The sequence below is a fragment of the Myotis nattereri genome (assembly GCF_964212035.1).
Source record: "Myotis nattereri genome assembly, chromosome: 21".
NCBI classification, from domain to species: domain Eukaryota; kingdom Metazoa; phylum Chordata; class Mammalia; order Chiroptera; family Vespertilionidae; genus Myotis; species Myotis nattereri.
Window position 1 is genome coordinate 3,147,560 of NC_138097.1, and position 72,089 is coordinate 3,219,648.

Below are 72,089 nucleotides of genomic sequence, written 5' to 3' on the forward strand. Positions count from 1 at the left end.
TGAACTGAGTGAACAGCTGTTTGTTTGTGTGGAACTAGCCAATTTGCTACCAAGAGGGGGGACTGGACGCAGTCTTAACTCCTCCGGTAGGTTCTCACCAAAACGTTGGTCAAGAATTCTGTTCTGGGACATGGGTGCCAGGAGTGCCCCCACGCCCGTCTGGGGAGTTGGGCATTGTTTTGTTCATCTGCTCAGCTCCAGTCTGGGCTAGTCTACTGAGAGTGTAAATTCAAGTGTTTATCTATTTTGGCTGCTCATTACTAGTCTGTGTAAAGTGAAAATTACTTTGATTTATTTTGCATTTCTGTTAATTCATCTGGCTAAACGTTTGGACTGGACCCGCGGTGGGCTGCAAGAATCCCTAGCAATTCTCAGAGTCTTTTGCTCGCCACTACAGAAGGAATCAGCCCACTTAGTTAATATAAATTTCTGTCTATCAGTTGCTCTTACCTGGGTTGTAAATCGCTGTAATTCCAAGATTGCTTATAAAAAAGTAAAAGAAAAAATCTATGAGAAAAAGCAGCCTGGGCTGAGAGAAGTGGGGAGGGGGAGGGTTGGCAGTTATGCTGCTGGCTGCAAACCTAACAGGTCTTATCAATGAACTTCAAGGTTACAAAAAGTAACTGTAAGCACAGTCTTTCTCTGCCCTGGTTTATTCTTTTAACCCTTCCAATGCTAAATTAAACCGATACCTGTTCTTAGTTTTGTCACAAAAGGTCTAGATATATCTTAAGAATAAAAGTACTTTAAAATGTGTTCATAAATATTAATCTAAAATTGCTGACTGTTCACTTTTGATAATCATTAAAAGATTAAGGTTTCTAAGAATTAAAAAATTCTAATACATTAAAAACTAAACTCCCAGGAGAAAAGCGGAGGAGAAACAGACCTGAAATCTGCAGCCACCCTGGTGATTTAGAAGTTTAGAACTGTTTACTAGGCAGACTCAGCCCCTGAGAGCCAGGTCAAAGAAGGGGGGGCTGGATGCCTGAGCTGCCCGCTGCCCTGAAAGAAGAAGCAGCAGCGAGACAAGTAGGGAAAGCTGTGGATAGAGCTAGCGGAAGCTCCCTGTTTGCAAATGTACTGAAAGGGTTTAGTACCTGTTGCTGCTGGAAGAGGAGGGGTTAATATCTCCTTCCAGTGCACTCCCTTGAAAGAGGCCTGGTTGCTGCTCTGCCACAAAGGGAACTGGTAAAAAGGCAAAAAGCAGGGCCCTAAGGGTTAACAAAAAAGCACTCTCCCTGGACCTGGGAACTATCAGGACTTTGAAATTCTCCAGGAGAGGAGGAGTCTGACTCAGACTGGACAAAACCTCGTGGGGTTAGAAAAACCGGAGGCTGCATATTGAACTTATAGACTGCAGTTTACTGGGCAGAGGTCCAAGCCCAGTTATATAGGGGTTAAGCTACCTTGTACAGCAAAACAACTTTCTCCTGTGCCAGAATACATTTTAAGAAAATTAAATGCATGATAAACCAGTAAGCTGGAACAAGTAAAATAGGGAAACTAAGCAGAAACCACTTTTACCCCAGATGGCTCAACACAGCCTTGCCTAGGTAAAGAGACCTCTCCAATGATCCTGTCCTTAGCAGTGCCAAGAGAGAAAGAATAAAGACTTTATACCCCCCATCCAAAGAACCCCACATCTGTTCTTGTCAGGCCCCCATCAGGGGACTTGGGCAGTGTTTCTGTTATCTGCCAAAATTCCCAAGACTGTAAAAGTACTTGTTTACTGAAAAGGTGTAAATATAGATGTTTATTTAATGTTTATATGTCTACTTAGGTGTAATTATTTGTAGATAAATAAAACCCCTGGATAATTTTCTGGTGATTCTGGAACAGCCTATTCAGTCTTGACAGAGCCAATGGGACCAGTAACATCTAAGAAGACACCAGTTCTAAGAGCCACCGGACAAACTGCCTTTTTCCTTGGACATCAAAGAGGACTGTGGACCTCAGAAAGAACACGGTAACTCATTCGTTTCTAGTCATGCCAGAATGCCTGTACCCCTTACTTGGACGTGATCTCTTACAGAAATTACAAGCCACCCATAAGCTTGTTCGAGATGCCCTGCCAGTGCCACCTCGGACTCTGTACATCCTTTCCAGCCTGGGGACTCGATATGGGTAAAAAAAGTTCATGACCCCAGGACTCACCCCAACTTGAAAAGGACTATACCTGCAGAAAATTGTATAATAGACTCAGATGATGCCTGCATCTTCATAAACATGGCTTCAGAAAGACAAGGACAATTTTACCTTATATAGAAAGGTCAAAGAGTGGACTTTAGTCACCTCCCTAAAATGTTTGTATAGCCCTGCCATATCTCATGTTTAGTAGCGGAGGATTTGACTGCCTGAAGAGGCCATGATGCCAATATTATGTTTCATTGTATTAATGTGTTGTATTAACCTTCAATTCTCTTACAGGTTTAAATGTAGCTGTAACTGGCAAATGTCCAGTCTCCCACACTGAGGAACATTGCTATAGCTATGTGTTAGCTGTCCTGGAAGGGGACTATGTGGGGTGAACTCCAAAAGTAAAGGGTGTCTAGCTGCCAAGAGGGCAGGTGCCCAACTGGGCAAAGGAGAACACCTATCAGGTTTTAGTCTCTATCGAGAGACAGTTGACAGTTGGCAGCCTGTATACTATCTTATAGGCCTGTGTGACCATGCCCATGTCAGAGGTGGCACAAAACCTCAACTGTAAAAAACTGGGAAAAGCCTGTTTGGAATAGAAGGTCTAAGGCATGGTTATGCATTTCTAAAGAACATAGAAAGAAGGTTTAAAGGCTGGTTTGAAAGTATGAAATTTAAAAAGGTTATATATATGATAAAAAGAAGAAAAAAAAATGTTGAAAGAAAATTAATCAAATGATACAGGCCAGTAGGTCAGAAAGAGTAAATAATTTACATTCTGCCTCCCTAAACAAAGGGTAAATAGTTATGCCAAAGTACTTAGGAAAAATGATAAAAGAAATATAACAGTTACAAGGAAAATCAGAAGATCTTACGGCAGGTCAGTGGCTTTTTCTCCTTATGTAATTCCTCTGAAATTTGGCAATGCTTAATAAGTCATGGCAATACATTTCTTTGCATAAATTCAGTAAGACTGGTTTCCAATAGTGGTTTTATTGACCGGAAACTTTAACTGGAGTATCATATTTTAAGGAGCCCTATCTGAGCTCTGAAGACTTGAAGCCAATAAAAGTGCCACAGGAAAAGCCTGGTATCCTGCTCGGGAGCCCTGAAGATGACTGGCGCTGGAGCGTCAGGCCCATGCCCTACCATCACTGGCGGTTGGTCAGAGTAGAAGGGGAGCAATAAGGATGCCTCTGCATCCCTGCGGAACCCCATACACTCTGGGCCGCAACGAGTAGGAGGGCTACTGAGATGGGCCTTAAAGCCTAGAGCGTGGGCTCAGGTGGAGTTGCTACAGGTGAGGGATTCACCTAACACAGCAGATACTGCAGGCAGGCCTGATGGCAGCTGGATGGCTTGGCTTCCTGGCCCTACGGGGCACATTAAGATTCAGTCATAAAATTCCAGCAAAGGTAGTCGGTTACCATTCTTGTTGTGTTTATGCAAACATCAGGCCAAATTGAATACAGTAGATAAATTGGTCTTGATTTGGCTTTTTGATAGCCATAGAGGAGTTTTAAGAAGAAAAATCCTATTTCAACAGAGGTTATTAAAACTAAAATGTTTTCTTTCCCTCCCACCAGACCATTTGTTACAGTTTGTCTCTGCCAGGTCACAAGCCCACCTCCTTCTGTGCCCAGGCCTCATCGTCCCTCTGACAGATAGCAAGGATCTCTTGGATCTGAGAGAAACTTCTGTCCCTCCTCAGCACGAAGCAGTTACAGAAGAGAATTCAACGCCCATTTTCCCTGAAAGAATTCAGAGCCAGGATCCTTGAGGTAATATAATAAGCAGTTAGACAGACATGAGCAGAGCAAGGACGATGGGCCAACTGGCACTGACTCCCCAGAAGCAGGAGGGAACTAGGCTGCAGACAAAGCAGCCCAGGAGGCTGCCCTAAAACCAGTGGGGCCTTTACAGATTCTAGTGACTCTTCCAGACCTTGTGCTACTCATCTCACCAGTTTACTCAAGTTCTTTCAGGTTTTATAGTCTACCCAGCAAGCAGACCAGAAGCACGTCCAAGATGATCTGCCTGTATCCGGTTCATCCCTTCCAACCTGGTGACACTGTTTGAGTAAAGAAATTTGCCACCCAAGGACTGAAAGGACCACCCCCACGGCAGTCAGGTCGACGGGATCCCGACGTGGCTTCATCACACCCGGCTTAAGACAGCCCAGGCAAAATAGAGAAGTCTAGGACTCAGTGGACCCTCATATCCACCCCCTTATGGGTCCTCTTATTATATTGCCTTTAATTCTTACTTTTGGGCCCTATATCTTAAACCGACTGGTCACCTTTATCAGAGAAGAAATAAGTGCTGTGCAGGTACTAGTGCTCAGGCAGCAATACCAGTCTCTCTGCCAGAGAGATAGTTTCAAAAAGGAATGTCTAGAGACAAAAGTTCCATGATTAGAACTTACCAAAAAGCAAATGGGGGAATGAAAGAATGTTACAAACTGCACAGGCCCAGCTGCCAGGCCTAGCTGCCTGTTTTATCTCAACTCCCTAGGCTTCCCCCATTAGAGATAGGAACAGAGAGAATGACGCCCTCCCTAAGGCTGTTTCAGGAGATAGCCCCAACAAAGGGCAGGCTGAGTAAACAAGGCTTCAGTCAACCTTGAGATAAACAGGTTGTGAAAACACCAGGCAGGAATGCCCTATCCCTATCAAGACACAAACCAGACCCTTTGGAATTTCTTTGTTCTTACCCTCCTGCATGCAACCCCTCCCTAATGTATGATTTTTGCATATAAATAGCTGAAAGACCCCTTGCTGGGCGCCCAACTCCTCTGCTCCTGCATGAGTACGAGCTGAGCCCCAGCGCGCTGGAATAAAGCCTCTTGCAGTCTGCATCAAGTGACGTCTCCTGCGGATGATTGGGATCGCCGTCAATCTATGGGACAGAGTGAGGGTCCCTCTTGGGGGGTCTCACAATGGAGTTGCCGCAACCTGCACGGTGGATTTCAGCATGACCTGTAGGAGAACCGACGCACAATGAAGATACTACACAAGAAATACGAATTTTTAAGGCATGGGAGGCCAGGTGGAGCCTCTTGCAAGAAGAGGAACACACGAGTCTGAGTCCTGCCTCTTTTATTCAGTTTGGTTACACATTTGCCCTTTAGCAATGCATGCAGGCAGAGCAGATAGAATCAAAGGTCAGTAAAGCTCAGTAAAGTTTAGTTATCAATGTAAAGATGATCAGGTCAGGAAATCGCCTTGAGCCATCGCAATCACAGCGGAGCACTCTATGCTGATTCAGCCCTGCGAGATCAAGGTCCATCTGCCTTCCACTGTCTCTTTTGCACTTTCATGCTAATGCAGCTATGCGGTGGTCTCTGGCATGGAGTCATTGAGGAGTGAATGAAATTGAAACATACGTCTTAAATGCTGCACTGTCCTGCTACTCAGTAAAATAATAAATTCAATTTAAAAATTGGCAAAAGATTCTGAGAAGACATTTTAACAAAAGAGATAAAGACAGTGTAAATCAATGTATGAAAAAATGTTCACCATCAAAAATTCTTAGGTAAATAGAATTAAAACAAAAGCGAGTTAACCTATACTCATTTTCAAGGTACTCATTAAAAAGATTAACAATTACATGTGCTGGCAGGGTTGCAAAAAAAAATGGATTTTTTTTTTAATACTGTGGGTTTGTGGGAAGGCAAAACCAATGACTATTTGGGTCACATCTTAAAGTGTAAAACATTCACCTACACAACAGTTTGATAAGTAAAACATATACAAATATAGAGAAAACTGAACACAAATATTCATGCCAGATTTATGATACCATAAACCTGGAAATAACCACAGTCATAGACAAAGCAATAAATAAAGTCATTATCCAGAGAACACAATACTACTCACCAATAATAAATTAAATATTCATATGAGCATAAGTGTTGAATCTCAAAATAACTGTGTAGCATGAAGAAAACCAGTATTTGTTAAAGAACATACCTTACAGTGCCTATAAAATTATGAAAAATATGAACTAATCTATTGTAAAGGAAGGAAAATCAATGACTGCATTGAGGGTTGGGGAAAACAGAAAGATTATAAAAGTGTAGGAGGTAAAAGTAGGGTGTACCAAAAGTAGATTTAGATTTTTTGGTATGGAAAAAATACCATAATTAATAAAAAATAATAATACAAGAATATACTCTGTCCTCACAGCGATGGCTCAGTTGATTGGGTGTTGTCCCATTCAGGGGAAGGTCATTGCATTCATTCCAGGTCAGGGCACATGCCCATCTCCATCCCAGTAGAGGGCAGGGAGGAGGCAAGAGAACTATGCATCTCTCTGTCTCCCTTTCCCTTCCCTCACCCTAAGAAAATCAAAGTAATTTAAAAATATTTTTTAAAGCCCTGACCAGTTTGGCTCAATGGATAGAGCGTTGGCCTGCGGACTCGAGGGTCCCAGGTTCGATTCCGGTCAAGGACATGTACCTTGGTTGCGGGCACATACCCAGTAGGGAGTGTGCGGGAGGCAGCTGATCGATGTTTCTCTCTCATTGATGTTTCTAACTCTCTATCCCTCTCCCTTCCTCTCTGTAAGAAATCAATAAAATATATTTTTAAAAAAAATTTTTTTAAAAGAATAAGTTCTGTGTTTAGTGTACTCATAACTGTAAGTCAACTTTTGTCCCACTCTCTATCGGTGACAGATAAGCGTATTTCACATGATGGCAATTTCATAGTTTTATCCTTATGTCAAGGCTCACCAAATAGTACACATTAGAAAAGTACACTGTCTTTTTTTTTAAATATATTTTATTGATTTTTTACAGAGAGGAAGGGAGAGGGATAGAGAGTCAGAAACATCGATGAGAGAGAAACATCGATCAGCTGCCTCCTGCACACCCCCTACTGGGGATGTGCCCTCAACCAAGGTACATGCCCTTGACCAGAATCGAACCTGGGACCCGTTAGTCCGCAGGTCGACGCTCCATCCACTGAGCCACACCCGCCAGGGCGAAAAGTACACTTCCTTGTATGTCAATTCTCATTTGCTGGGAGGAACAGCCTTGCCTCAGTGTCAGCAAATACTGGCAAGCAGTGAAGACTATTACCATCAGAATCAACAGCAATTCTCACTGGTTACAAAAGACACATCCTGAGACTGATTACAGGATTATCCTTCCTCTAGGTTTGCTGTCTTGCCTATTGAGCAAACCTTGAGGTGAACCTAGAGCAGCCAGGGGAATAAAAAAACCCGTTAGATTATTTTCTTTGCCAATGACGTCAGCCCCGGAAACAGTTACGGAGGCCCTGAGAGGGTCCGTACACAAAGGTCACACCAGCCACAGGTCCTGGGTCACTTGTGGGTAACGTTCAGAAGAGGCACTTTCCGTCTAATTTACTGCAGTCCATCCCACTCACTGTGAACACAGTGTTTCTGTCCTGTGATTCCATCTAAACATCAGAGTTCTACAAACAAATGACACCAGCCAGTGAAACCTCGGACATCATGGCCCATGGCTCCTTTACAGTGTATGCGGAGAATTTCCCCTAACCATTGCTGAGAATTATGTAAAACACTGTGAGCAAAGAGTGTAATTCATATTGTTCACAGAAAAATAGCAAAGGCCTCCTCTTCACGAAGACCATTGACTTCACCAATAAGAGGCAACAGAATGCAAATTAGAACCACAGAGTCATGCATCATGCAGTCTTTCTTTCAAGGCCTTGGTCAGCAATACCAAATAAGCCAATATTGGACAGAGAGTGGTTTTCTACCATCATGTTGTACCTTCCAAAGCACAGAAAGTTTGGGACCCCAACATAACTGTTTACTTCTCCATGCTGACAGATCACAACTTTCCTTTCATCATAGGGAGTAAATAGGACCAACAAAATTAAAGGTGTAAAAGAAAATCACCTTTATAAAAAGATCATGAATGAGAGCAAAGGACAGCAAGTTTGCAGGTTGGTGAATTGGAACCTGAAACAATTCATCAGAGCATTATGTGAGAACCACAATGTCCCTGACAGAGGTAACACTTCTTAGCTAAAAACAAGTGCTCTGGATGAAACCTGGGTCAGGTCAGTTTCTCTAATTAGAGAGAAAGGAATGAAGATCCACCAGGAGCTCAAAGTATTCATAATTTTATCAAGCAAAACCCCTGAGCATGCAGAGGTTGTGATTGATACATACTCTTCAGGTAAGGCAGATGTAAGATGGGAAACAGCTTCCACACAAATACTTGCATTTACCAGGTGTACCAGTTAATAATGCAGATATTTTTCAATAGGTGGAGTTACACATATGCTGATATACTAGTATATGTGATTTGATATGTATGCTATTTTGTTGTATTGACAACAAGCTTCAAAACTTAATATGTCAAATTTTCTGAAGGTGTTAACATCATATATATTTTTATGCTTAAAATGTCAAATTTCATGTCAAAAAAAAGCATTTGCAGGAAGTTTTAATTCATTACTTTATTTTGAAGAATAGTTCTGCTGAAAGTTATCACATACTTCTGGAAGCTATGGTAAACATGCTCCATCTCAAGGTACTTGTGAACGCTGGTTTAAATGCTTTAAAAGTGATGATTTCGATGACCTAGACCAGTGATGGCAAACCTTTAGAGCTCGGCGTGTCAGCATTTTGAAAAACCCTAACTTAACTCTGGTGCCGTGTCACATACAGAAATTTTTTGATATTTGTAACCATAGTAAAACAAAGATTTATATTTTTGATATTTATTTTATATATTTAAATGCCATTTAACAAAGAAAAATCAACCAAAAAAATGAGTTCACATGTCACCTCTGACACCGTGTCATAGGTTCGCCATCACTGACCTAGACCCGTGGTTGGCAAACTGCGTCTCGAGAGCCACATGTGGCTCTTTGGCCCCTTGAGTGTGGCTCTTCCTAAGCATTAGGAGTACCCTAATTAAGTTAATAACAATGTACCTACCTATATAGTTTAAGTTTAAAAAATTTGGCTCTCAAAAGAAATTTCAATCGTTGTACTGTTGATATTTGGCTCTGCTGAATAGACAAACAACATCCAGGTCAACCAAAAAATGATGAAGACCAACAATTACAAGCATTATTGGATGAAGATGTGTGTCAAACTCAAAAACAACTTGCAAAAAGTTAAACTTTGCTCAGCAAACAATTTCCGATCATTTACAAGCAATGGGAAAGATTTTAAAGGAAGGAAAATGGGTGCCACATCAACTGAACGAAAGACAAATGGAAAACCGAAAAATCATCAGCAAAATGTTGCTTCAATGGCATGAAAGAAAGTCTTTTTCGCATCGAATTGTGACTGGTGATGAAAAGTGGATTTATTTTGAGAATCCCAAACACACAAAATCATGGGTTGATCCAGGTCTATCATCAACATCGACTGCAAGGCCAAATCGCTTCGGAAAGAAGACAATACTCTGCGTTTGGTGGGGTCAGGAAGGTGTGGTGTATTATGAGCTTCTAAGATGAGGTGAAACCATTAATACTGATCACTACCGACAACAAATAATCAATTTGAACCACATTTTGATCGTGAAACGACCAGAATGTGGCAGAAGACGCTGCAAAGTAATTTTGCTTCATGATAACGCACTATCACTCACTTCAAAACCAGTTAAAGACACATTGAAAGAACTTGCCTGAGAAGTATTAACCCACCCACCGTATTCACCAGCCCTTGCTTCTTCAGATTACTATTTGTTCCAATAGATGGCACATGCACTTTCTGAGCAGCACTTCAAAATGTACAAAGAAGTGAAAAATTGGGTCTCTGAATGGTTTGCCTCAAAACAAGAAACATTCTATTGGGATGGTATCTACAAATTACCTGAAAGATGGGGAAATGTGTAGCTAGCGATAAACATTACTATGAATAAATCAGGTTGTAGGCCTGAGCAGATTAGCAAATGCAATGAAGCTCTTTAAAGCCTCACTTGTACATGAAACTTATGAGGAATCTAGCAGAGTCTATGGTCCAATAAAAGGGTTTATATTGAGTTAAATGGATCTAAAAGATTCTCCTTTTGTGTTTTTATTCTGAGTGAGAAAGATAAAACGTTGCCTTCACATTTAAAGCTTTTCTCCAGTGTGAACTCTCAGGTGTCGAACGAGGGCAGATTTGTAGCAAAAAGATTTCCCACATTCAATACACTCATGAGGCCTATCTCCAGTGTGAACTCTGTGGTGTTTAAGGAGGTTAGAGCTATTACTGAAGTACTTCCCACAGTCACTACACTCATATGGCTTTTCTCCAGTGTGAACTCTCTGATGCTCTGTAAGAGCAGAGTTTTGTCTGAATGACTTCCCACAATCATTACACTCATATGGCTTTTCTCCTGAGTGAACTCTCTTGTGGTAACGAAAATGACTATTGGACCTAAAAGACTTCCCACATTCACTACACTCATAAGGTTTTTCACCAGTGTGAACTGTCTGGTGTTCAGTGAGGGTAGACCTATGACTGAAGGACTTCCCACAATCAGTACACTCATATGGCTTTTCTCCAGTGTGAACTCTCTTGTGTTGAATGAGGTGAGAGGTTTGACTGAAGGACTTCCCACAATCCCTACATTGATACGGCTTTTCTCCAGTGTGAACTCTCTTGTGTTTAAGGAGGAGACTATTGCACCTAAACAATTTCCCACATTCACTACACTCGACAGATTTTTGTCTAGTGTGAACTTTGTCTTGTTTAGTGAGAGAAGACTTTTGATGGAAGGGCTTCCCACAATCAATACACTCATAAGACTTTTCTCTAGTGTGAACTCTCCAGGGTCTATTGAAGTTAACAGTACATCTAAAAACTTTCCCACATTTGTTACTCTCATAGTTCACTTCTCCAGAGCACACACTGTAACACTGAAAAACTTTCTGCTTGTGGCTGGCAGCTTTTTCATGTTCACTCCATTCATGATGACTTTTTCCCTTGAGAAATGTCTGTGAAATCTCAGTTCCACTGTGTGGCTCCTCAGTGTTAAGAGGGGTCTGGTGCTGGAGAATCCTTGAGAGAGCTTGGAAGTCAAACCCAACCTCACTATTGGTTGAAGGCAGCCCTGGTAAGTAGAAGTTTAATCTGGTCATAAACGAGGCCCTGTTCATAGCTTCTTGCCAGGGCTTCTCTCCACTAGAATCCCGCTGTTGCTGGTGAGGGTTTGCACTGAAACAGAAATCTCTCCCACATGTGTCACTACAAGAGGCTTTCTGCTCAAAGTATGTTGCTTGTGACTCAGTCAGGTGCAGAATATCTTTTAACATTGAGACACACTGCTTACAGAGATGGGTCCTCTGGGTGGCTGGTGCTGTCTTAGAAGCCCTGACCTGTGACTCTCCTTGTATAGATACACTGTGGTCAGGACAGGACTCATCTTCTGTTTTATGCCAACAACCTGAAAACAGAAAAATGGTGAGGAAATGAATGTTGACTGGTGACAAGAGGAAGTCCCATTGCAAAAGTGTGTTCCACATAGTACCTTGGCTTCATGCAACTGGCTGAAAATAAAATATTTGCAGGAAGGATTTAAAAGATGTTGCTATGACATATGTAATACCCTTTGTAATACTTTAAGCAATAAAAAAAATAAAAATAAAAATAAAAAAAATAAAAGATGTTGCTATGAAGTTCTGGCTACTGAAGGTCAAAAACAAGGGTGACCTCAAACAAAATATAATACAAGCATGACAAGCACCACATAGAACAGCAGAGGGATCATCTGCTCATTCTTCTGCTAACAGCATTCAGCAGGCTTGTCTGCTTGTGACTTGGGTAAGCTGTGCAGAAAATTGGTTACATCTTAGTCCAATTAAAATTCAATAAATGAATAGCTGGTATTCGAGGTCTACTTAAGCATGCATGTGCACCTCATAACACATCAGCAGGTCTGTGTTGGAGAACACTGCAGAGAAAACCTTGCAGGGGGACAAATGATGCAAAAAGGCCACAAGGGTGAAGGTAGCCAAAAGCCAGGAAGTCACAGATAAAATAATGATTCAGCAAAGTGTCCAGTATGGAAAAGAAAAAGTAGAAATGGCACTTGCACCTAAACACTGTTGGAAATGTGCAGGTTCTCAGTATGATCTAAACACCGCACTTAAGTCATGCTTCTCCCAGTTGCAACTCAACAGGACCAAGCCTCTTCTAAGATCATCCTGCATGTTCACCTTGTGAAATACACAATGGTTCTCCCTGAACCTTCTCCATACAAGTACGCAAAAACCTAAATATTTCAAGTATAAGTGAAGGACAGCAGAGGTAAGTAGCCAGCACTGGCCCAGAGCAACTCAGCATGCAATAGTATTCAGGGAAGAGAATATTACAAACAATGAAAGGAGGGTCTAACAAGAACTGCACATGGCTCATGTAAGTAAATCCCATAACATGGCACAGGCTTTCATAAAGAAGCTTTAACTGGAGAAAGGGCACAGAAGTGGAAGCCATGGACTTGGACACAGTCACCTTCCTAGGAAGAGGAAGTTAATGTGGGTCCCATTAAGCTGTATGCAAGACTTAAAACTTCCACACACTCTCTACACTTTCTGAGGCAATGGATGTTAGGGATGTTTGGTGAGTCTATTGCTCAGGGCTCTCCACACAGCTCAGCACTGGCAGCAACGGCACATTTGACAGGACAGAGGGAGAAATTAGCAGAACCCATCATCTGGCTCTGAGAGCTACATCTGCAGAATAAAGGGAGAGAGAACAACTCAGGACACTAAGATAGATGTGAAGGACTTACCTACAGATGATACAAGTGCAAAAACTTCCAGCATCACATCACAGTACTCAAGTCTCTGAGCCTCATCAAGGAGCCTCCATTCCGCCTGAGAGAAGGCAATGGCCAGGTCCTCAAAGTTGGAGACAATTCATTCCATCATCAGATTCTCTCCTAGGATTTTACATTTGTCATACTCCCCACACTCCACATTCATCTGCTCCCTCTTCATCAGAGAAGATGCCAGGCCATGGTCCGATCAAAGTTACTCTCTGCTTATATTCCTACTGATACTGTGTTTTCCCAGAACACTAAAGGCCAATGAGCAGATAAAAGATACCTGAACTCTAGGCCTCACATGTCGACCTCACTGCCTATTGTCAGTAAGTGGTTGTCATGAACATAGGGAGGGAGAGATGTGGGCCATAAAGAGAGTGTGAGTTATTTTTTTTTCTTAAAGTATTACAAAGAGTATTACCTATGTCTCCTTCCCCCGCCCCCCCCTTGACATTCCCCCGACTTCCCCCACCCCCCAGTGTCTTGTGTCCATTGGTTATTCTCATACGCATGCATATAAGTCCTTCGGTTGATCTCCTACCCGCCCCCAACCCTCCCCAGGGTTCCCACTGTAGTTTGACATTCCACTCAATGCTGCTCTGCCTCTGTATCCATTTTTGTTCATCAGTCTATAATGGTCCTTATTATCCACAAATGAGTGAGTTCATGTGGAATTTTTCTCAGCTTCCCAGGGGCCGTCTCAGTCTCACAGGTGCCATCTCAGCCTCACAGGGGCCGTCCCCGCCTCACAAGGGCCGTCTCAAGGCTGAGGCCTCACAGGGGCTGTCTCAGCCTCACAGGGGCCGTTTCAACCTCACCGGGGCCGTCTCAGCCTCACAGGGGCTGTGTCGACCCCACGGGGGCCATCCCAGCAACACGAAGTCTGGCACCCTGTCCTTTGTTGGGCGGCTCCCCACTGGACAAAATTTCCAGGCATTCCTGGTGGCTGAATATCTGGTATGCTTGCTTGGATTTTGTTTTCTACCAAGTGCACAGACTGCCTGTCTGCCGTCTCCCAGCGTCCCATGTGAGACTGGATCTGGTGGACCTGCCTGTGCATTTGCTAGTACAGCAGTTCTTCGTCGCCAGCCCAGCTGGGTCCGGCTCCGGCTTCCTCCGAACCTGATTCTGCTTCTTGAGTGTGTCCCTTATGTATGCGAGGAGTTGAAATCTGCATTCTGCTAGGCTGGGCTGCAAAAGCGCTCGTGGTTCTCTTTGTGCCACTAGCATAGCTTGGGTGGGGATATAAATTGAGTAGGGCGGGGTCCCCGGGAATCACCAGGGCAGAGCAAGGGGCAATGGCATCTCTGCGACTCCTCGCCTCTCCGTGACTCCGCGTCTCATGTCCCCGAGTGCCGGGGAGCAGCTCCGCAAGACAGCCACTCTCACTCTCCAGCCCATTGCAAGGCTGTCCCGCCTCTCCCCGTAGGGGTCTGGGACCTCAGGATCCCGCCCCAAACAAGCTCTGTGGATGTGAGAGTCTGCATCCCCTTCTGATTGAAAAAAACCACGCATCCAGTTGCAGCCAGTCTGGCACGTGACTCCGCCCCTCTGTTCTTGGCAAATCACCAGGGCGGGGCCCAGGGCAATGGCATCTCCATGCCTCCTGGCCTCTCCGCGACTCTGCGTCTCGTGTCCCCGAGTGCCGGCGAGCAGCTCCGTGAGACAGCCACTCTCGCTCTCCGGCCCATTGCAAGGCTATCCCTCCTCTCCCTGTAGGGGTGTGGAACCTCAGCATTCCGCCCCAAACCAGCTCAGTGGACTCGAGAGTCTGCAACCCCTTCCGACTGAAAAAACACACGCATCCAGTTGCAGTCCGCCTGGCGCGCGACTCCGTACCTCCGTTCTTGGAGCCTCTGCACAACCTACTCAGTCTCAGTGCTCTTCTTTCTTTCCTTCCAGTTGTAGAGCTTCCACTGGGCCAGCTTTCCCATGGTTCTGAACGATAACTGTTTGTTTTGTAGTTGGTAGTCTCGATGTTGTTGTGGGAGGCAGCACGCACAGGTCTGTACCTTATGCCGCCATCTTGGTTCTCCCAAGAGTGTGAGTTATTTGACACTGGTCTTGTCAGGCAATAACCTTCTGGTCTCCCAGATTCTCCTTCTCAAACCGTGAAAAACACGGCATCACACCTTGTCCTTCTGACTATTATCCCAAGGTGCGGAGGCCATCACTTTGCACTCCTGCTGAACATAATTCTTGGGAGCACATGTCTCCCACACAGCTTCATTCAAAGATAACACAAATGTGCTGTGATGAGCATAATAATCAGCTTCTTTTCCAAAATTCTAACTCACCACCTCTGTAATATATTTCTCTCTTACCCTCTTTCTTCCCCAGGCCAGTGGAAATTTTCAAGACCAAGTCACACTAATGCACACTATTGTATTCCTACTGATCATTGTATCAGCCCTCAACAACAGGCAGGTGTACACAACTCTGACACCTAAGCTCCGGACCTGGCATGTAGCACCACAACACCTCTCTTTTCAGGAATTACCCTAAAATTCACCTTCTGTATGATCCAGACACCACCAGAAATGAACTCACCTTTCATTTGCTCTTATGTCAATGGCAGGACCCAATGGCCATGAATTCACACTCCCTCTCCAAGTGCTCATAAATCTCTACTACACCTCTCTCACACCTGCACTCCCAACGCCCCAGCCCCCGTAGTCATCTCCTTGGCCTCTTACTATTACTCAGCATATGTGGTCCAGAGAATGCTTGCCAGATTCAAACAGAATCAAGTAATTCCTAGACTCTGATAGCCCACAGTCATCAGGACTCAAGGCTGTCCTGCTATGAAGGCCTCTCTCCATGACTGTTTATTCCTTCAACCTCACCTATTGATAACCACAATCATATCTCAAATACCCAGAGCCCATCTCCCCTGGTGCTACACTTGATGTCCCTTCACCAGTCACAGCCAACATCTCTCCACTTAACTGTCACTCAAATCCCAGCCCCGATGGCCCTTGCACCATGCTTAGTGAGTCTCACAGATAACCACTCATGCCTCTAAGCTAATCCACAAGACTGACTACAACACCCAGGCCACACAAAGGGCCACAATAATATCCCAGTGAGTGTTTAGATAAGTAAATATGTACCAACCCTAGTTTCATTTGTTTGAATTACTCTTCAGCCTCCAATTCATCTCATGTCCACTCATCTTTTAAAAGTCTTGGCCACTGGGAAACCAATATCTCTCTCCAACACTCTACATGACCACTTCTGTCCCTCTGCTGTGTTGTGACACCCACCTCCTACAAACAGGGGCCCCAGCAGGAAAGCCAGACCTCAGGCTCACACTGCCCGATATGAGCAACTACTACCATCATCATCCTGACCATGATTCCCTATATTAAAGTGATCTACTGCCCTGAATGATGTGGCTCAGTTGGTTGAGCATCTACATGCACTGAGAGGTTCCGGGTAATAGTCCTGGTTAGGTCAGATGGCTGGGTTGAAGGCTGGACCCCACCAGGTGTTGTGCAGGAGGCTACTGATCCTTGTTTCTTGCAAATTGATGTTTCTCTGTCTCTCTCCTCCCCCTTCCTTTCTATGTCTAAAATAAATAAAAATATTTAAAAAAATAAAAAAACGATACATACCGATTCTGAACCAGCTCAGTCTTCACAACAAGCCTTTGCACTTCCTGGTACCTAAACCTGAAAGGACCCCCTTCCCCCCGCCCCCATATCTCGTCCACTGGTTGCCAAAGACAGGTCCACTTCATAAAGCCGTAATCATGACCTTAGGATTCTGGGCTGTCTGTCCGAAGTCCCCAGGTCCAAGGGATAGAAGAGTGGCTGGACATGTGAGGCCTTGAAATAGCCTCCACAGTCCAATGCCCCTAAGTGATTCTGCTTTTGCAGGAATCTGTGAAAACTAAAGGTCTGTTGAGAGTCTGTCAACCACCAGCAGGACCCTTGGGCTCAGGATGCTCAGTACCCTGGCCCAGCGACAGGGCCAGGTGATGCCTACATTACCTCAGGGCTCAATCCTCAGTGCACACACTTTCCAGTTACCTTATCATGTATAGTACTTCTTCCTGTCCTTTAACTGCTGTCCTCTTCCTTATCTGTTCTTCCTCTGAACAGTTTTAGGAAAAGATGAGGACCCTATCTCAGAGAATTTCCCTCTTTTGATCACAACCATTGATGGCCCCAGTGTCCTGAGATTGAAAGTATAACTCCAAACACAAACCTTTGCAACATCTTCTTTGTTGCCTTTAGGCACAAAACAGCCTGGTTCCCAGAATCCTCCCTGCTCAGTCAACCCATTGCCCTCTTTCCCCATCACACCCTGTGTCACCCATGAGGGACTCACTCTTCTGAATGCTGCAACCTGGGCTGCAGGCCCTGAGAGCCTCTGCACCTGAGGAAGCGTGTTACCCACACTGCATAAAGACAGCCCCCTAGAATGCATCCTCCAAAACTGGGATAAGTTTGACTCACAGACCTTTTTTTATTTTTATTTTTTTTAAAATATATTTTATTGCTTTTTTACAGAGAGGAAGGGAGAGAGATAGAGAGTTAGAAACATCGATGAGAGAGAAACATCGATCAGCTGCCTCCTGCACATCTCCTACTGGGGATGTGCCCGCAACCCAGGTACATGCCCTTGACCGGAATCGAACCCGGGACCCTTCAGTCCGCAGGCTGACGCTTTATCCACTGAGCCAAACTGGCTAGGGCTGTCCAGACTTTCTTTACTCTAAGGACAAGCTAGAGGCAGGCGGGAAACAGTAAACTTAGTCCTTTGCTTCTGGCAATAACAACCCAAAGTCCACTGAGGGAAAAGGCAGAGGCTGCATCCCCGCCCAGAGCTGAGCCAACCTCAATTTGCCCCAAGATAGATGAAGGGTCTGGTCATACTTTAACCCAGATCCCCTTCTTACCCTGAGACATAGGGCAAATTAAAAATAATTTAGTAAAATTCTCAGAAGACCATGACAAATATATTGAGGTCTCCCAAAACCTCATTCAAGCATTTGACCTCCCATATAGAGACATCATGCTCATACTAAACCTGACCCTCTCAGCTGCTGAAAAGCAAGGTCCTGAAGCTGAGAGGTGGAAAAGAAAACATTGCCAGTTCTGTATTATTGAAGGCCTCAGATGTACTAAAACAAAGCTTGTTAATTACTCTAAGTTAACCACGGCTAATCAAGGGGCTAACGAAAACCCCTTGGCCTTTTTGGAAGGCTCAGTGAGGCTTTGGTTAAGCGTACCAACATTACCCCCGATTCAGAATTGGGACAACTAATTTTAAAGGACAAATTTATCACTCAGGCTATCCCAGACATCAGGAGGTTACAAGAATTGGCTATTAGTCCCAAGAGTACGTTAAAGAATCTCCTGCAAGGTGCCACTTCTGTGTTCCATAATAGAGACCAGAAGGGGGAAAAAAGGTGTCACAACACAGCAAAGGAGAAGCCCGGCCAAAACCACGGCTCTTTGTGCCGTGCTTCGGGGGTAGGAGCCCCAGTCAGAGCCGGGAGGTGAATGGTCAGTTCTGGTCATCTGCTATGACTGTAGACAGGTTGGACTTATACACTGGAGCTGCCCCAAGGGGTATGGTAGACCCCTGAAGCCCTGCCTTTCCTATCAAGGAAATCACTGGAAGTTGGACTGTCTCAGGAGAAAGAGGTCCCTTGGAGCAGGGCTAGTGACCCAGCTGGCCCAACAGGACTGACGGGGCCCGGGGTCTCCCAACCTGGCTCCTCAGACTGCCACCTCCACCCAGGGGCCCCGGGTTACCCGGATAGTGGGGGGCAAGGAAATTAACTTCCTCCCGATGCTTCAGCCACCTTCTCTGTACTCCTCCCAAACCCTGGTAAATCATCCTCAGAGGCTGGAGCCATTACAGGATGTCTGGGAAGCCAACAAAGATATATTTTTCGGGGAGAACCAAGATGGCGGCATAGGTTAACGCCGGAGTTTGCTGCTTTGAACAACTACTTCAAAAGTGAAACTAAAAGACAGAACGGACATCACCCAGAACCACAGGAATGCTGGCTGAGTGGAAGTCCTACAACTAGGAGGAAAGAGAAATGCATACGGACACTCAGAGGAGGCGCAGTGCTGAAGTCAAATTCTGAGGTGCGGAGTGCGCGGAGCGGGCTGGCGGCGGAGGGCGCGGTTGGCGTTTTCAATCGGGAGGGAGTCGCAGACTCTGAGCTCCAGATACAGGCGAGTCCTTAGGGACCCAGACTCAAACGGGAGAAGCGGGACTGTCTGGCTTCGGTCAGAGCGAGTGCAGCTTTCTCTTTGCAGCGGGTGCTGGGACTCAGAGAGGCAGAGCCCCTGGGGACAGGACTGAGAGCGGCCATAACTGCTCTCTCCGGCCCACCCTATTGATCCTGTGCGACCCGCCCCGCCCAAGCCCTGCACAGAGGCATTTGCCGGATAGCCTCAGGCAAAGGCTAGATTAGCACCTCCCTAGAGGACAGAAGTTCTGTGCTGACACAGCTGATTCTCATAGCCACTTGGCCTGGAGGTCAAACCCTCCCTGGTATTAGCTACAATAATCAAGGTTTAAATATAAGACTGCGAACAAAGACCACTAGGGGGTGCACCAAGGAAGCATAACAAAATGCGGAGACAAAGAAACAGGACAAAATTGTCAATGGAAGATATAGAGTTCAGAACCACACTTTTAAGGTCTCTCAAGAACTGTCTAGAAGCCGCCGATAAACTTAATGAGATCTACAAGAAAACTAATGAGACCCTCGATCTTTTATTGGGGAACCAACTAGAAATTAAGCATACACTGACTGAAATAATGAATATTATACAGACTCCCGACAGCAGACCAGAGGAGTGCAAGAATCAAGTCAATGATTTGAAATGCGAGGAAGCAAAAAACACCCAACTGGAAAAGCAAAATGAAAAAAGAATCCAAAAATGCGAGGATAGTGTAAGGAGCCTCTGGGACAGCTTCAAGCATACCAACATCAGAATTATAGGGGTGCCAGAAGATGAGAGAGAGCAAGATATTGAAAACCTATTTGAAGAAATAATGACAGAAAACTTCCCCTACCTGGTGAAAGAAATGGACTTACAGGTCCAAGAAGCGCGGAGAACCCCAAACAAAAGGAATCCAAAGAGGACCACACCAAGACACATCATCATTAAAATGCCAAGAGCAAAAGATAAAGAGAGAATCTTAAAAACAGCAAGAGAAAGAAACTCAGTTACCTACAAGGGAATACCCATACGACTGTCAGCTCATTTCTCAACAGAAACTTTGCAGGCCAGAAGGGAGTGGCAAGAAATATTCAAAGTGATGAATACCAAGAACCTACAACCAAGATTACTTTATCCAGCAAAGCTATCATTCAGAATTGAAGGTCAGATAAAGAGCTTCACAGATAAGGAAAAGCTAAAGGAGTTCATCACCACCAAACCAGGATTATATGAAATGCTGAAAGGTATCCTTTAAGAAGAGGAAGAGGAAGAAAAAGGTAAAGATACAAATTATGAACAACAAATATGCATCTATCAACAAGTGAATCTAAGAATCAAGTGAATAAATAATCTGATGAACAGAATGAACTGTTGATTATAATAGAATCAGGGACATAGAAAGGGAATGGACTGACTATTCTTGGGGGGGAAAGGGGTGTGGGAGATGCGGGAAGAGACTGGACAAAAATCGTGCACCTATGGATGAGGACAGTGGGTGGGGAGTGAGGGCGGAGGGTGGGGCGGGAACTGGGAGGAGGGGAGTTATGGGGGGGAAAAAGAGGAACAAATGTAATAATCTGAACAATAAAGATTTAATTTAAAAAAAAAGATATATTTTTCTCAGCCATTGTAAGTTGTTCCTTTCACATGCCTTCCTGACCCGGCAGAAAGCCTCATATCCACATCAGAGACTGTATCTTCTCAACCCCGGGGCTCAAGGAGGACTCAATAGTCTAACAGGCCATCTATTTCAGAAGCCCAAGGTTTATTGAAACGTTGTTATACTGAAGAATAGTAACCTCCATCTCGTTAAAAACTACTGTTTGAAATTTTAACCCTGCTATTTTGGATTCTGTAAACACTTGCTTGCTTAAATAATAGGGAAAATAAGACTACTCCCATTCCAGAGAGGCCAGAAACTATGCTCCAGACAGAGCTGTCAGTGCTGGCGCCAGGCCAGGCCTTGGGATATGGTCTCACCGCCCCTTCCCAGCACACAGGACTTCTTTCTCAGAAGGTCCGAAGTCTCATTCCAAATTTGGAAGGCAAAGAGCTGGAAAAAGTATTAAAAGGGAAGACTTCCTCCATTGGGGCCTAGAATTTGACAGAGACATTCTGCTCTCAGCCCGCTAGCGTAATAAAAGACTCCAAATTAATTTGACTTATTAAGGCGTCTCATGTCGGCTCGCTGACTTACAATATAACAATACTCCTTACAATACCCCCATCTTAGGGGTACAGGAGCCTAACAGAGGAGGAGGACTAGTTCAGGACTTATAACTAGTAAATAAGGCAGTGATTCCTATGCATTCAATTGTCCCTAATCCTTATGCTTCACATGCGTAGATTCCGGAGGACACAAACTGGTTTATAGTACTAGATCTCAAGGATGCCTTTTTCTATATACCCCTGTCTCCTAACTCACAATCCCTTTTGGCCTTTGAAGATCCCAATAATCAAAGCAGTCAGCTAACATGGACAGTGCTGGCCCAGGACTTTTGGGAATAGCCCTCATTTATTTGGGCAGGCCTTTGAACAGCTCAAAAAGTCCTTTCACAGGCACCAGCTTTATGTCTTCCAACAGGTCAGCAGCATCGACTCCTAGATTCATCTGTTTCGAGTAAGCCTTGAACGCAAATACAGGAGAGAAGGATGAAGCTGCATTACCATCAACTGAATCACCAAATTCCCATTTGTGTGAGCCTCTAGAGCAGCGGTTGCCAACCGGACCACCGGTGGTCCATGATGTCTGAAAGGTTGGTGACGACTGCTATACAGTACCTGGAGCTTCTCTTTTGAAGGGGTCCTGAAGAGTTAATGAGTGCCAGATAAGTAAAACACACTGGTATTTCTAGATAATCAGTGTTTTTATCTTTTTAAAAATTCTTATTCTGTCTTTTCATAAGTGTCACCTGAACCCTGGGCTGGTACTTGGAAGAAGACTTCTCTGCCCTTGCTGGGACCCAGAAACACCATAAGATGTTCCTACTTAGAGCCCTTTTTCTGTATCTCTGGTGTAGCAACTTTCTCACCCATACTGGCTCCCCAAATCCCTAACTCCTGAATATATTATAAGCAGCCCAATTCAGGGTCAGATAATCTCAAATTGGACACATATCTCCCACATCCCTTTCAGAGTAAAATGTGCGAAATCTTAGTCTATAAGACACCTTATGCGACCACTACCACGAACAAGACCAGAACCACTTCTCAAGCCTCTACAGATTTTTATTCACAGAGAAGCCCTCGACTGAGCAGGGCAAAGTCTGTGCCATGAATATAACTTCTTGCTGCAAGCAGCTCAGCTAAAAGGAAGGCCTCATAGCCTCTTGCCCCAGAAGTCTGGGCACCAATTAAAGCTATAATGCCATCCCTACTGGCTAGCTCCCCTTCTCAGACCTTGGTTTATATTGTTTTTATAAAAAAAATTATTACTCATCTTTAACCATTGCCTGTTTATGTTTCATATCCTCCCATTTAGAAGCCCTAAAGCTATGAATGGTCCTCCACATGGAACTGCAAATGGAGACAGCTACATCCATCTTCCGTGGACCCTTAGCGCACCCACTTCCGATGGGACCCCTTTGCCAGCAGGAATCAGCCAGACAGACTGGAGTGCCCTGTCTCCTACCGCATTTGGGATTTCCTAGTCAGAGGAGGGACTGAAATAGATATTTTAGGGGTGAAATAGGCAGGTTTAGGGAATTTTTAGAATTGGGGGTCCACGGGGAAAAAAAACCAGGGCTACAGACTGGGAGAAGTTACATTTCCATAAGACAAGGGAGAAGGCAACAGTTACTTTTACATAAGATAAGGGAACTGGGAGAGTAACAAAAGGTCTTTAAAAAATAAAGGAGGAAGAAAACCCAGAGGGAATATGACAATAAGGGGGGCCTTACATGCCCGATGTGAGATTTGACCTTTGAGCTCAGGAGTTACTATAGTAACCAATTCAAAAGGGAATACTGACCAATCAGAGGGGATATCAGGACACAGGGACTTGAAGCCTTTATAAACCATGGAAACAGGAACTCGGTGGGACTCTTTCCCCCTCGCCACGTAGGAGTCTGCGCTGTAAGATTCTTTCCCCTTCCCCATGTAGGAGTCTGTACTTGTTCTTCAATAAATTTCCACCTTTGCTATACCATCTTCCATCCATGGATTCATTCTTTGACTCTGATGGATAAAGAATCTGGGGGAACCATCCTGCCAGTGGAACACTGTGTATTCCAGTCCAAAAATGTCGTATCACCTAGGTTGTAGGTTCAGGTTCGATCCCCTGCCCTGATTGGGGAGTATATGTGAGGCAATCAATGTTTCTCTCTCTCTCTCCCTCTTTCCCTCCCTCCCTTCCTTCTTCACTTCCACTCTCTTCAGTCCGAGGCTCGATACAATGAGCTAAACCGGTCAGGACTGGATTCATTCTTTTTTAAGGGTGGATTACTGCGTCAACAAAGCTCATTCCCCCCCTCCTCCGCAAAGATATAACCCTAATTTACAATTCCACACAATAAGAGGCACTTTACTTTGACATGAACAAGGATGCTTTAATCATGTGAATGAAGCAGATTCCCTGTATTCTAGCCACGTGAAACAATTCTGCATTTTTATACAAAGTGAGGTATTTTTGCCAAGAGGGAGGCAGAATTTACCATCATAACCCTGATCCAAGGAAGCAAATGACAGGGGTGAGAAGGCACCATGGCCCTAGCTGGTTTGGCTCAGTGGATAGAATGTCAGCCTGCTGACTAAAGGGTCCGGGGTTTGATTCCAGTCAAGGGAACATACCTCGGTTGCAGGTTCCGCCCAGGCCCGGGCCCTGTGCAGGAGGCAACCAGTCAATGTGTCTCTCTCACATCCATGTTTCTTTCTATCTCTCTTCCACTCTCTCTAAAAATCAATGGAAAAATATCCTCGGATGAGGGTTAAAAAAGAGAGGTATTTCGCACCAGGCAGAGCCCTCTTTCAGAACTGCTGTGTATTCTGGGTGAAGTTATCTGATGGCTGCTCGTGCATTAATAACAAGTAGCACTTCGATTACCAAATAAGAAAAACTACAACAAAAAACAACCCTTCAACCTTCTATGACACTCTCATCTGTGTCTCCCTTGTCACCAGGCCTTGGTGGCCAAACCTCATACATTAGTGCATTTACTGGGCCCAGCACTGGGCAGGTCCCTGGGGATGGGGAGAGTGTGGCAGCCAAAGTGGAAGGACCCCAGGCAATAAACATGGAACCACAGCAAATATTTTGGGTGCTGGTTTTGGTTGATTTGTTTCCAGGAGTGAAGGATCTTTCCAAAGGAATTGCAAACTACTTCAAGAAACAACAGGCTATTTTCTAAGTATTCTAGGGTGACGTCCATCAATTATTCATATTTCTAAATAATTAGCAAAGCATGGTAAAAAGATCATATTCTTTTTTTTAAATTGATTTTGAGAGTGGGGAAGGACATGTAATGAAAATAGAGCCACAGTTGTCTAATAATTACTCACATCACTAACTACAGACAAGAAGTTTTCTTGCAGACCCTGGGAAGCCAGAGGATGAAACAAGGCTGTAAAAAGATAAGATGCCTCGATGGGTCCATGACTCAGAAAAGAAATACATTTTGAGAACAGACCAAGGACAGGACACGCTTTGACTTGGTTGCTGTGCCCGGACCCTGACCCCCTCCAGGAGTTTTTCTCAGAACGTTGACCATTCTCCAGTCCCAGGCACGGCCTGAGCTGTTTGTAACATCATAGAAGAGTAGCCACCTTGTTATTGGACTCTGAAGGCCAGACTGTAGACCCTACCCTCCCTTCCCCATGTTACACTTGCAGCTCCCAGCTGCACATAACTACCTTCTCCTTTGTGTCTATATAATCAGCTGTGAGAATAAACAAGTCACCTTTTCTGTCGAAGGACAGTTTAGACAGCTGCCATTTGGGACTGTGTAACTTGGCAGCCACCATTTTGGCTCATGTGACTTGCAGCTCCCCTGGAGGCCACCATCTTGAAATGGCAAAGGCCAATCCCTCACTTTGAATTAACTAATGGCAAAAGACTATGTGCCTGAGCTCCAATCAAGAGGGACAGGTCACGTGCATAAGAATTAAAAAGCCAAGTAGACCGCCTGCTCAGTGTGCACGTGCTTCCAGACCATGTGCATGCGCACCCTTTTATTTAGAAGTTGGCTCCCAGTATGCTTTGTGTTCTACCAGGACCCCTGAATTTTGGGGCTCGCCTTATTTCTTACAATTTGGGGGCATGTACTGAATACTGTTTGTTGTTAAAGGGGGAAATTGGGTCCCTTTCCCGAGGAGGTGCACCCCGCTGCCAAGTTGTGGCGGCATCGGTGAGAAGGGACAGCCATTACCCCTGGGCTGACTATGAGCTCGGGATTGAGAGTCCGCCAGCAATGCATGAAGGCCCCAAGCAAGACCCGTGGCGCCAAAACCGGTTTGGCTCAGTGGATAGAGCGTCAGCCTGCGGACTGAAAGGTCCCAGGTTCGATTCCGGTCAAGGGCATGTACCTGAGTTGCAGGCACATCCCCAGTAGGAGATGTGCAGGAGGCAGCTGATCGATGTTTCTCTCTCATCGATGTTTCTAACTCTCTATCTCTCTCCCTTCCTCTCTGTAAAAAACCAATAAAATATATTAAAAAAAAAAAAAAAAAAGACCCGTGGCAATCAGGTAACCTCATGCATAAACCAAGGTGGGAAATTGGACTGAGTACTACTTTGGTGATTGGGTATCCTCAGAGCTTGGATATACATGACTGGGATGTGTCTTGGACATAAAGCGAGTGTGGAATTCTGATCTGTGGTTCTGTTCTCCTGCAAGGGAAGCTGCCAGAGAGGGACGAAACAGATCTTGGGGAGTACAAGAAACCTCCTGAGTACATAGTCACAAAGGGCCTGTGGAGGATGGGAAACAGAAATTCTAGGCCTAGGGAATACATCCCCCCAAAATAGAGCATTGGAGAGAATGCTGAGATTCTAGGGAGGGGACAGAAGACAGTGCTGGCAGTTCCTGAACCAGGGACAGAAGACATTGTTCTGCTTTTGTGGTTCTTAATGCAGGTGATTCTGTGGTGTAAACTTTTAGTGTATTGTGTGCACCTGTATAAGAGTGTTTGTTGATGTTTTGTGTCTCTTTGTTGTTTGTTTAATTTGTTTAAAGAGGGGCAAGTCCTGCTTTGGGGAAACCCAGTTATGTGTGGTGAGGCTGAATACATGACGATACTGCAGGAAAGTCCCAGCAGCTGCCAAGAATTTTTTATCTTGGGGACTCTTCCTGCTCTCCCTCTCAGAATGTTAGCCACCAGAAACTCTTTAGCTAGTGAGATTTCTGTCTGTGTGTCTGTAATGTAATGTTGGCTTTCTATCTTTTAGGGACTTTAGTTTGCTCTTCCCTGGTTTATGAATATAGGACAAAAATTACATAAGAAAATGAGCTATGCAGGCTAGGTTGGGCAACAAGGTTAATGATTCCATGATATTGGGCAGTTCTTGAATGAGAATGGACAGCATTCCAAGGGTGACTTCCAGATCCTGGGGGCATATGACTCCCAGCCAGGTTGATATGTCCTTTCTTGGAACAGAAAGGGCAATCATGGTTAACAGCATAATTAATATTTCCCATAACTATAACTAGTTCCCAATGTTCTGTTTTTCCCCAAAACACTGGGAAGAACAGATCTGCAGAAGTACCCTCTAGCAGAGAAGCAGGGGCACTCCTGTTCTTATAGAGAAATATAAAATAGTAGTTTCACATTGAGTTATCACTCTTACAAAATTGGTCAAGAAAATGTTTTAGGTAATAATTGACTTTAAAATCTTGAAGTTGTTAAGATATAATAAATAGATGTAACTAAAATGAAAGATTTATGATAAAGCTTTTCAGTAATAATTGTAAATATCAATAATAATAAAAGCATAATATGCAAATTGACCTAACGACCAAACAGCAGAACAACCATCTGGACAACCTTCCTGACAATCACACTATGACAAACACTGGCGCCAGGCCAGCCAAAGCGGGTGTGATGTGATTGGTTGGGGGCCCTGCCACTGCACCACATTTGCCCCACAGAGGGAGGTCCAGGCCACCCTCTGTGGGACAATCAATGAGGGGCTCTGCGATCAATCGCCTCAAAGAGAGAGGCCCAGGCTACCCGGCCAGCAGCGTTGTGGCGGGTGAGCAGAGACTCCCTCTGCTGGGCCATCAGTTGCAGTTCCCCAAAGAGGGAGGCCCAGGCCACCCAGCCAGCAGCCACATAGGGAGGCCCAGGCCACCCAGCTAGTGGTGATGCGGTGGGTGGGTGGGGCCTCCCTCTGAGAGGCAATCGATCTGCGGGGGCCATGATCGACTGCCCCACAGAGGGAGGCCCAGGCCAGCAAAGCGACCGCACCCCATGCCTGTTGCCCACAGAGGGAGGGGACCAGTGGTGGGGGAGATGGGGTAGCACCACACAGATGGCAAGCAGTAGCAGCAGTGGGGGTCGGGGCCAGCTGCCAGCAGCCAGGGGAAGAAAAGCCTCGATAGGCCCTGATCGCTGGCCAGGCCGAGGGACCCTACTCATGCACGGATATTGTGTACCAAGACTCTAGTTTTAGTAATAAACATCATTGCCATTTCCATTTCCTTTTTGATCCAAATGTTATTTAGGACAATTTTTTTTATAAAATATATATATTTATTGATTTCAGAGAGGAAGGGAGAGATAGAAACATAAATGAGAGAATCATGCAATGGTTGCTTCCTTCACACCCCACACTGGGGTTCAAGCTCGCAACCCAGGCATGTGCCCTGTCCAGGAACTGAACCGTGACTTCCCGGTTCATAGGTTGACGCTCAACCACTGAGCAGTGCTGGCTGGGCAAGGGACAATACTTTAAAAAGATTTTTTAGTGGTTTGATTACGTATATTCATTGTATATTAAACTCTAGACTTGCGGTACTATCTATATATATAAGGCTAAGTGACTGACCATATAGCCGTCCAACCGACGGACCAACCAGCAGGTACATATGACGTGCACTGGCAATTTAGAAATAAACGTTGACTTGTGCATGCACAATACATATAAAGTTCTCACTGGCACCAACTGCATGTGTGTTTTAATGTTATAATACTATATTATATATACTATTTTGTTTTTTTTGTTTTTTTGTTTTAAATATATTTTATTGATTTTTTACAGAGAGGAAGGGAGAGAGATACAGAGCCAGAAACATCGATGAGAGAGAAACATCAATCAGCTGCCTCCTGCACATCCCCCACTGGGGATGTGCCCGCAACCCAGGCACATGCCCTTGACCGGAATCGAACCTGGGACCCTTCAGTCCGCAGGCCGACGCTCTATCCACTGAGCCAAACCGGTTTCGGCTATATATACTATTTTGGCATGCAATTCTTTGCAGTAATGTTATTACTACACGAATCTTTCTTCTAATTAATATTATTTAAATGTGTATGAATCTGTGCACTGGGTCACTAATTGTAAAATCACCTGTTGAAATTTCGTTTTCTTAAATAGGAAGATCACCTTTACTACCTTGGAGAAAAAACCAGTACATTAACACCCTCTAACCCCTCAAGTTCAAAGGCATCCCCCCCAGACCCTGATCCCCTTCCCATCCCCACACCACACACCACACCCAGAGTGCCCTAAAAGTTTTAATGTGTTGAATTCTTAATTTTTGAAATGACATTCTTAATACAAATCTCTTTATTATTTTTTAAATCTTTATTGTTGAAAGTATAGCATAGGTCCTCCTTTCCCCCCATTAACCTATTCCAGCCTGCTCCTGCCACCCCACCCCCCAACCAGGCCCTCACCACCCTGTTGTCTGTGTCCATGGGTTATGAATATACACCTATGAGCTCATTGATTGATCTCTTTCCCCCACCTACACCCCTGCCTTCCCTCTGAGGTTTGATAGTCTGTTCGATGCTTCTATGTCTCTGGGTCTATTTTTGTTCATCAGTTTATGTTGTTCATTAGAGTCCACATATGAGTGAGATCATGTGATACTTATCTTTCTCTGACTAGCTTACATTGGTTAGCATAATGCTCTCCAGATCCATCCATGCTGTTGCCAGTGGTAAGAGTTCTTTCTTTTTTACAGCAGCATAGTATTCCATTGTGTAGATGTACCACTGTTTTTTAACCCACTCATCTGCTGATAGGCAATTGGGCTGTTTCCAAATCTTAGCTATTGTAAATTGTGCTGTATATATTCTTCCTGATTGTGATTCTGATTTCTTGGGATATATTCCTAGAAGTGGGATTACTGGATCAAATAGGAGTTCCATTTTTTGTTTTTTGAGGAAACTCCATACTGTTTTCCACAGTGGCTACACCAGTCTGCATTCCCACCAGCAGTGTACCAGAGTTCCATTTTCTCCACTTCCTTGACAACACTTGTCATTTCCTCTCTATATGAAAAGGCTAAGTGACTGACTGACTGTCCGTCCAATCAGCTGGTACATATGATCGCACTGGCAATTTAAAAATAAACATTGATCCATGCATGTGCGATACATGTAGAACTTTCCCTTGTTGATTTGTTGATGGTAGCCATTCTGACAGGTGTGAGATGATACCTCACTGTCGTTTTGATTTGCATCTCACTCATGACTAGTGACTTTCACCATTTTTTTTCATATATCTCTTGGCTTTCTGTATATCCATTTGGAGAAGTGTCTATTTAGGTCATATGCCCATTTTTTAATTGGGTTGTTTGTGGTCCTTTTGTTAACTTGTATGAGTTTCCTATTTATTTTGGAGATTAACCCCTTATCAGATGTATCGATCACAAATATGTTCTCCCATGTAATGCGCACTCTTGTTTTGCTGATGGTTTCTTTTGTTGTGCAGAAGCGTTTTATTTTCATGTATTCCCATTTGTTTATTTTCACTTAGTTTCTATTGTCCTAAGAGATATATTGGTAAATATATTGCTATCGGAGATGTCTGAGATTTTAGAGCCTATAATTTCTTCTAGGACTTTTATGGTTTCACATTTTACATTTAAGTCTTTTAATAATTTTGAGTTTATTATTGTGTATGGTACTTTCTTTTTTTACATGTACCTGTCCAATTTCCCCAACAGCATTTATTGAAGAGACTATCTTAACTCCATTGTATGCTCTTGCCTCCCTTGTCAAATATTGAGTGTAGTGGCTTGGTTCAAGTTCTATGTTCTCTAGTTTGTTCCATTGAACTATATGTGTATTCCCGTGCCACTACCAGGCTGTTTTGATTACAGTGGCTTTGTAGTATACCTTGATAACTGATATTGTGATTCCTTCAACTTTGTTCTTCTCTCTCAAGAATTATGCAGCTTGCCCTAACTGGTTTGGCTCGGTGGATAGAGCGTCAGCCTGCGGACTGAAGGGTCCCAGGTTCAATTCCGGCCAAGGGCATGTACCTTGGTTGTGGGCACATCCCCAGTGGGAGGTGTGCAGGAGGCAGCTGATCGGTGTTCCTCTCTCATTGATGTCTCTAGCTCTCTATCCCTCTCTTTTCCTCTCTGTGAAAAATCAATAAAATATATTTTTTAAAAAAAGAATTATGCAGCTATTTGGGGTCTTTTTTGGTTCGATGTAAATTTTTAGAGTTTTTGTTCTAGGTCTGTGAAATATACCTTTGGTATTTTAATAGGGTTGGCACTGAATCTGTAGATTGCTTGGGGTAATAGGGACATTTTAATGATGTTGATTCTACAAATCCATGAATACAGTATATTTTTCCACTTGTTTATATCTCCCTCTATCTCTATTTTCAATGTCCTCTAGATTTCAGAGCATAGGTCTTTTACCTCTTTAGTTGGGTTTATTCCTAAGTATCTTGATTTTTGTGGTGTTGTTGCAATGGTAAATGAGATTTTTTTTTCTTAGTTTCTCTTTCTGAGAGTTCACTATGAGTGTATAAAAATGCCATGGAGCCGAAACCGGTTTGGCTCAGTGGATAGAGCGTCGGCCTGCGGACTGAAAGGTCCCAGGTTCGATTCCGGTCAAGGGCATGTACCTGGGTTGCAAGCACATCCCCAGTAGGAGATGTGCGGGAGGCAGCTGATCGATGTTTCTCTCTCATTGATGTTTCTAGCTCTCTATCTCTCTCCCTTCCTCTCTGTAAAAAATCAATAAAATATATTAAAAATAAAATAAAATAAAAATGCCATGGATTTCTGGGTGCTAAGTTTGTATCCTGCTACATTTATGAGTTTACTTATTAAATCTAGATTTTACATTGAGTCTTAAGAGTTTTTTATGTACAATATCATGTCGTCTGCAAATGAGAGTTTTACTTCCTCCTTTCCAATTTGGATGTCTGATTGCTATGGCCAACACTTCCAGAACCATGTTGAACAAGAGTGGTGAAAGCAGATATTCTGTCTTGTTCCTATCCATAGGGGAAATGGTTTTACTTTTTGCCCACTGAGTATGATGACAGCTGTTTGTCATATATGGCCTTCATTATATTGAGGTATGTTCCCTCTAGTCCAGGGGTGGGCAAACTTTTTGACTCGAGGGCCACAATGGGTTCTTACACTGGACCGGAGGGCCGGAACAAAAGCATGGATGGCGTGTTTGTGTGAACTAATATAAATTCAAAGTAAACATCATTACATAAAAGGGTACGGTCTTTTTTTTTTTTTTAGTTTTATTCATTTCAAACGGGCCGGATCCGGCCCATGGGCCGTAGTTTGCCCATGGCTGCTCTAGTCTCACTTTGCTGAGAGTTTTTATCAAAATTGGGTGTTGGATTTCTGTCTACTGCCTTTTCTTCATCTATTTATATGATCATGAGGTTTTTTTGTCATGCAATCTATTTGAGCTGTAATATATTTATTGATTTGCAAATATTGTACCAGCTTTGCATCCCTAGAATCCCACTTGGTCATAATATGTCCTTTTTTAGCTCTTGTTAAGGCCTCCACTTTGAGGTCTATTTTGTCAGATATAAATATTGCTACCCCAGTTTTTTTTCTTTCATTTCCATTTCCCTGAAAAATATATTTTTCTATCCCTTCACTTTTAGTCTGTGTGAGTTCTTTGTTCTGAGGTAGGTCACTTGTAGACAGCATATATATGTGTCATGTTTCCTTATCCATTAAGCTAACCAATGTCTTTTGTTTAGAGCATTTAATCCATGTATGTTTAAGATTATTATTGACAGGTATTTGTTTGTTGCAGTTTTTATTCTTTATGCCTGTGTTCCTTCTTCCCTTTCTATTTCTTCTTTCTACAGCAGTGCCTTTAGCATTTCTTGCATTGCTGGCTTGGTGGTAATAAACTCTATTAGCCTTTTTTCTTGTGTGTGTCTGTGAATCTGATTTCACCTGCAATTTTTAACACATTGTTTGTGGGTAGTTTTTATCGTGCACTAACAGGTGGCGTGGGCCATTTCTGCTAATTTTTTGCGCAAATGGCAACGTTCAGTAAAATTATGATAACTTTAGTTTAAGTATTTATACGTTACCCGCATTCTACCACTAGTCTATAAAAAACATATTAATATGTGTCCCGTGCTCTACTACACTGGTAGAACGTATAAATACGTAAAACCTATAAATACGTTTCCCGCATACAATGTGTTAATTATAGCCTGGCTGTATAGAGTACTCTTGGATTCAGTTTCTTGCTTTGCATCACTTTGTACATTTTATTGCATTCCCTTCAGGCCTGATGTGTGGCCTGATGTGTTTCTGTTGAGAAATCAGTTCATAGTCTAATGGGAGATCCCTTATAAGTAACTCTGTCTCTCTATGGCAGCCCATAAGATTCCTACTTTTTTGTTGATGTTTGCCAATTTAAGTATGATTTGTCTTGGTGGCAATCTTTTTTGAGTTCATCTTCTTTGGGACACTCTGTGCTTCTTGGGTTTGTGTGACTTGTTTTCCACTGAATGTTAGAGAAATTTTCTGTCATGATATTTTCTAACCGGTTTTCTATTCCTTGCTCAGCTTCCTCTCCTTCTGGCAATCCTATCATGTGGATTTGTTGTTGTTGTTGTTGTTATTGGTTCATTTCGTGTTGTCCCTGAGTTGCCTTAGACTCTCCTCTTGATTTTTTATTTTTTTTCTAGTTGTTGCACTGCTTGCATGTTGTTGTTTTTCTTTCTACCTTGCCTTCTGACTTGCTGATTGGGTCCTCAGCTTCTTCCAATTTACCGTTGAAACCTACTTTTTGTTCCTACTGTATCTATGTCATTCTTCATTTCCTCTGGATTCTTACAAATGTTATTTAATTTCTAATTCAGACATTTGAGGATCCTTATAACCATCACTGTGAATTCATTCTCTGACAAATTGCTTGACTCCATTTAATTGAGCTCCTTTTCTGGTGCTTCCTTTATTCTTTAATTTGGGGGTTGTTGCTTTGTATCCCCATTTTTGCTGTTCCTTTGTAATTGATTCTATGTATTAGATCAAACTGGTCTGCCACAGATTTTTTGTATTGGTCTCATGTAGTAGATGTTTTGTAGGATACAGTGGTGCACTTTCTCAGGTCACCAGGGCTGGATATTCTAGGAAGGCAACCTACTTGAAATATTTAGGTTCTTCTGATGTAATTGGGTCTTCAATGTTATTGTCCATTTTGTAAATGGAGTCTCCACTCAGGGTGTCTGATTATGTGTCTTGCTCCCTACCATATTGTGCCAACTGCTGTGGAGTCACAGAGCCATTCAGACAGGATAAAACAGGACAAGAAACAAAACAGAAGGAACAGAACATGAATGTACACAAGATACTTATAATCCCAATAAAAGTGACCATCAGACGAAAGAGAATTAGCAAAGAGAAAAGAGGGCAAGAATTATAGAGAGGCGAGAAAGAAAGAAGAAAACACAACAAAAAAATCAAATAAACCGAAGGGCATATCAAGAAATACCCAGAAAAAAAAATGGAGATGGCAGAATCTGTAGATGCAGAGCATAATTAGAGGAATAAACGTTAAGGAATTGGATAAATAGGGTAAAAAACACTATTTAGAATAGAGGATAGAGAAAATAAATGAGAAGACAAGCAGAAAAAATTTTTAAATGAAATAAATTTTTCTTTTTTCTGAGATTAAAGGACAGAGCAGATAGGCCTAAATTTAGGAAGTGAAATAAGTTTTAAAAGATTAGGGGAAGAAATAGCAAGAGAAGGAAGAAAAAAAGTGTAATGAAGAAAAAGAAAAGGGGAAATGAAGTAGGAGCAGGAAGAGGAAATTACATATATGAATAAACAGAGACTAGAATAACACATTGATGAAGCAGATAAAGAAGACCCACTTTTAAAAAGCGAGACAAAGAAAGGACATAGAAAAACTAAAATGGGTAAAGGAGAAGAAAAATGGGAGGAAAAAAAACAAGGAAGAAAAAGGTGCAAAAAATAAGATAAAAAAATAATAAAAATTTTAAAATAATAGCCGAGACCGGTTTGGCTCAGTGGATAGAGCGTCTGCCTGTGGACTGAAAGGTCCCAGGTTCGATTCCGGTCAAGGGCATATACCTGGGTTGCGGGCACATCCCCAGTGGGAGATGTGCAGGAGGCAGCTGATTGATGTTTCTCTCTCATCGATGTTTCTAACTCTCTATCTCTCTCCCTTCCTCTCTGTAAAAAATCAATAAAATATATTTAAAAATAATAATAATAATAAAAAAATACAAAAATAAAAAAGTGAAATGTTCACTTCATTTGAGTTTTAATGCCCAATGGCTGCTGATTTAGGGCCCCACTCTTCTGTTCTGTCTAATAATCCTGGGCTTTCTGTTAGGCATTGAGGTGCTGGCCACTGTCAGTCACTGTCTTTCGGCTTTTAGCTCCCTGCTTGAAGCTCAAAGCAATCCACAGGTCCTCTGCTTGTGTCTGTCTCCACAGGCCTTGGCTGCAAGCAGGAAGGGCCAATCTGCCCTCTTTGCCTGCCTCCCCGCTATCAGTCTTATCACTCAATCATTTGTTTCTGACAGGGTTTAGGTGGTGTTGGTGCTTTTTGATTTCAGGGAATAAGATGTATGTTGTTTTTCCAGACCCAGAGCTACTTCTCTACGAGTGTCCCAAAATATTACTCTGGCCTTGGTTGGTCAGAGATCCTTGTATTAAAACCAATGGGGTTAGCTGGCAACCTGGAGTTTTTATCAGTCTGGTTCCCAGAATAGCAGGCAGACTGGCCCCTCTTCCAATCAAGTCACTGAGGACTCTTTAGAACTCTTCAGATCTGGGAGGTTGGCCACTGCCTTTGTTTGCTCTGTAAAGCTAAAAATGCAGGCAGGGTGTAGCAGGCTGTGTTACCTGCCTTGAGGCTACTGGGAGGGGCTCGCTCTTCTGGGGAGAAATGGCCATTCAGGTCTGGAACCTTAAGAATGTCCCAATACTCCTGGCCATGTCTCCCTGCCCTGCTTCCCTCCTCAGCCTCTCCTCAGGCACCTAAAGTCTGTGCCTCTCTTCCTGCTCCAAAACCTCGGTTGAGTGTTTGCAATTGAAAAGTCCTGTGTTCTGGGTTTAGAGAATAAAAGCAAAGACAAGGAAAAATAACAAAGAACTGCGGGTTTGTTTACCCCCAGCACCGCACTGTTCCAGCCGCCTTTCCTGGAGCAGGCTTTTGCTGCTGTGGTCTTGCGTCCAGATTCCCTGGCAGCCAGCCACCTTATGGCTTTTTATTTTCACAGTTGGATGTTATGCCTGTCCGCATCTTTGGTGTAATGATGCTTTCTCCTCACCCTCTTGGTTCACTGGCTGGCTGTCCCTCTCAAGCCCACTTACCAGTTCCTGCCATTCTCCCAGCATCCTCTGACCTTCCTTGCTGTACACTGCCTCCTCAGCTGCATCTGATTTGTTAATTCAAGGAGGATATTCTTCGATTTAGTTTTTTCCAGTCTGGCACTGGGATGAGTTGCATGACACTTCTGCCTATTTGACTGTTGTTGTTGTTGTTTTTTTTTTTACCATTTTCTGATCTTTGCTATTGAAACCAGCCAGTGACCTCCCTATAGCTCCCAAATGGACAGGGCATGCTCCCTGCTGGCCCCCACCTGGAGCATGCTGTATGTTCTCAGACTTCCTCAGGGAAGACCCCACTGACCACCCCAGTTTTCACCTTCCCCACTAGCTGCTGTCACCTGTCACAGCCATCCAGGCCCATTCTTTGTGGGCTGTCCTCCACTAGAATGCCAGTCCCCAAGAACAGGGGACTCTGTATTTGGGGTGTCTGAAACAGTTGACCTCAACAGTGTCCATAGCCTCTGTTTTGATTTGTCTCAGCTATGCCCTCCCATGGCTGCTGACCCTCCATCCAGCCTGATTTAAGTTCTCATTCCTAAGTCTTCCCTCAGCCCATCCACTCAAGGAACCTGGCCCATGAGCTGGCAGAAACACGTTCAAACACCCTGTCCAAGGCACCCAGTCTCTCTGCCCCCTCAACCACACACCACAGCAGCACACTATTCCCCAGAATCCAGGAACTATCAGCTCATTTCAGGAGCAAGGGTCTCCTATGCACAGGCAAAACTTAGGGAAGGGGACATACCAACCACAACTCATCCTCCAAATGTGGAATTACATTGAGACCAAGCCTCTCCTGAACGCGTGCATTGCAGAATGCTCTCACCATTGAAAATACACACCACCATATCCTGCAGAATCCATGCTACCTCCAGGACTGGCTGGGTGAGGGGTGGGGGAGAGGTGTGCTTTATTTTTAATAAAATCAAAGTGGAAAATAATCCCAAAAATGCAAAAAGAGAAACTCAAAAGGATCTCAGGGGTGTGAGTGGGCTGGCCCAAGGCAGGATTTCCAAAGGTGAACTGATTTGGGGGCCCACAGCAGCAAGGGGCTTCTCCCAAATACAGAAGTAGGTTCATTTGCAGCAGGCCAGGTACCTGGGGGATGTGGAAGAGCAGGCTGGAGACACCTCTTGATAAGAGACTGAAGAACACTGGCCAGCACCTCTCAGGCAAACACTGAAGCCAAATCCCTCCCAGGGCCTTGCCTGGGGCTCCTCTCTGCCACACCCTGGGAACGGCACAGTGAGCCCATCTGCAGTGGGAACATCCCAGGTAAAGGCAGGAAAGAGTGAGGAAAGGTGGGTTTTGCAGGCAGAGGGCCCATCTCAGGGCACCAGGGTGAATGTTTGGGTTTTTTTGGTAATCCTCATCTGAGGATATTTTTCCACTGATTTTTAGAGTGTGCAAGGGAAGGGGAAGAGGAAGATAGAGATTGAGAGAGAAATCAATATGAGAGAGACAAAAAATTAGATGCCTCACATATTGCCCCATAGGAGCTGGGATCAAACCTGCAAATTAAAACCACAAAGTCATGCAGTCTCTCTTTCAAGGCCTTGGGCAGCAATACACTATAAGCCAATATTAATCAAAGAGTGATTTTCTAGCATTATGCTCTCCTTCCAGTGATTATCAAACTGTGGGTCGCGACCCCTCAAAATACATCCTGCATATCAGATATTTACATTACGATTCATAACAAAATTACAGTTATGAAGTAGCAACGAAAATAAATTTATGGTTGGGGGTCACCACAACATGAGGAACTGTATTAAAGGGTCGCGGCATTAGGAAGGTTGAGAACCACTGCGATAGATCACAATTGTGCTTGAAAATCATTCCTGGAAGTGAATATATCCACAAAATTAAAGGAACAAAAGAAAAATCACCTTTATTAGAATATAATAAACAGGAACGAAGGACAGAAAACAGTTTGCAGATTGGTGAATTAGAACCTGAACAATTCATTACAGCATAATGGGAGAACAACAATGTCCCTGAAACAGGCAGCACTTCTTAGCTGAGGATGGGTGTCCTTAATGAACCCTGGGTCAGGTGCATTACCTCGTCAGAGATAAAGGAATGAAGATCCCATCAAGAGCTGGAGTAATCATAATGTTCTCAAGCACAAGTGAGAACACAGAATACATTTTCCCTGAGTCCACAGGGGTTGGGAATGACATACTCTTCATGTGAGCCAGGTGGTAGAGGTGAAATCTCTTCAGCCACAAATCAATCGAATAGTAGATCTGGGCGTGTTACCAAATGCAATGCAGCTCTTTCAAACCTCAGTTGTACCGGAAACTTATGAGGAATCTAGTAGAGTATATGTTCCATTAAAAAGGGTTAAAATTCAGGAAAATAGGTCCTAAAGAGTCTCCTTCAGTGTTGTTATTCTAAGTGAGAAAAATAAAACTTTCCATGCACATTTAACACTTCTCTCCAGTGTGAACTCTAAGCTGTGCACTTGAGGTGAGCACTTTGAAGAATGGACATCCACAATGTCTACATTCATATGGCTTTTCTCCAGTGTGAACTTAGCGGTCTTGTTTGAGATAAGACTTATAACAGAAGGACTTCCCACAATCACTGCACTCATATGGCTTCTCTCCACTGTGACCTCTTGAGGTGGAAAGTGAGGTGATTACTTCAACAAAAGGACATCCCACATTGTGTACACTCAGATGGCTTTTCTCCAGTGTGAACTCTATGGTGTTCAATGAGTTTAGTTTTTTCACTGAAGAACTTCCCACAATCGGTACACTCAGAGGGCTTTTCTCCAGTATAAACTCTCTGGTGTTTAATGAGTTTAGTTTTTGCGCTGAAGAACTTTCCACAATCGGTACATTCATAGGGCTTTCCCCCAGTGTGAACTCTGTGGTGTTTAATGAGTATAGTTCTTATACTGAAAACTTCCCACATTCAATACACTCATAGGGCTTCTCTCCAGTGTGAACTCTGAGTTGGTGAGGTGAAACCGTCAATGAAAGAACATCCCACATTCTCTACACAAATACAGCTTTTCTCCAGTGTGAACTCTGTAGTTGTCAATGAATATAGCTCTTTCTCTGAAGAACTTCCCACATTCAGTACACTCATACGGCTTTTCTCCACTGTGAACTATATGATGTCTAGTGAGGTAAGCCCTTCGACAAAAGGACATCCCACATTTTCTACACTCATAGAGCTTTTCTCCCGTGTGAACTCTCTTCTGTCAAATGAGGTTAAAGATCCGTTTAAAAACTATACTAAATTGGTTACATGCATAAATCAGTTCTCCAGAACAGACACCCTGACACTGAACAACTTTCAGGTTGTGGCTGGAAGCATTTTCACATTCACCCCACTGGTGATGACTTTTTCCATCAAGAAATTCCTGTGAGCCCTAGCTGATTTGGCTCAGTGGATAGATCATCAGTCTGCAGACTGAAGAATCCCAGGTTCGATTCCAGTCAAGGGCACATGCCTGGGTTGTGGGCTCGAACCCCAGTGTAGAGCTTGCACGAGGTGGCCAATCAATGATTCCCTCTGATCATTTATGTTTCTATCTCCCTCTCCCTTCCTCTCCAAAATCAATTTTAAAAATTGTATTTCTTTTTAAAAATAATTCTTGTGAAATATCATTGGCATGGTGTAATTCTTTAGTGTTGAGAGTGGCCTGGTGCTGGAGATGCTCTGAGTTGTATTGCCGGTCTTCCCCAACCTCCCTGGTGGTTGAAGGCACCAAAGATGCGTAAAAGCTGCACCTACTCACAAAAGAGGCCTTGTAAATAGCTTGTTTCCAGGGCTCGTCTCCACATTCACACCTCTGTTGCTGGTGAGGGTTAGCACTGAAACAGAAGTCTCCAACACATGCATCACTATAGGAGGCTTTCTGTTCAAAGTCTGCTGCATGTGACTCAGTCAAATGCAAAATATCTTTTAACACAGAGAAACACCACTTACACAGAAGTGTCTCTAGGTGGCTGGAGCTCTCCTAGAAGACCTAACCTGTGATTCTTTTTGTACAGATACACTCTGATCAGAATAGGCCTCCTCATCATCCATTTTATGCCAACAACCTGAAAAGTGAGAAATGGTGAGGAAATGAAGGTTGAATGTGCTGACAAGGGGAAATCCCATTGCAAAAGTGTGTTACATATCACACATTGGCTCACTGCAATTGTCTGAAAATAAGAGATGTGCAGGAAGGGTTAATAAGAGGCTCTCTTGACTTTCTGAGGTAATGAGAATCACAAAATAGGGAGCAACAACAGAAATATGACGCAAACACCGCAAGCACCAAATGGATTAGAATATGGATCTCCAGCAAATCCTTCAACTAATAGCGTTCAGCATGGTTTGTCTGGTGGATATGGGGGCGAGCTGTCCAAGAGGTTGGTTAGGTCTTACTCCAAGTAAAATTCAATAAAGGAATAGCTGGTTTTGAGGACTGCTAAGTACGTATGTGCACCTCATAACACATGTGCAAGTCAATGTTCCAGAATATTGCAGAGGCAGCAGTGCAGAGGAACAGGTGATGAAGAGGTGAGAACTCAACACTGGGGAAGTGCAACACAGCTTGCTACAGTATTCAGGGAAGAGAATATTACAAACAATTGAATGAGGACCTTACAAGAACAGCCCATAGTTCATGTACGTAAAGACCATAACATGGCACAGGTTGACACAAAGAACCTTTACCTAGACAAAGAGTGCAGAAGTGGAAGCCATGCATGTGGACGCTGTCAGCCTCCCATGAGGAGAAAGTGCAAGCTGGGACCCATTAAGCTCACTGCAAGACTCCTGATTCTGTGACACTTCCTATACTTTTTTAAAAAATATATTTTATTGATTTTTTCCAGAGAGGAAGGGAGAAGAACAGAAAGCCAGAAACATCGACCAGCTGCCTCCTGCACACCCCCCACTGGGCATGTGCCCGCAACCAAGGCACATGCCCCTGACCGGAATCGAACCCAGGACCTCCCAGTCCACAGGCCGATGCTCTATCCACCGAGCCAAACCAGTTTGGCCTTCCTGTACTTTTTGAGGTAATGGGTGTTAGGGATGTTCACGGAGTCATTTGCTCTGGACTCTCCATCCAGCTCATCTCTGGCAGCCACAGCACATTTGACAGGACAGTGGGGGACATTAGCACAGGCCATTTTCTGGCTGTGGGAGAGAGCAAGCAATGGCTGAGGAATAAAGGAAGAGAGGTCATCACCTCAGGACACTGGGAGAATGTGAAGGTCTTACCCACAGATGTCACAAGTGCAAACACTTCCAGCATCGCATCGCAGTACAGAAGTCTCTGAGACTCATCAAGTAGGTCCCATTCCTCCTGAGAAAAGGCAATGGTCACATCCTCAAAGTTCATATCCTGTCAAAATGGGGACAGTACAGCCCATGATCAGATTCACTCCTACGATTGTAAGTCTGTCATACTCCCCACCCTCCACACCCATCTGCTCTCTCCACTACACATCAGAGAAAATAACAGGCCTTGATCCCATGAAAGCCACTGTCTTCTTATATTCCTACTGATATTTTAAAGGCAGCTGAGCAGATAGAGCACACCAGAGCTCGGGAGCTCCCATGTATGCCACACTGACTCTTATCAATAGAGTGGGTGTCAAAATCATAGGTTAAAGAGAGATGCTGGCCATAAAGAGAGAGTAAGTGATTGGACACTGGTCTTGTCAGGTAATACCCTCTTAGTCCCTCAGATTGTTTCTTAAAGACACCAAATACATGGCATTACACTTCACTCTCTTGACTCCAATCCCAAGGTGCTGAGGCCATCGCTTTGCACTGCCTGCTGTACATAGTTTCTTGAACAACACTTCCCTCACACAGCTTCATTCCCAGAGGCACAACTTCAAAGGTAATGCAAATTTGCTGTGGCAAAGACACATTGTTTCCTAATCACCTTCTTTACCAAAATTATAGTTCACCACCTCCATAATCCATTTCCCCTTACCCTACTCCCTTACCCATGCCAGTGGAGATTTTGAAGCCTGGGTAACACTGATGTATGCTACCTCATTCCTATCAACCAGTGTGTCACCTCCAACAAAAGGTAGATGGCTAGTTAAATGGCATCTAAGCTCTGTACCTAGAATGTAGCACCCAAACACCCCTCTTTATCGGCAATTATAAAAGTCACCTCATGGATCATCCAGACACCACCAGAGATGGATTCTGCCGTCATTCACTCCTATGTCTATGCCAGGGTGCCGTGGCCATGAATTCACACTCCCTCTCCAAGTGCACATCACTCTTCACCACACCTCTCTCACACTGCACTCCCACAGCCCCAGCGCCCAGTCCTCTCTTTGGCCTCTTACTTATTACTCAGCATGTGTTGTCCAGAGAATGCTTGCCAACATCTCTCACTTAACCATCACTCAATTCCCAACCCCAGTGGCCCTCTGCACCAACCCAGTGAGTCTCACAAGTGACCACTCAAGCCTCTAAGCTAATCCACAAGATTGACTGTAACTCCCCACATACAGGCCACACCAAGGGTCACATCAAAATCCTGGTGAATATTTAGAGAAGTTAATATGTACCAGGCCTAGTCTCATCTTGTTTGAGTAACTCTTCAGCCTCCAATTCACCTCAGGTCCACTCATCTTTTAAAGGCCTTGGCCAATGCAAAACGATGACCTCTCCCCGACACTCTACAGGACAAGTTCTGTCCCTGTGCTGTGTTGTGACATCCACCTCCCACTAACAGTGGCCCCAGCAGGAAAGCTAGTCCTCAGGCTCACACTGTCCCTTCTGAGCTACTACTACCTTTACCAACCTGACCATGATTTCCTATATTAAAGTAACCTACAGTCTTGGCTGTGTCTCATTTGGTTGAGCATTGACCCATGCACTGGTGAGGTCAATGTTTGGTTGAGGGCTGGATCCACAGTAGGAGTTGTGTAGGCATCAACTGATCCTTGTTTCTTGCACGTCACTGTTTCTCTATCTCTTTTCCTCTCCCTTCCTTTCTACATCTAAAATCAACACACACACACACACACACACACACACACACACACACACACATACATCATACCTGCCGGTTCGTGAATCATCTCACTCTTCACTCCAAGCCTTTGCACATTCTGGAACCTATGCCCTGGAGGACCTCCCACTCATTACACTGGTTGCCAAAATCAAGGTCCACTCCATGAACCACTAGCCGTGGCCTTAGGAATCTGGGCTTAGTGTCTGTTAAAGCTCCCAAGTCAAAGGGCTACAAGAGCGGCTAGACAGTCCCAGGGCACCACTCTCTCAGAGGCCACAGTGTGTGAGGCCCTGAAATAAACTCCACAAACCGATACACCTAATTGATTGTGCATTTGCAGGAATTTGTGGAAAGAAAATGGTCTGTTGAGAGCCTGGCAACCGGCACCAGGATCTATGGGCTCAGGCTGCTGAATACCCTTGCCCAGCCCTGAGGCCAGGTGACCTCGAGATGCCTCTATTATCTCAGGGCTCAGTCCTCAGGGCTCACTCTTCCTGGTGGCAACTGCTCTCCTCTGTCTTCCAGTCTGTTCTTCCTCTGAGTAATGTTAGGAAAAGGTAGAACCCTGCCTCAGAAAATGTCCCTCTTTTTTTCACAACCATCTATTGTTAGGTCTGATCAAATAATTGAATTGATACCCCCTCCCCTGGGAACTGACCTTTTGGCCACTTCACAATGGACATTCCACTTATTTAGACCACATTCTACTTGCTAAGACCATTCTCTCTCCCCTCTGGAGATTCCCAGAATCCAGACCTGCACAGAGAATTCTCCACCCAGAAAAAGCTCGCCTAGAGTCCTTTAAAAACCTCTGACTCCCCGTCTTTGGATGCTGGTGCCATTTTGGGGTTCAGCCTTTCTGGTTATACAGATGACGTAATCTATAATAATAAAAGTGTAACATGCTAATTAGACCGGACGTCCTTCTGGACGAAGCCAGGTCTGTGAGGGAAGCTTGGGTGCAGGGTGCCTGCCGGCGGCCATTGAGAGGGAAGCCCGAATGCTGGCAGCCAGGGGTAGGGAGGCCTACTTTTGCACGAATTTCATGCATCGGAAATCTAGTAAATTCATAACTCTTCACACTTTTTGGCCTCATACATTCCTCCTTCGGAGACCCTAACATCTGGTGCCAAAATGCAAGAGAGCTCTATGGGGATGGGGAGCTATCGCCCCAGCGGTCACCCTAAGTTTGCTATTCGGAAAGCAACAGGCAGTGGCAGCTCAACCTGGGCTTACCTCCAAATACTATTCAAATGACTCGATTGCTTGCCTCGCTTAGTCCTCTCTCCCTTATGGACCCTCCCAGGCAGCCAAGGAGGACAACGAATCAAACCCTCTTCTTCTCCACTGCTGACCCTCCATTCCACACCAGCCAATCTTCTCTAGGTGCGTGACAACCCACAATTTCCCTCATCTGGAGTCTTCTGCCCACTCCCTCTCGCTAACTTCTTGAAAGTCTTTAGTCTCAAAAGTCCTAGAGCTAGGCCAGAAGACTCCTCAGCCATTTCGCTTTGGGTCCTTTCAGATTGGGGGCGCCTAGTCCAGAGGATCACCTCTCATGATTCATGGTCTAACCAAGGCGGCGCCTGCCCTGAACAATCACCTTTGGATTTGTGGTGTCACTCATCCTTTTTCTTGTGGGCCACACCACACTCCCTTTGCACACTCACGGGGGAGACCATGCCCAACTACCTCATTTTATTTTGTAACACTGTTTGCCCACAATATAAACTAGATGAGAAGTCTCAATGGCCTAAAAACAACACTTTTAATTTTAACGCATTGCACAATTCAGATAATTGCTGTCACTGCAATGGAAAATGGTTAGAAATTCCCTATGTCCAGGCTTTTTTCACCCTCCAGTCCCAATCCTCTCTCTCAGTTCTGCTATACCCATCAAATCTTTCTCCTTCACACAAAAAATCATACCCCTAACACTTCTGATTCTGAAGCTACTTTTGAACCAGCAAACCACTGACCTCCATCTCCTTACACATCACTTCCCTATCCTGAGTAGATTCCCAAAACCCAGACCCTCCTAACTAGCAACCACCTTCTCCCCCAGCCCCTGAGAGCCCAAATCCCAAGAACTCAAGCTCCAATAAAGCCTTTACCCACCTAACATTTGCTCTCAGGCCTCCCTAATACTGCCTTTCTCAACAGCTGCTTCTATTCCTGCACCCATTCTACCCGAGGGAGGGAGCAGGAACTGAAGGTATTGTCTGGGTACACATCCTATTTTCCATGTCCGACCTCGCACAAATTGAGAGGCATCTCAGGTCTTTTTCTACCAACCCGACCACCTTTACTAAGGAATTTAAGTACCTGACCCAGTCCTATGACCTGACCTGGCATGACATCTAAGTCATCCTGTCGTCCTCTCTAACCCCAGAGGATAAGGAGCACATCTGACTAGTAGCTCAGTACCATGGTGTGCCCTCCATATACAGGACTAGGTGGCAAACCAGGTTGGTGCTAATGCAATCCTCCAAACTGACCCAAGATGGGACTAGCAGGTCAATTCTCCAGGGCGCAAGCTATGTAGCCTGTCTCACTGTCAGACTCAAAAAGGCTGCCCTTGCCGAAACCGGTTTGGCTCAGTGGATAGAGCGTCGGCCTGCGGACTGAAGGGTCCCAGGTTCGATTCCGGTCAAGGGCATGTACCTGGGTTGCGGGCATATCCCCAGTGGGAGATGTGCAGGAGGCAGCTGATCGATGTTTCTCTCTCATCGATGTTTCTAACTCTCTATCTCTCTCCCTTTCTCTCTGTAAAAAATCAATAAAATATATTAAAAAAAAAAAAAAAGGCTGCCCATAAAGCAGTCAATGATGACGAGCTTATTGAAATCACTCAGGGCCCTGATGAAAACCCAGCTCTCTTCTCCTGCCTCACGGAAGCCTTACACAAATTTACCACCTTAGAGCCCACCTCCCCAGGGGGAGCCCTTCTTCTGAACACCCATTTTATATCCCAACTAGGGACCCGGTGCATGAAATTCGTGCACGGGGGTGTGTGTCCCTCAGCCCAGCCTTCACCCTCTCCAATCTGGGACCCCTCGAGGAATGTCCGACTGCCTTTTTAAGCCAGATCCTATTAATAGGAATCAGGCCTAAACGGGCAATCAGACATCCTTCTCACAATCCAGGACTGCTAGCTCCCAACTGCTCGCCTGCCTGCCTGCCTGCCTGATTGCCCCCAACTGCTTCTGCCTGCCAGCCTGAGCACCCCCTAACCACTCCCCTGCCAGCCTGATCGACACCTAACTCTCCCCTGCCGGTCTGATTGCCCCTAACTGCCCTCCCCTGCAGGCCTGGGTCCCCCCAACTGCCCTCCCCTGCAGACCTGGGTCCCCCCAACTGCCCTCCCCTGCAAACCTGCGTCCCCCCAACTGCCCTCCCCAGCAGGCCTGGGTCCCCCCAACTGCCCTCCCCTGCAGACCTGGATCTCCCCAACTGCCCTCCCCTGCAGGGCTGGGTCCCCCCAATTGCCCTCCCCTGCAGGCCTAGGTCCCCCCAACTGTCCTCCCCTGCAGGCCTGGTCATCCCCAACTGCCCTCCCCTGCAGGGCTGGATCCCCCCAACTGTCCTCCCAACTGCCCTCCCCTGCAGGCCTGGGTCCCCCCAACTGTCCTCCCCTGCAGACCTGGTTCCCCCCAACTGTCCTCCCCTGCAGGCCTGGGTCCCCCGAACTGCCCTCCCCCACAGACCTGGGTCCCCCCAACTGTCCTCCTCTACAGGCCTGGGTCCCTCCCAACTGCTCTCCCCTGCAGGCCTGGTTCCCCCCAACTGTCTTCCCCTGCAGGCCTGGGTCCCCCAACTGCCCTCCCCTGCAGGTCATCTTGTGTCCACATGCGGGCAGCCATCTTGTGTGTTGGAGTGATGGTCAATTTGCATATTACTTTTATTAGATAAGATCAGCCCCTGACATACACCATAGCCTTCAAAAAGTAGACAAAGGTCCACAAACCCCTCAAAAGACCTCACTAACCTGATCATTAAGGTCTTTAATAATAGAGACGAGGAGACCCAAATCCAAAAAACAAGGTGAGATCAGGCCAAGGCTGAGCAAGCTCCAGATGAAGGCCTTTTGGCTCCTAGCCACCGCTCTCACAAACCCCAAATGAAGTGCTGGTCCTCCAACAGAGGGTAAGTCAGGGGGTAAGCCTCTTCTGCGCCCATGCTTCAAATGCAACAAGGAAGGACACTGGACCAAGTCCTGCTCAAACCTGAGACCCCCACCTGGGCCCTGCCCACAGTGTGGAAGGGAAGGCCAGTGGAAACCAGACTGTAATCTGGCCCCTCCAGGTCGGACATCAGCCAGCCCAGCAAGTCCACCGTCTGGATCCACTTTGGATCTCCCATACCTCCTCTGGACTGGCCACCAAAGGCTGAAGCTGCCCAGGCCCTAACAGGGCTCCATGGACTTACATCACCAGGACAGAGTCTCGGGTAATGATGTGGTGGCAGGTGAGCCCATCTCCATTTTAACTGACAAGGGGGCCACTTATTCTGCCCTCCCGGAATTTCTGGGGACCCTGTCTCCTCCTCAGCCTCTATTATGGGGGTTGACGGATTAGCCTCACAGCCATCAGCCACCTCACCTCCACACTGCATCTTACTAAACACCCCCATCAACTCTTTTCTCATTCTACCTCGGTGCCCAACCAGGGCTACAGCACATCCCCTCATAAAGCCCAGTTGTCCCAAATGACAGTCAACCTACCTCAGTTTCCCTGTCAGCCCACAAAGCCATGACATTCCTTAGACTGTAAATGCCTTATCTCCTCCATGACTGTTCCTTCCTCTGAACAAGAAATATTCTCCTTTCACAGACTTGCTGGGTATTCTCACCTCTGAGTTGCCAATTTCAGTCTTCTCACAAAACTCCTCTATGACATAATGTGGTGAAGAGACCCCCCTGACTGAGCCTTTAGATCCCAAGGCCAGCATTCTCATCCCTTTAATGCTCTGAAAACTGCTCTCACCTCAGTGCCTTTTCATCCACCCCACCCCACCGTTCCCAAAGAACAACTTTCTTTACTGCAAAACTAGGAACCCTACTTCACAGTCCAGCTACTATCAGAAATTGAACTCATTATAACCCAAACCTTACATGTTATCTCTAAGGAAAAATGTGGCATTTTGTTTGTTTGTTTGTTTGTCTTTAAGAGTTCTTAAATTAAACACACACACACACACACACACACATTCCGTTATTGATTTCAGAGAGGAAGGGAGAGGAAGAGAGATAGAAACATCAATGATGAGAGACGATCATTGATCATCTGTCTCCTGCACGTCCCCTACTGGGAGTCGAGACTGCAACCCGGGCATTTGTCCTCGGCCGGAATCAAACCGGGGACATTCTGTCCGCAGGCCAAAGCTATACCCACTCAGCCAAACTGATTAGGGCAAAATGTGGCAGGTTCAAATCCAAGCAGCTGGAAGCCTGGGAACAGGCTGCAGTGCTCCCTCCGCCCCCCCTGCCTTTTCTCCAGCCTCAGGTGCCTACACATAATTTTCCAAAGTCTTTGGTAACCTAAAGGCTTTAGAGCATTGTTTGGTTAAATGATAAATACTAAATATTTTAAAGTAGCATGAAATACTGAAACATCGACTGCTTGACACATGTTAATTCACTTGCTCTTAGTTTTTATTTCAGAAGGTCTCGTGTACTTTGTTGAATGTATATTTTCTTGAAAGTAAGAGTGTGTTTAAAATGTGTTATTTGTAAAGGGGTAAAAGGTTTGTCTTGTCCAGTGAGTCAGGACCTGATCACCCCTGAGGTCCAAAGGGACCCCTTCTCTCCTAGTAAGCTAAAGTAGGCCCACCGAGGCTCTCCTGTGGCTTAAGTCCTTATATTTGAGCCAAGACTTTATTTTTTTTAATATATTTTATTGATTTTTTTATAGAGAGGAAGAGAGAGGGATAGAGAGTTAGAAACACCCTCTGCTGCTTCCTGCACACCCCCTACTGGGGATGTGCCCACAACCAAGGTATATGCCCTTGACTGGAATCAAACCTGGGACCCTTCAGTCCGCAGGCCAATGCTCTATCCACTGAGCCAAACCAGTCAGGGCAGAGCCTAGACTTTCTTCATTTCCACTGCTCACTCCCAGTCCTTGACACTATCATTGAAAGCTTCAACAGGTCTTCCTGCTTGGTATTTAGGAGCCTCTCCCCGTTTCTAGTCTTCTTAAAAGCCATACACTGCAAAAGGCACTGAGTCAGGAATGATCCCAAAATAAAAGGAAATAACAAAGTAGACCAGGAGGCCAAGCAGCAGCTCAGAGGAAGCCTCCTTCTCCCCAACTCTTAGCCACACCCCATATAACACCCGAATACACTCCAGAGGAACTTCAGTCCCTACTAGCTCTTGGGCTATGCAGGAAGCTCCATGGTTAAAATTTCAGGGAAAATATATCCTTCCCCAGGGACAGGCCCGTGATATCTTACGGGCTGTTCATAATTCCCTATGTATAAGATACATTTACAACTCCTAAAACCCCTCATCACATGTCCTAGCCTAGCCTTCCTACTGCAAGATATCTCCAAAACCTGTTCTACTTGCCACTCACTATCTCCCCAAGGCCAGGTTAGATCAGACCTCCTTCTTTGCCCACTCATCACACAAGGGCCAAATCCCTGGACAAGACTGGCAAATTGACTTCACTCACACGTTTTCTATTTAAAATATATTTTAGATATATTTTAAATATCTCTCTACACTAATAAAAGAGAAACATGCAAATTAACCATCACTCCACCACTCTGCTACACCCACAAGCCACATCCACCAGTCAATCAGGAGCGAGTATGCAAATTAACCCAACTAAGATGGCGGCCATGGAGCTGGAGCGAGCAGGAGGCTTGGGTTGCCCCCGGCGATGGAGGAATCCAAGCTTCCCACCTACCTTAGCTGACCATAGGCTCCACTCAAGGCTACAAAGTTTCAATTACAGAAGATAAATAAATCCCAGATACCTGCTTCCAGCCTGCCCTGGCCTCTGCTCAAGGAGGCACTTTTAAAAAAAGAAAAAAAGGAGAGGCTGGGAGCTTGGGTCACCGGGGGACATGGCCAGCCTGAAAACGGCCTGAAGCCCCTAACCCAGGCTGGCCACACCCACATGGGGTGAGGGTCCCCGCTGGGGGGCTTGGCCAGCCTGCAAACAGCATCAGCCCCTCACCCAGGCTGGCCAGGCACCCCAGCGGGGACCCCTAGCCTGAAGGGGGTGTGGCCAGCCTGAAAATGGCCCTCAACCCCTTATCCAAGCTGGCCAGGCACCCCAGCGGGACCGCCACCCTGATTCTGGACACCCTTCAGGGCAAATCAGCTGGCCGCCACCCGTGCACCAGGCCTCTATCTATACTAATAAAAGGATAATATGCTAAGTAGACTGGGAGACCTTCCAGGAGACCTTCCAGACATCCTTCTGGACAAAGCCATGGTGGCGGGGCTGAGGTAGAGGCGGTTAGAGGCCAAGAGGGGGAGGGCAGTTGTGGGTGATCAGCCTGGTGGGGGGTGGGGCCATTGGGGGTAAGTAGACCAGCAGGGGGGCCAGTTGGGGGCGAGCAGGCCATCAGTGGGGGTCAGTTGGAAGTGATCAGGACAGCAAGGGGGGTCAATTTGGAGTGAGCAGGCCAGCAGGGGGGCAGTTAGGGGGAAGCAGGCCAGTGGCGAGGGAAAGTGGGGGTGAGCAGACTAGCAGAGGGGGCAGGCAGGTTAGTGGTTAGGAGCCAGCAGTCCCGGATTGTGAGAGGGATGTCTGACTGCTGGTTTAGGCCCGATCCTTGTAAACTGGCAGTAAGACATCCTTGGAGGGGTCCCAGATTGGAGAGGGTGCAGGCCGGGCTGAGGGACACCCCTCCCCATCCCGTGCACAAATTTCGTGCACCAGGCCACTACTATACACACACACACACACACACACACACATATGTAAAAGGTGTCACAAAATTCATGCAAGATTTAAATTTTGCGTGAGCATTAACAACAGCAACAACAAAAAATAAAAGCCTAATTTTACTTGGTTTATTGAATCAGATTCTAATATCTGTTGCCCTTTGATTTCAATCCCTTCAATTTGATAAGCATTACCAAGTACCAATTATGACCCAGGAGCAGGGACAATTAAGATGAATGAAGACCACGGCTTTGCGTATGTGCCAGCAAAGCTGTGGAGGCCATTTACCTGATGTGCTATTCCATACATTACCCTATACTGTATACTTTATGAATCAATAAAAAATTTACAATTTTTAATTATAAACCCGTGTTTTCTATCAAAAGTACTTCTCGCATGAATTTTGGGAAATATATATATACATTTATATGGCTCTTAACCCTCAAGGATACCTTCTCAGGCTGGGTAGAAGCATCCCCCACTGCATCTGAAAAGTCCTCAAGGTCACACAAGCTCCCATTCAGCATATCATTCCAATATTCGGCCCACCCACTTCATTACAATGAGATACTGGACCTGCTTTCATATCTCAAATAACTCAACAGGTCTCCTCCACTCTGAACATCCTATGGAATATACACCCTCCCCCCCGCACCAGCCCCAATCTTCAGGCTAGGTAGAAAAGGCAAATTCCTTAATGAAGTCCTACCTAACTAAATTAACTCTCGAAACTAAAGATCCTTAAACTACTCTCCTACCACTACCCTTTATGCACATCAGGGCAATCCCCCTCCCCCATGCACACTCCTCTCTTAGTCCCTCTGAACTCATGTATGGAAGACCCTTCTTATTAGAAAACTTCCCTCCACAGAGACCCCCCTCAGAGGCTATGTCCCCATTTGAAAATCTCATCCAACAATAACAGAGAGAACATGCTGATCAAGTCCTCCCTCCATCTTCTACGGGAGACATCCCCCTACTCCTCTATAGCCAGGGGACTGAGTCCTCCTAAAGGAAATCCACCCATCAAATAATTTACGGCCTCAATGGCAAGGCCCTTATCAGATACTCCTAACCAGCCCACTGCAGCTAAACTATCAGAGCAAACCCCATGGTTCCACCTTTCCAGATTAAAACCCATCCCCGGAACACCTCCATCACATGAGCTGGAGTCCCCTGACAATGACAGCCACCAGACTCCGCCTTATTCTCATCTATTGCTCACCCAATGTAGATGTAGCCCCCAAAATCAGTCTTTACCGACCATATCCGACACAAAAGGGCAGTTCAGATAATCCCTCTCCTAATGACCCTTTGCATCATATAGGGGACCTCAGCACTGCTGTATCCTATTTGGAAATCCTGCCTCAGGACCTACAAGAAAGCTCCGGATGCCAGCAAGGGGCAAAACTGGGGAACAAGAACCTCGCCGCCAGGGTCCCTCCCCTCCCCTAACAAATAACTAGTCAGGCAGCTAAGACCCCTGACCTTTTCCTCCCTAAGGATCACATCAGGCCTCAGTTGCATTTCAGCTCCAGGCCCAGAAAAGCAGCAAAAGCAGACAAGTGAGGCTGTGGCGGCCTCGGGACCAGCTTCTGCCTCCCAGGTCCCCCGACAGGACCGTTTTCGGGCCTTCCAGGTGGCCTAATAAATCCATAATTCTTCTCCCTTTTGGCCGCGTGTTCCTCCTTCCGCGACCCTAACATCTACGGCCCCAGCGTCCTGAGAGTGAAAGTAAAAATCCTCCTGCAAAACCTCACCTCGTCTCTCTGTTGCCTTTACACCCACAACAGCCCGGGTTCCGAGTCCTCCTGCGCAGGCGCACCATCACGTCCTTACAAGGCGGCCCTGCAGCCTTTCACCCTCTCCCCCCATCAGCCCTGTGTCACCCACGAGGGACTCACCATTCTGCGCGCTGGGACCTGGGCGGCGGGGCCTGGGAGGCCGGTCCCCAAGGCTGGAGGGTGAAATGGGGTCCGGCTGCGGGGACGCTGTGAGCAGAGAGGAGTCCGGGAGGCACGGGGACCCCAATCTCGGGCTGTTGGGCTCAAGGAGCCTCAGACACACCCCGCACGGCAGGCGCGCTGCCTCCCAGACCGCCTCCTCCTCACGACCAGCGCCCTGAAGCCTGGGAGTCTGTGAACAAAGACCTAAAAAGCTAAAATGACCACCCCGAGGAGGAAGCCGGAAGTCCCGGCCTAACTGGATGCACAAACACCAAATGCCCTTTAGCTCCGCCCACTTGAGCGCATTTCCTTCTGGGTAATGTAGTTTTCTCCACTGCACTGCGCAGGTGAATACTAGCATCCCAGCCAATGACTTGGTGAATAAAAGTGTTGTAGCGCCAAAAAAAAAAAAAAAAAGTGTTGTAGCACAGCAAGTGACGCCTGGGGAGGGACAAGATGAGACCAAACGCCTGGCTAACTGGAACAGACTGACACCTCTGTGCTAGGGTGAGGGACTGCGGCATGGAAGGGTTACAGAATGTTACAGAGTGTGCTAAGGGGAGGAAATGGGACGTGAGAAATTGAATGTGCTGGGAGGGGGGACTGACGTATGGAGGATTGTGTCAGGGTTAGGAACCATGGAAGAAAAATTGCTAGATTGTCTTAGAAAAACAATGTGTTATGATACGCTCCAGCCAGGTGTGACTCTGTTTACCCCCCCCCCCCCCCTTTGTGCTTATGAACTTTCTATGAACTTCTAAGGTAACACTGTTGTGCTATAAAGGATCATACTGCACCCTTGATCTCTGTCACATGCTCCGAAGCTCCCAGAGGGGGAGATAGGTGCTGTGGTCAGCTGGCCAGCTTAATAAAGGCTCTTAAATTTAAATTCTGAGTTGGTGGTCTATCTCGCTGAGCCAACCATAACAACCTCCAAGGTGAAGAGGGTGGAAAAGAATGAAAAGAGATCCACCAAAGAATACATACCCCGGGGGTGGGGGGGGGGGCGGGAGACATTGATAATACTATCAACAATAAAAAATACATGTATTAAAAAAAATACATGTATTAGAAGAAACCTAGATGGCAGCATAGGTAAACACCGGAAATTGCTGCCTCCCACAACAAATTCAAAAATACAACTAAAAGACAAAACGGACATCATCCAGAACTACAGGAAGGCTGGCTGAGTGGAAATTCTACAACTAGAAGGAAAGAGAAAAGCACACAGGGACTCAGAGGAGGTGTGGAAGTAAAGTGCAGAGCTTTGGGTCCACACGCAGAAAGGGCTGGCAACTGAGGACTCGACTGTCTTTTTGAATCGGGAGGGAGTCACAAGCCCCCGACTGCTCTGAACTCCGGTTCCGGGAAGACTCTGGGGACCCGGACTTGTGCAGGGAGAGACTGGATGGTCTGGCAGCAGGCAGAACTTGGAACTCGAGGGCAGCTTTCTCTAGAAGGTGCTTGCAGCAATTACCAGGACACTGAGATGCGGGGCCCCTTAGGGTAGGGCTGAGGATCATCCATAGCTGCTTGCTCCGCCCTGTTGATCTCCTGAGACCCAGCCCCACCAAGTTGCAGCAGAGGCTTTTGCATATGAACACCCTGGCCCTTTGCAATCTGAACATTACCTAATAAACTGCAGCTGGGACAGACAGACCCAGAACTTCCAAGAGAAGGCCCAAGGCCCCACAGCAGCTTGCACTGCTTCACAGCTGGGCCTCATTTGGGCAACTCCAAACCACAAGCAAGGAAGAGGAATCTGCAGATCTCTTTGTAGCTCCTGCTGGGTAGCCTCGGGGAGAGGCTAAATTAGCACCACCTTAGATCCAAGAGCCAGTGTACCCAGTGGTCAGAGTGGAACCATCCAGATTACAACTCCTCAGATCCATAAGGGACAACTCAGGGGGCAGACTCAGTGAGCACCAAAGCCCCACTGAAGCAAGTCTTGCCCCAAAAGAGTGTCTTCAGCACAGAAGTTCTCCCACTGCAGACACAGCTGATTCTCACACCCAATTGGCCTGGAGGTCAATTCCTCCCAGTGATACCTACAACAATCAAGGCTTAACTACATCAAGCCTGTGCACAAAGCTCACAAAGGGGGTTCACCAAGGGTGTCCATCTCAGGTAATTGGGGAGGCTGAGCCACTGGGCCCTATAGTACACCTAGCACACAAAGCCACTCTACCAACACAGGGAAGCATAAAAAATGTGAAGACAAAGAAACAGGACACAAATGACAGAAATGGAAGAAAGCAAATGACTGGATATAGAGTTCAAAACCACACTTTTAAGGTTTTTCAAGAACTTTCTAGAAACCGCCGATAAATGTAGTAAGACCCTCAAAAAGGCTGGTGAGACCGCCAATAAACGTAGTAAGACCCTCAAGAAATCTAGTGAGACCCTCGAGGTTATGAAAAAGGACCAACTAGAAATTAAACATACACTGACTGAAATAAAGGATATTATACAGAGTTCCAACAGCAGACTAGAGGATCGCAAGAATCAAGTCAACGATTTGAAATAAAAAGAAGCAAAAAACACCCAACCAGAAAAGCCAAATGAAAAAAGAATCCAAAAATACAAAGATAGTGTAAGGAGCCTCTGGGACAACTTCAAGTGTACCAACATCCAAATTATAGGGGTGCCAGAAGAAGAGAGAGAGCAAGATATTGAAAACCTATTTGAAGAAATAATGACAAAAAACGTCCCCTACCTGGTGAAAGAAATAGACTTACAAGTCCAGGAAGCACAGAGAACCCCAAACAAAAGGAATCCAAAGAGGACCACACCAAGACACATCATAATTAAAATGCCAAGAGCAAAAGACAAAGAGAGAATCTTAAAAGCAGCAAGAGAAAGACAGTCAGTTACCCACAAGGGAGTACCCATACGACTGTCAGCTGATTTCTCAACAGAAACTATGCAGGCCAGAAGGGAGTGGCAAGAAATATTCAAAGTGATGAATACCAAGAACCTACAACCAAGATTACTTTATCCAGCAAAGCTTGTTGTAGTTAAGCCTTGATTGTTGTAGTTATCACTGGGAGGAATTGACCTCCAGGCCAATTGGCTGTGAGAATCAGCTGTGTCTGCAGTGGGAGAACTTCTGTCCTGGAGACACCCCTCTGGGGCAAGACTTGCTTCAATGGGGCTTTGGTGCTCACTGAGTCTGCCCCATGAGTGTGTCCTTTATGGTTCCACGGAGCTGCAAACTGGATGGTCCCACTCTGACCTCTGGGTTTCCTGGTTCCTGGATCTCTAAGGAGGTGCTAATCTAGCCTTTGCCTGAGGCTATCCAGCAAAAGCCTCCCTGCAGGGCTTGGGCGGGGCGGGTATCACGGGACAACATGGCGGGGCTAGCAGTTATGGCTGCTCTCAGTCCTGCCCTCAGAGGCTCTGCTTCTCAGTGTCCCAGTAATCGCTGCAAGCACCTCCAAGAGAAAGCTGCCCTCGAGTTCCGACCGCTGCCAGACAGTCCTGTTTCTCCCGGATGAGTCTGGGTCCCTAGGGACTCGCCTGGAACTTGAGCTCAGAGCCTGAGACTCCCTCCCGATTGAAAACGACAACCACGCCCTCAGCCGCCAGCCTGCTCCGCATGCACCCCGGCACCTTAGTATTTTACTTCCATACTACACCTCCTCTGAGTCTCAATATGCTTTTCTCTTTCCTTCTAGTTGTAGAATTTCCACTCAGCCAGCCTTCCTGTGGTTCTGGATGATGTCCGTTCCATCTTTTAGTTGTATTTTTGAAGTGGTTGTTCGAGGCAGCAAACTCTGGTGTTTACCTATGCCGCCATCTTGGTTTCCCTCTTAGGTATTTTATTCTTTTGGTTGCAATTGCAAAAGAAATCGTTTTCTCCATTTCTTTTTCTGAAGTTTTGTTGTTGAAATACAGGAAGGTAATGGATTTTTGCACATGGATTTTGTATCCTGAAACTTGACTGTACTTGTTTACTGTTTCCGGTAGTATTTCTGGCAGTCTTTATATATAGCTTCTATATACAGTAGTCTATATACAGCATCATGTCATCCACAAAAAGTGACAGTTTGACTTCTTCCTTTCCTATTTGGATACCGTTTATTTCTTTATCTTGTCTTATTGCTCTGGCTAGTATTTCTGGCACTATGTTAAATAAGATTGGTGAGAATGGACATCCTTGTCTTGTTCCTGATCTTAGGGGAAAGTCTTTCGGTTTTTCACCATTGAGTATGATATTGGCTGTGGGTTTATCATATACTAGAAGCCCCATGCACAAAATTTGTGCACGGGGGGAAGGGGGTCCCTCAGCCCAGCCTGCACCTTCTCCAATCTGGAACCCCTCAGGGGATGTCCGACTGCCAGATATCCCTCTTGCAATCCGGGACTGCTAGCTCCTAACTGCTCACCTGCCTGCCTGCCTGATCACCCCTAACTGCCTCTGCCTGCCGGCCTGACAGCCCCTAGGCACCTCTGCCTGCCTGCTTGATCGCCCCTAACCACCCTCACCTGCCGGCCTGGTCACCCCTAACCACCACTGCCTCAGCCCTCACCACCATGGCTTTGTCTGGTGGAACGTCCGGTCTAATTAGCATATTACCCTTTTATTAGTATAGATCCGTGGTCGGCAAACTGCAGCTCATTAGCCACATGAGGCTCTTTGGCCCCTTGAGTGTGGCTCTTCCACAAAATACCACGTGCAGACGCGCATGTACAGTGCGATTGAAACTTCATGACCCACGCATAGAAGTCAGTATTTTGTGGAAGAGCCACACTCAAGGGGCCAAACAGCCACATGTGTCTCGCGAGCCGCAGTTTGCCGAGCTGCAGTTTGCCGACCACTGGTATAGATGCTTACTGAGCAGTGCATTCTGGGGAACATGGGGAAGTGGCCCTATGACTCAGAGACCAGGGAATCCCCAGGAAGCTGGGAGGTCTGGTCTCACTCAGCAGAGGACGGGCCTTGGATCATGGGCGAGGCCTGGACTATGTTTAGGTCTGAGGAGCCTCCCTGCTCCAGGCACCACTTGCTCAGTGTCCTCCCGCACACACCCCAACCCAGGTTCAAACCCGCAACCTTTCAATGTACAGGATGAAGCTCCAACCAACCAAGCCACCCAGCCAGAGCAGTTATTCTTGGCTTTTATTTTATTTTGTTTTACTTTTTTATTTTATTTTTTACTCTTCTTAAATATTTATTGTTGAAAGGTTTACATAGGTCCCCTTTCCCCCCATTAACCTTTTCCAGCCTATTACCCCCCCCCAGGCCCTCACCATCCCATTGTCTGTGTCCAGGGGTGATGCATATATGCACATAAGGCTATTGGTTGATCTCTTCCCACCCACCCACCTTCCCCCATCTTTCACTGAGGTTCCACAGTCTGTTCATGGCTCTGTGTCTCTGAGTCTATTTTTGTTCATCAGTGAATTTGGCTCATTAGGTGTTAAAAGTGCTCTAGTTGCGATCACTTCGTTTTATAAGATGCAGTCATGTCACGTACAGATCTTTTTTCTTTTTCCAAATGTACTTGTGGACACATTGGGAATATAGATACCAGAAATAGAAGTGTGTGAATAAGTTGGGAATAGGATGCTTTTTCTTTCGTGACTTTGTGTGCATGATCCTGTGCTCCCGTCCTGTTGAGAACACCGTGTACTGTGCCTGCAGGGAGGCTCTCATTGGCAACTCATCCACATAGAGCCATAGCCTCCCTCTCCATCAGCTGCAGCTCCCAGGACAGACGCATGCCCCGTTTAGCAGAGGTGGGGGCACCTGGCCACCTCCCGCAGGCTTGCCCCCTGTCATCACCTGGTGGGGTCCACGTTTCGCATATCACCCTCTTGTTCCTACTTCCAGGCCTTTCCATGCACTTCCTCTCACCCAGTCCCGTCCCTCTTCCCGTCCTGTCCAGAGCCCCAGGTGCTATCCCTGCAAGGTGTGTGACACTCCCTACCAGACCGTTTCATCTTATTCTTCCATGATGTCCAGTATTTCTCCTGCCTCATTAACTTGGTTTGAATCTGAATGGAAGGGACTCCATCTTCTATTCCTTTTGTGTCCGTTCCACCCCTAAGTTAATGTTGTGTCCTTAGTATGTGGCTATGAGATGTCTCTGTGACTGAGCTGGGAAACCGTTCACGTTTCTCTTTCCTTTTCTTTCATCTCAGGATAACTGAGCTCTGCAGTTTGTGTGGGATCAAGGGCCCTGGGAATACAATGCTGGGCCCTCTGAACTCACTGTATTCTTTATTGGATTATTTGATTCCTGGAGTTGAATTAAACACAAAAAAACAGAAGAAAATATACCCTTAAATATACAGTCTGAGTTATTACCGGTGATTTCCGCGAGAGTTGACACTGAGGCATGAGACACACGTGTTTATTGGTCAGTTTCCTCAACTACGGAAGGAAGGTTGAACCTGCCCCTCGGATCCTTTGGAGGTTGGATATGCTGCATCCAGAGGGATTAACTGGCGGCTGGGAGAGTAAGATCGAAAGTCAACAGACACTTGTTTCCTTTACCCGGACAGCGTTAGAAAAACACAGCTCCTTTGATCATTACACCAGGAATGGCTACACCAGTGGGAGGTGCAGGGAAGCAGGGCTGCCCCCTTTCTCCTGCCCCGCCCTCCCTCCCTCCATCCCCGCACTGGCCCAGCGGCCGGATCGGCCCCTGCCCCATCATGGAGCCACTCAACTCAGGCTTTGGCCCCACCCATCCTGCAGGGAGGAGCACCTGCAGTTTCTTGCAGACGCAGAAGCAGCTGTGGAGTAAGGAGGTGGCAGTCCCCCCCCCCCCCACCTCCCCTTTGAGGGCGTTTGTGCTTTAAAGCTAACGCTCTCCGTCCACCTCCCAGCAGGGAAAGCTGAGGGCCGCTGCCGGCCAGGTGCTGAAGTCCTTGTTGAAGTCTCCGCTCCAGAGCCTCTCAGCGGTGAGTCTGCATCCCAGGAGGCTGTGCAGTGGAGATGCCAGGTTCCTTAATTTTTTAAAAAAATATGTTTTATTGGTTTTTTACAGAGAGGTAGGGAGAGGGATAGAGAGCCAGAAACATCGATCAGCTGGCTCCTGCACGCCCCCTACTGGAGATGTGCCCGCAACCCAGGTACATGCCCTTGACCGGAATCGAACCTGGGACCCTTCAGTCCGCAGACTGACGCTCTATCCACTGAGCCAAACCGGTCAGGGCTGCTAGGTTCCTTTCAGAAGAAAGTGAGGATCGATTGGAGCCTGCCACCTGGGGGGAGGGACCGGGAGGTCTGCCTTGTGCCTGCTCGCCAGTCCCCAGTCCCAATCCGCTGTCACCCAGCCCAGTTCCTCTTGGTTCCCCATTGGCCATCCAGCGATGGGAGCCTGGGGGCGAGGGGGGGGGGGTAGGGACCTAGAGGTGCTCCAGGCACTCCCTGGTGTTTGGTCGAGTCTTTGGTCTTTGTGGATGTTACAGACCCTGGCTCTTTATATATATAGATGGCCTTTGTAATGTTGAGGTACTTTCCTTCTATTCCTATTTCATTGAATTGGATATTGTATCTTGTCAAATGCTTTTTCTGTATCTATTGATAAGATCATATGATTTTTATCCTTTCTTTTATTAATATGGTGTATTACATTGATTGATTTCTGAATGAACCATTCTGTGCCCCTGGAATGAATCCCATTTGATCATTATTATTTTGGGGGTGTACTGTTCTATTGAATTATCTAGTATTTTATTTAGGATTTCTGCATTTGTCTTCATCAGGGATATTGGTTTGTAGTTTTCTTTTTTGTGTGTTATAAAGATACCAGATTTTGGTATCAGGGTTATATCGGCCTCATAGAATGTATTACGAAATATTGCCTCTTCCTTAATTTTTTGGAACTGTTTGCAAAGAATAGGTTTTAATTCTTCCTTGAACGTTTGGTAGAATTCACTGGTGAAGACATCTGGTCCTGGGCTTTTGTTTTTTGGTAGGTTTTTGAGATTGTTTCAATGTCCTCACTGCTGATCAGTCTATTTAGATTTTCCAGTTCTTCATGATTTAGTCTAGGAAGGTTATATATTTCTAGGAACTTATCCATTTCTTCCAGGTTATTGAATTTGGTGGCATAAAGGCTTTCATAATATTTTAGTATTATGAAAGCCTTTGTATATCTGTGATGTCTGTGATTTCTCCTCTCATTTATGATTTTGTTTATGAGTCTTTTTACTTTTTTCCCTAGTGAATCTAGCCAGGGGTTTGTCAATTTTATTAATCTTTTCAAAGAACCAGCTCTTGCCCTAGCCGGTTTGGCTCCGTGGATAGAGCAGCGGCCTGCGGACTGAAGGGTCCCGGGTTTGATACCCATCAAGGGCACATGCCTGTGTTGCGGGCTCAATCCCCAGTAGAGGGCGTGCAGGAGGCAGCCAGTCAATGATTCTCTCTCATCATTGATGTTTCTATCTCTCTCTCCCTCTTTCTTCCTCTCTGGAATCAATAAAAATATATTTTAAAAAAAGAACCAGCTCTTTGTTTTATTGATTTTTTTGTATAGTCTTTTTTGTTCTTTATTTCATTTAATTTTGCTCTGATTTTTATTTCATTTATTTTGCTAACTTTGGGTTGATTTTGGTCTTCTTTTTCTAGTCTTTTAAGGTGTGATGTTAGGTTGTTTACTTGGAATTTCTCTTGTTTCTTGAGATAGGTCTGTAGTGATATAAACTTCCCTCTTAGGACAGCTTTCGCTGCATCCCAGAGGTTTAGATATGTTGTTATCATTCTCGTTTGTCTCTATATATCTTTTTAAAATTTTTTATGGATTAAGTTATTACATATGTGTCCTTATCCCCACATCCCCCCCCCCATTCCCCCCACTCATGCCCTCAACCCTGTTTTCTGTGTCCATTGGTTAGGCCTATATTCTTGCATATAAGTCCTTTGGTTGATCTCTCCCCCTTACCCCCACCCTCCCCTACCTTCCCTCTGAGGTTTTTTTTTTTTTTTTTTTTAAATATATTTTATTGATTTTTTACAGAGAGGAAGGGAGAGAGATAGAGAGTTAGAAACATCGATGAGAAACATCGATCAGCTGCCTCCTGCACATCTCCCACTGGGGATGTGCCCGCAACCCAGGTGCATGCCCTTGACTGGAATCGAACCTGGGACCCTTGAGTCCGCAGGCTGACGCTCTATCCACTGAGCCAAACCGGTTTCGGCCTTCCCTCTGAGGTTTGATGGTCTGATAGATGCTTCTCTGTCTCTGGATCTGTTTTTGTTCATCAGTTTATGTTGTTCATTATATTCCACAAATGCGTGAGATTATGTGATATTTATCTTTTTCTGACTGGCTTATTTCACTTAGCATAATGCTCTCCAGTTCTATCCATGCTATTGTAGATGGTAAGAACTCCTTCTTTTTTACTGCTGCATAGTATTCCATTGTGTAGATGTACCACAGTTTTTAATCCACTCATCTATTGATGGGCACTTAGGCTGTTTTCAAATCTTAGCTATGGTGATCTATATATATCTTTTTTTTTTTTTTTTAAATATATTTTATTGATTTTCTACAGAGAGGAAGGGAGAGAGATAGAGAGTCAGAAACATCGATGAGAGAGAAACATCGATCAGCTGCCTCCTGCACATCCCCCACTGGGGATATGCCCGCAACCCAGGTACATGCCCTTGACCGGAATCGAACCCGGGACCTTTCAGTCCGCAGGCCGACGCTCTATCCACTGAGCCAAACCGGTTTCGGCATCTATATATATCTTTTGATCTCATCTTTTATTTCTTCTTTGACCCAGTTATTTTTTAGTAGTATGTTGTTTAATCTCCACATATTTGTAGTTTTTATTTACCTCCTTTTTGCAGTTGATTTCTAATTTCATGGCATCATGGTCAGAAAATATACTTGGAATATTTTAATCTTTTTGAATTTGTTGATGCTTGTTCTATGACCCAACATATGATCTATCCTTGAAAATGTTCCTTGTGCCCTGGAGAGGAATGTAGTCTGATGTTCTGGGATGAAATGTTCTGTAAATGTCGATTATATCCATTTGGTCTAGTGTTTCATTTAAGGCTAATATTTCTTTATTGATTTTTTTTTGTTTGGTTGATCTATCTAGAGCTTTCAATGGAGTATTAAGGTCTCCAACTATAATTGTGTTTTTATCTGTTTCTCCCTTTAGTTCTGTGGGTAGCTGTTTAATATATTTTGGTGATCCCTGGTTGGGCACATATATATAAAGAAGTGTAATGTTTTCTTGATGTAGTGTTTCTTTTATCATTATAAAGTGTCAATCTTTGTCTCTTGTTATCTTGAAATATATTTTGTCAGATATAAGTATGGCTACACCTGTTTTTTTGTGGATGTTATTTGCTTGGAGAACCACTTTCCACCCTTTTACTTTGAATCCACCTTTGTCTCTGCTCTTTAGATGTGTCTCTTGTAGGCGGCATATAGTTGGTTTTTGTTTTTTTGATACACTCTGCTACTCTGTACCTCTTTAATGGTGAATTTAGACCATTTACATTTAAGGTTATCATTGATGTATGAGGATTTCTTATAGCCATTTATCTTTTGTTTTCTGGTAACTCTGTGACTCCATTGGTTCTTTTCCTTTACACTTCTATCTGTTGTTTTTGTTTGGTGATATTCCATACATCTTTCCTCTGTTTCCTCTTTTTTTTTAAGCTATATGTCTTGTTTGGGGAATTTCTGTGTGTGGTTGCCATTCATTTTATAAAAAGTGAAGTTGCATATATACTACTAGAGCAGCAGTTCTCAACCTGTGGGTCATGATCCCTTTGGGGGTCAAACGACCCTTTCACAGGGGTCGCCTAAGACCATCGGAAAACACATATATAATTACATATTGTTTTTGTGATTAATCACTATGCTTTAATTATGTTCAATTTGTAACAATGAAAATACATCCTGCATATCAGATATTTACATGACGATTCATAACAGTAGCAAAATTACAGTTATGAAGTAGCAACAACAATAATTTTATGGTTGGGGGTCACCACAACATGAGGAACTGTATTAAAGGGTCGTGGCATTAGGAAGGTTGAGAACCACTGTACTAGAGGCCCAGTGCATGAAAATTTGTGCACTGGGGCAGGGGAGGGGGTGTCCCTCAGCCTGGCCTGACCCCTCTTACAGTCTGGGAGCCCTCAGGGGATGTCCTATTGACAGCCACAGTCTGGCCTCCCTCTGTGGGAGGCAAATGGGCCGATCATGGGAAGGCGTGGCCCCTATCATCCCGCTGCTGCTGCCACTGCTGGCTGCCGTGGATACTGGCCCTCAGGTCTCACTTCTTAGCACTGGCTTTGCCCGCCACCCACTGGTGGGTTGTGGGCGATCTGAGGCCAGGCTGGCTGGGGGACGGGCTGGGGGAGGTTGAGGCACAGCAGGTTGGACCCTGTCCAGCCTCTGTGGAGGCATGGCACTGGGACGGGGCCCACGCCACTGCCTCTGTGGCTGCCTCTGTGGAAGGGGCAACACTGGGACCTGGACCATGCAGCCCTCTCTCCTGCGCTGCCTCTGAAGAAGGGCCCGCACCGCCGCCTCTCTTGTGGCCCCGAAGTTGGCACTGCCTCCGCTCCAGCTCCCGCAGTGGAGCCTCTCCCATGCTGCGGGCCCTAGGCCCTAGCAGCCGCTGTGGCTTTATCTGGATTGACATCCAGATGGATGTCCGGAAGACATTTGGTCTAATTAACATATTACTCTTTTATTAGTATAGTTTTTTCCCCTTTTGTCTGTATCTGATCTTCATCTTTCTTTGCCTTTTCATACCTGTCTCTCTTCCTCTTGTATGTTTTTATTGTCACAAATTATTCCTATTTATGCTGCAAGTTTACTGGTAGTGTTATGCCCTTATGTTCTTTAGTTCCCTGAGTATTTCCTGCAATGGAGATTTTCTAGTGATAAAATCCCTCAGCTTCTGTGTGTCTGGGAATGTTATTTCTCCTTCATATTTAAAGGATAATTTTCCTGGATATAATGTGTGTGGCTGGCAATTTCTCTCTTTCAGACATTTGAATATTTGGTTCCACTCTCTTTCTGGCTTGTAGAGTTTCTGCTGAGAAGTCAGGTGAAATTCTGATGGGTTTTCCTTTGTAGGTCACTTCCTTCTATTCCCTGGATGCTTTGAGGATTTTGTCACTAATTTCTGACAGCTTCATTACCAATTGCCTTGGAGAGGGCCTCTTTGGATTGAGGCAACGAGGTGTTCTGTTTGCTTCTTGGTTCAGTTTGCTACATTCTGGTTTCTGCACAATAGCCTTGTTCGGCTTCCCTCCCTTTTCGTCTCCCCACTTACTCCCAGGAGCCACTTTCGTTGTCCCAGTGTGCAGGTCTCTTGGACGTGTATCCGTGTTGAGCAGGAACTTCTTAGTTGAGTTATAGGTGGTTCTTTTTTTTTGAAAAGTTAGGGGGAGAGGATAGACACACCCTTACACCACCATTCCTGTGATGTTACCTGCAGACTTTTTAAAATAAGATTTATTTTTATTGATTTCAGAGAGGAAGGGAGAGGGAGATAGAAAAATCAATGATGAGAGATAATCACTGATTGGCTGCCTCCTGCACAGCCCCTACTGGGGACCGATCCTGCAACCAAAGCATGTGCCCTGGATAGAAATCGAACTCTGGATCCTTCAATCTGCAGGCCAATGTTCTATCCACTGAGCAAAAAAGCTAGGACACCTGCAATATTTCGTAAAGCAGAGAATCCTCTGGAGATCACATGGAGACTGGTGTTGGGATTCTAAAGATGATTTCTTGAGACAGATGTATTGTAAATGTCTAAGGCTCCTCATGATCTCAAATAGTATTTTATTTATTGTATATCCTCACCCATTATTGTGTCCTCCAGCCAATTTTTTGAAATTCTGTGTAAACATACCATCATTACTGTTTCCTTGTAAATTTCTGTATTTGTCATTTTCCTCTAAAGAACTACCCTTGTGGTGAGTAAAGTACTTTATAGATACACTTTTACTCATAAATAAGCAAACATGATTAAGCCCCTGGATTCTTCATTTGCATTCAGGACTGTGAATTCCCCTCTGGCAATGATTTTTCTGTAGGGGCTGCCCATCAGCCCTTCCGAAGGCAGCCTGGGGCTGGAGGCAAACTGTGAGGCCTCCTGAGGAGAAGGTCAAGTCCTGCCACAGCGCCCACATGCCAGCCAGGACCCCCCTTTCTAATTTCTGTTGTCCAAACAGCTATAGAGACCTCCCTTTATCTCCCAAATGGGGGGAGGGGAGACACCTCCCAACAGGCCTTCCAACTGGACTCTGCCACCCCTTCCCAGATTGTCTCAGGGAGGCCCCCACTCACCACCACTGGCTTCACTTTGTGCCTGAGTGCCTGTCACCTGTCACAGCCGTTCTGTTCACTGACTGTGGGCTGTCCTCCACTAGGATGCCAGCTCCTAAGGGAAGGGGACTCTTTATCTCCAGAGTCTGGGACAGTTGGGACAACAGTGTCCATGCCCTGGGTCCTTACAAGTCTCAGCTGTGCCTGCCCTTGGCTGCTGCCTCTACATCCAGTCAGATTCCAATTCTCACTCCTAGAGCCTTCCCTCAGCCCACCCTCTCAAGGACCCTGCCCTCTACCCAGCCTTGTCCCAGACCCCAATCTCTCTGCTCCTTCACCCACACACCCCAGCAGCACACTATGCCCAGAGGTCAGGGTTCATCAACTCACTTGGGAGCGTGTCTCACCTTCAGTGGGGACATCCTATGCACAGCCAGGAGAGTGTAGAGGGGTGGGCTCTGCAGGCAGTAGACCAGTCTCAGGGCGTCAGGGTGGGTGCTTACCCATGAAGGAAAGAGCAGGGACACTCTCTCTCTAGATGGATAAATATCTAGAACCTCCTTTAGTGGTGAAACTTCAAGACACTTGTAACCCAGGACAGGACTACCTGGCTCAGCAACCTATAACCCCTCCTGCTGGGCAGATAGGGAATCAGCCTCTGCAGAGACAGCTTCTCTCCCTCCCTGGGCAGGGCAATGGCTGGAACCCTTCATTACAGTGGACGAGGTTGGCCGTGCCTGGGACACATGTTTTCTTGGAGCACAAGCTGACTCCTAGGTCATGACCCCCCAGGAACTCCTGTAGCAGAGGTTGCTCCATTTCCCGCTAACCATGGCCCCACCAGCCTGGACTGGGAGTAGAGAGGGCCTCAGAGCCACACACATGGCCCAGCACCAACTCTTCCTGGTAACAGCCCTGGGTTTTTCCTGCGCACACCCACCTGCCCAGCAGCCACTGCTGCTCCCAGCCTTGACACCCGAGAGGAATCTGGATTTCTCAACCACTTGAATACTAAAAAGCCCAGTGTCAACATCAAGGGCATCTCCTGGTTGCTTTGCTTTTAGTCTCAGGGATCACACTGTCATCATACCCTGTGATTGTGCAGCTCCGCTCAGGTTCCCCACCTGATACAGTGACAGCAACGGCACATCCCATACTGTTCTCTGGGTCATTGCATGCTCTGCCCTCAGGGCTACTTGTAACCACAGCGTCCATGGGCTGTGCTGCTTTTCGTGTGTGTGTGTGTGTGTGTGTGTGTGTGTGTGTGTGTGTTTATGTGTGTGTGTAGTGACTGGGTGATTCAAACAAATATGAGAGGGGGATAGAGAAAAGACCCATTTTTTGTTCGACTATTTTAATACATTTTTTTAGTTGACTGGGGATAAAACTTGCAATCTTGGCATTATTGAGATGATTGTCTGAACCACTGTGAGATCAGACATATGTGTAATTTTAAATAAAATAATCCAATAATGTACCTGATAATATATAGATACAAAAAAACCATCATGAAGACATAGTGGTGGAAGGCTAGAATAGGATATTTCAAATAAGCTGTTTCAAAGGCAGGTTGTATTATTGCATCAGTTATTTTATATACCAAGAATGAAGCACGGATAAGGGCCAGAGGAACTTGGTTTCAGCGATGTAGGGACGTATGAAAACATCAAAAGCATATGTTTTTTTCTTAATGTTCATTTTAAATCAATTCTACTTGAATCAAACTTTAAAAAAGATTTAAACTTGATGCTTCACAATAATTTTACTGTTTTATTATGAAAGTTCTTTTTTTTTAAATGCAAATTCCATCTTTTAAAATATATTTTGTTGATTTTTTACAGAGAGGAAGGGAGAGGGACAGAGAGTCAGAAACATTGACGAGAAAGAAACATCGATCAGCTGCTTCCTGCACACCCCCCACCAGGGATGTGCCTGCAACCAAGGCACATGCCCCTGACCGAAATCAAACCTGGGACCCCTCAGTCCGCAGGCCGACGCTCTATCCACTGAGCAAAACCGGTCAGGGCTTATGAAAGTTCTTGAGCATATTTGGTACTGCTGTATCAGCATGTTGGCAATAAAATATAATGATGTGCTACTGAAATATCTTATCATGTCCATGTTCAGTGACATCATTTTGGCAGTTTGAACTTCAAAACAATGTGAGTATTTACATCAGGGATATTAACAAAGATTACAAATGTAGACTGCACTTAATGCAGTGGTTCTCAACCTTCTGGCCCTTTAAATACAGTTCCTCATGTTGTGATTCAACCATAAAATTATTTTCATTGCTACTTCATAACTGTAATGATGCTACTGTTATGAATCATAATGTAAATATCTAATATGCAGGATGGTCTTAGGCAATCCCTGTGAAAGGGTCGTTCGACTGCCAAAGGGGTCGCGACCCACAGGTTGAGAACTGCTGACTTAATGCATTATTGAATGCTTAGACTTATTAAGTTTGGTGGAGAATGTTACCAATGCAAATCACATCTATAAGTGTATGGTACAAGTGCATTTAAATTCTACATAGGTTAAAAATTGAGAAAAAAAAATTCCGTTCCAATATTTAAACCTCTGGTTCCATAGAGCAAAGAAGTAATTGTAGTCACTGAGAAATGAGTGAACTTCAAACATGTCCTAAATTGTGCACTGTCCTCCTATTGGTTAAATTAATACATTCATTTTACTTTTTAAAATTCTTTATTGTTGAAAGCATTGCATATGTTGTTTTTTTCCCCCCATTGGCCTCTTCAGTCCAGGCCTTCACCCACTCTTGTCTGTGTTCAGTGATTATGCTTATATGCATACAAGTTCTTAAGCTAGTCCCTTTCTCCCCCGCCCACCCTCTCCTACCTTCACTCTGAGATATGAAGGTCCCTTTGATGACTCTATGTTTCCTGCTCTACTTCTGTTCATGAATTTATGTTGTTTATTACATTCCACAAATGAATAAGATCATGTGATACTTACCATTCTCTGACTGCCTTATTTTGCTCAACATAATCCTCTCCAGGTAATACATTCATTTTAAAACAAATGTGATAAATACAGTGTAAATAAATGTATGAAAAAAATGCTCACCATCAAAAATTCTTAAGTACATAGAATTAAAAAGGAAGTGAGTTAATACTAGACTCATTTATCATGTTAGTATTTAAAAAGATTAATCATTGCATGTGCTGGCAGGGTTGCAGAAAAACTGGAATATTCATTACTGTGGGTGGAGTGGGAGGGCAAAGGGAATAACTATTTTAGATCACAGTTCCACATATCTTAAAAATGTAAAACATTCACCCACACAATAACATTTTGATCAGTAAAACATATATCTCTATAGAGAAGTGAACGCAAATATTCCCAGCAGATTTATTTCTAATACCCCAACCCTGTTAAATGACCAGAATCTTAGACAGATCAATAGATAAAGTGTTAATTCACAGATCACAATACTACTCAGCTGTAAAAAACTATTCACATAAGCATTTGTGTGAAATCTGAAAATAACTGTGCAGCATGAAGGAAACCAATATTTGTTAGAGTACAGACATTATAGTGCCTATAAAATTAAAAAATTATGAACTAATATGTTGTAATGGAAGGAAAATCAATGCCTGCAAGAGGACTGGGGAAGGCAGAGGGAGAGATTATAAAAGGGCAGGAGGTAAATATAGGGTGTGCCAAAAGAAAGTTTCGACTTTTTGGTATGGAAATCAGTACAATATTTAACAAATAAAAATAATTTACTCTACCCTGGCCAGTGTTGCTCAATCGGTTGGGCATCATTCCCTACACTTAAAGATCACCAGATCAGGTAGGGAAACATGTCCTCCTTAAACCACAGTAGGGGGCATGCTGATTAATGTATGTCTCTCATATAGATGTTTCTCTTTCAATTACCCTCCCTTCCATTTCCCTAAAAGAATGAAAGTAATGTATAAAATATTTTTTAAAAAGAATAAACTGTGTTTTGGGTGCTCACAACTGTAAACCTATTTTTGCTCCACCATATATATTGAAACACATGTTTGTTTCATATATGACACTTTCATAACTTTAAATGTACATCAAAGCTCACCAAATAGTACACATTAGAAAAGTGCAGTTTGTTGTACGTCAGTTCTTCTTTTTAAAAAAATATTGTTATTGATCTGAGAGGAAGGGAGAGGGAGAGACAGAAAAATCAGTTATGAGAGAAAATCATTGATTGGCTGCCTCCTGCACACCCCACACTGGGGATAGAATCTGCAACCTGGACATGTGCCTGAATGAGACTCGAACCTTGATCTCTTGGTTCATAGGTCAACCAGTAAGCCACACTGGCCAGGCAGCATGTCAGTTCTTATATCCTGGGAGGAACAGCCTTGCCTCAGTGGCAGGTAATGTTAGTAAGCAATTCACACTATTGCCATCAGAATAAACAGAAATGTTGACCGGTTACAAAACACATCCAGGGATTGATTACAGGATTATCCTTCCTCTACCTTTGAGGTATTGCCTGTTCAGCATCATCCTTGAAGTGAACACCCTAGAAGGGCCAGCAGAATCAACAAAACCATAAGATTATTTTATCTGCCAATGATTTCAGCCACAGGAAACAGTTATGGAGGTCCTGAGAATGTCTGTACACAAACATCATGCAAGGCCCTGGAACATTTTTCAAATTTACTGCAGTCTCTCCCACTCACTATGGAAACAGTGCTTCTGTCCTAATTGAGGTTGTACCTAATCCTCAGATTCTAACAAATGACACCAGCCTATGAAATTTAGTACATCACAGCATATGGGTTATTAGCTGAGACTTTTGTCATACACACTGTGAACAGAGAGTATAATTCATATTGTTCATTGTTCACAGAAGCACAACAAAGACCTCCTCCTCAGGGTGACCTTTGACCTCACCAATAATAGAGGTACCAGGCTGCAAATTAGAACCATGCAGTCCTACAGTCTTGCTTTCAAGACTTTGGGCAGAAATGCAAAATAAGCAAATACTGGACAAAGAGTGATTTTCTGCCATCGTGATGTCCCTTCAGAAGCACTGAAAGTTTGGGATCCCCACAATATCTCTTCACCTCTACCTGCTGACAGATCACAATTGTGCTTTCAATTCATCCCAGGCAGAGAATAGAACCAATAAATTAAAGGTACAAATTGCAAAAAAAAACCACCTTTACAAAAAGATCATAAACCACTGCCATACACAGCAAGTGGTTTGCATGTTGGTGAATAACTACCTGAAAAAATTCATCACAGCACAATGTGAGAAGCACAATGTACCTGAAAGGCATAGCACATCTTAGGATGGTGGTGTGGGGGAAACAATGGTCCATTCCTTAGTCAGAGAAATAGGAGTGAAGATCCTAAGAGCTTGGAGTACTCATCATTTCCTCAAACAGAAGAACACAGATTTCATTTTTTCTGAGCACACAGGACTTCCCACAGTCATTACATACATATAGCTTTTCTCCAGTCTAAACTCTGATGTTGAATGAGGACTGAGAACTGCATAAATGACTTACCCCCAGAGGCACACAGTTCAGGTGAACCAGGTGGTAGAGGTGGATTCACTGCAGCCACATATACTCACTGTGACATCAATCGGGTAGTAGGCCTGTGCATGACAGCAAGTGCAATGTAACACTTTAAAGGCTCACTTATACCTGAAACTTATGAGGAATCTAGCACAGTGTATGTTCTGATAAAAAGGGTTTAAAATCAGCAAAATGGGTCTGTAGGAGTCTCCTTCAGTGTTGTAATTCTGAGTGGGGAAAAGAAATTCCCTGCATATTTAAAGCTTTTCTGTAATGTGAAGTATTAAGTGTTTAGCTATGTTTCCGACTAAAATATTTCTCATAGTCACTACACTCATAAGGTTTTATACCACTGTGAACTCTCTCGTGTCGACTGAAGTTACTGCTTTTACTGAAGGACTTCCCACAATCAGAACACTCATAGGGCTTTCCTCCTGGGTCAGTGGTCGGCAAACTAATTAGTCAACAGAGCCAAATATCAACAGTATAATGATTGACATTTCTTTTGAGAGCCAAGTTTTTTAAACGTAAACTATGTAGGTAGGTACATTGTTATTAACT

The 72,089-nt window shown here is 45.0% G+C and overlaps 1 long non-coding RNA gene across 1 annotated transcript; it reads right to left on the reverse strand.

Moving 5' to 3' along the window:
* Positions 1-5,220: 5,220 nt before the first annotated feature.
* Positions 5,221-52,966, reverse strand: LOC308535769. Its single transcript, XR_013997301.1, has 3 exons — positions 52,676-52,966; positions 41,103-41,226; positions 5,221-5,482 (listed from the first exon to the last, which is right to left on the reverse strand). It is a non-coding gene; the product is annotated as an uncharacterized lncRNA (long non-coding RNA).
* Positions 52,967-72,089: the final 19,123 nt, after the last annotated feature.